General features: G+C 35.7%; 2 pseudogenes; one reads left to right on the forward strand and one right to left on the reverse strand.

Annotated features, from left to right (window-relative positions):
• Positions 1-6,894: 6,894 nt before the first annotated feature.
• Positions 6,895-44,112, forward strand: LOC123783058 (KRR1 small subunit processome component homolog pseudogene; annotated as a pseudogene).
• Positions 44,113-58,183: 14,071 nt separating this feature from the next.
• On the reverse strand, positions 58,184-58,787 carry LOC148110012 (TM2 domain-containing protein 1 pseudogene; annotated as a pseudogene).
• Positions 58,788-72,089: the final 13,302 nt, after the last annotated feature.

A 72,089-nucleotide genomic window follows, 5' to 3' on the forward strand; every position in this document is an offset into this window, starting at 1 on the left:
AGGGAATGAGTTAAAATGCTGGATAAAATGAGCTCAAACTTCTTGGTACATTGGTAAAAGCCTTAATAAAATTTAAAATCTGAGCCATTTGCATAGTTTAAAAAATAATTTCAGTTTTGTGATGATTTTACATATCTGGTTACTTTATGTGAATATAGAAATTGCAAAGCATTTCCTATAGTTTGCCCTTAATCCATATCCTGATACTCTATACAGATAGGCTTCAGTGATCTCATTTTATCATCCCTACCATATACCAGAGTTTTCCTTTTCCTGACACTGTACTCAAATGTGTGTTAGCATTTTTTAAAAAAGATTTTATTTATTTGTTTGTTTATTTGTTTGTTTAGGGAGTGGGGAGAGAGAGAGGAGCAGGAATGGGGAGGAGCAGTGGGAGAGGGACAAGCAGACCCCATGCTGAGGGCAGAGCCTGACCCTGAGATCATGACCTGAGCCGAAATCAAGAGTCGGAGGCTTAACCCTTGAGCCACCCAGGTGCACCAGTGTATTGGGATTGTAATGAATGCATGCCATCCCACATGTCACAAATAATAAAGTATTTTAAATTGTTTATTACTTTGGACAATAGCCAATTCATAATTATGGCCCATAAGATGAGAGTGTGTTAGACAAGTATTGCTAAATGAATTTGATGTCACAAATATAACAAATTGACAAATTTTAGAATTTGTGGTTTTTCTTCATTAGCTTGGTATCTGGGATATGAAGTCTCAGACACTGTGTTCACAAGAACTCTGACCCTAATCCTCAACAATACTTGCAGAGTCACCTTCAGTTTGGTTCAGATGTAACTTTTTAATATACGAACAAACAAGGAATTTAAAATGCAATGCATGTTGAAGTGAAACATTTAGAAGTTTTTACTTGAAACTACTTATTATTCTCTATAAAGTTGTTTTTTTTATTTATATCTCTGTACTTTTTGAAGTAGACAAGATTAATACATCCCAAGTGGATAAAACAAGTCCTAGAAACAAGGGGATTTTCCCGATGCTATCGACATGATGACAGTCATGATTCATGATTCAGAACTGGTATTTAATTTTTTAAATTTGTTATTGTTTGTATTATCTTTCTGGGATATTGGGCATACAGATTCCCATTCAGTTTTAGAGAGGAAACAACTGTAAGAACTGTCAGTGATCTTAGCTAGGAAAAGTGGCAAAGAAAACTAGAGTTGGGTGATTTATTTTAGACACAATTTCTTTTTTTAATCTTATTTTATTTAAATTTAATTAAGATATAGTGTATCATTAGTTTCAAAGGTAGAGTTCAGTGATTCCTCAGTTTTATATAACACCTAGTTATATAAAACACATGCCCTCCCCCCACCCTCCTTCCTTCCAGCAACCCTCAGTTTGTTTCCTGTAGTTAAGAGTCTCTTATGGTTTGTCTCCCTCTCTGATTTCACCTTATTTTGTTTTTCCCTCCCTTCCCCTATGATCCTTTGTTTGTTTCTTAAATTCCACATATGAGTAAAACCATATGATACTTGTCTTTCTCTGATTGACTTATTTTGTTTAGCGTCATACCTTCTAGTTCCATCCACGTGGTTGCAAATGGTGAGATTTCATCCTTTTTGATGGCTGAGTAGTATTCCATTTATATATACACCACATCTTTATCCACTCATCTGTTGATGGACATCTGGGCTCTTTTCATAGATTAGCTATTGTGGACGTTGCTGCTATAAACACTGGAGTGCAGGTGCCCCTTCAAATTACTATATTTATATCCTTTGGGTAAATACCTAGTACTGCAATTGCTAGGTCATAGGGTAGCTCTATTTTTAACTTCTTGAGGAACCTCCACACTGTTTTCCAAAGTGGCTGTACCAGCTTGCATTCCCACCAACAGTGTAAGAGGGGTCCCCTTTCTCCACATCCTTGCCAACATTTGTTGTTTCCTGACTTGTTAATTTTAGCTATTCTGACAGATGTGAGGTCATATCTCATTGTGGTTTTGATTTGTATTTTCCTGATGCCGAGAGATATGGAGCATTTTTTCATGTTAGACACAATTTCTTATAATTTGAAGATATCTTCTCACCTTGTTCCTATTTTTATTCTGTTAATAGTAAGAGTTCACTAGTCACTTTGAAGAATCAACTTAACATATGGCTAAGTTTTTATAACTGCAACAGTGAGAAATGTCAATTTCCCTAATTTTATGTCTGTGACATAGAAAGTGAGTATTACTATTTGAGGAGCATATAGTCTTTAAGAGAATTTTGAAGATATTTAACAGGGTGAGGACAATTATTCAGAGATAGAATATTAACCTTAAATTTTGCTGAATTAGAAGAAAAGTTCAGTAATTTCACACCTTAACATGGCTACTTTCAATGTTGTGTGTTTTCTCTGAAAGATTTTCCATACACAGGAGAGTATTCCCACATTGAACACACACACACACACACACACACACACACACACACAATTTTGTATACTGCGTTATCCTCTGTACTACTATTTCAAAGGGCATTTTCATGGTGCCACTTACTTTTCATTAATTATGATTTTACCAATATATAATATTTCACTTTGGGATAAAAAGTTTACTCAGTATTACTTTTTAAAAAGGTTTATTGAGGTTCCTGGTCTAACTCATTTTCCTGGTCCTCCCTGATATTCCAAAGGCTTCAGTGGTTTGGAACTCATCATATATGATTAAGGGCATGAGTTTATAATGATACATAAACTAGCTTTTGATCCTACTAGGGAACCAATTCACAACCTTACTTATTTTATATTTTCCAGCTTTACTGAGGTATAATTGGCAAATAAAATTTAAATGTATTTTAAATGTACAGTGTGATGATTTGATCTATATATACATTGTGAAATGATTACCACAGTATAATTAATTAATAAATATATCTATCACCTTAATAGTTACCCTTGTTTTGTGTGTGAGAGCACTTCAGCTCTCCTCTCAGCAAATGTCAAATATACAATAGTGTTATGAACGCTAGTCACCATGCTGTACATTAGATCCTCAGAAGTTATTAATCTCCAGTTCACTGTTTTAAAACTGGAAGATAATGATAAAGAACCAAACATTTAGTTTGCTTTATTTTTGTGACAACTATGCCTTAGTATAACCATATAACTGATAAGCGAAGTATCCCTCAATAAAGGTATTCCAGCTAATAAAGAAGATGCAGTAGAATTGTGATAGTACTACTATCCAGTCCTCATGACATAGAGGATCTTGGCAATGATATCAGTGGCAGTTAAACTTAGAAAAAGGCAGAACCAGAATTTATGTGCAGCCTCAGGGAAGCACACAGAATACCTATGAATTTTTCCTGTAAAAAGCTTGATCAATCCTTTGTATCTAACCATAAATGTATAGGAAATACAGTGTTAGAGAAGTCTTATAGGGGTCAATATTCTCTGAAATTCAGAGTAAGGAAAACTTAATAGGGCAAATTACCTGGTTCTTAAACAAAGAAATTACAAGGAAAAGTACAGGGAGAGAGCTATATAGATTAGAAGAAATATAACTATCAGTTGAAAGTTATGGCCTGTATTTGAATCCTGATAAGACAAACTGAAAAAAAAAAAAGGGACATTCAGAGAAATTTGAACATGAATTAGTATTTGACAAAGTTAAAGAATTACTAATTTTATTTTAGGTGTGATAATAATGTTGTGTTTATGATTAAATAGCATTATTTTCTTTAAGACACGTACTGATATCTATGAATGGAATTATATGAGTTGTATTTGTTTAACAATAATCCAGGGAGTGGCGAGAGTACTTTAGTTGGAGACATAATGAAACAATATTGGCTGTGAATTGTAATTGTTGAAACTACATGAAGCAACTTTTAATGATTTTTTGAAGCATTCCACAGTAAAAATTAAAAGTTTTTAATAATATTTTCAACTGTCGGGAGGATGAAATTATATAGAAACATGCATAAATACACTTTTAAGTATCAATGTATGCTTTTATTATTTAAGTACTGTATTCAAACAACATATATGTTGTTTTAGAGATTGCTTGAGAAAATAAGTTTAAATACTGCTAAATGACAATACTCATACCTTGAAAATATTGAAACTGCCAAATTTAGTATTGGGCATAATCTTGATGTGACCTGTAAAAGGGATGTGATTTGTCTGTTTCCTCTAGTGATTCAAATGGGCAATTTACTGAAAAACTTGAGATTTTGGTGTAGTCCAGACTTAAACCAAGTAGAAGTTTCAAAAGAGTAAACAATAAAAGGACAAATTATGAATTAGGAACAAACCTTATTATAGTTATATTTGCATGAAAGGGAACAGAGCTGATGCATTTCTTCTTGGAATAGTGAATTAATTTCAGCTGCTATTGAAAACCTTGAAGTTTTATTATTTGGATTTTGGAAACTTATGTAAGTAGATTCTGGTGAGCCTGATGACAACAGTTACCAAGTGGAAATCAGATGATTTATTTTGTAGTCCAGTCCCTGTTGTGCTCTAATTAAGTACCTTTTCCAGCCATTTCACTCTAGCAGGGCCACTTGATTTGGACTTAATATTTTTCATCATTATATTTTGTTCAAGCACCTCAAACAATGCCTGGAGTGGAGTATTTGTTCAGCTTATTTATTGAACATCTGATGAGTATTTTATCACTCCCTTAGGATTAACTTCTCTACTCTTTCTTGATGAGAAGTGATTGGATAAGTTCAGGTACTATTAGCTGATAGTTTCAAGTATCAAACTTTTTAGTGCAACTAATCTCATGAAAAAAATGAACCACTTATATTGAAATTGGGTAGTTGAGAGAAAATTTGGAGAGAGACTTTAGGTAATTTCCAGAAGTCCTTTAATAAGATTATATAGTTGACTGTCCAAGTAGCATTTTCAGTGTTAAGACCATCCTCTGGTAAATAATGGCCTTGGTTCCCTGGATTGCCAATAAAATGACAAAGAGGTAGAACTACTCTTGGTAAAGCGAATTCAATTGTATGCATATCAAATTAGATACATATTATCGTCACAAGACTTCTCTCTGCACTCCATAGAATGGATAAAGTTAGCTAGCTGACATAGTTTTTGTATATATTTTTCTCTCAGTGGGTTAAATAACTGTTCTCGTGGAAACAGCATACACTGTATTTATAGCGCAATCAGGTTATACATTACCTATGGCTTTTATTAAGCATTAAATGGAAAAGATATTCTTAGTTTGATTCACCAAAAAATTGCTTCAGAGACCTTAACCAAAGACACTCCATTTCTTTATTTTTATTCTTCTAGGCAATGAACTTGTGGGCAGCACAAAGTAAGATGAATGACAGAGCTGCAGAATATACCTGAGGTAAGAATTACATAATTGGAATTCACATGGATAACGTTTTTATGAACTGCCATTACCTCTCGCAATTGATACCCACCATTTCTGAAACGATCTTACAGTTTTACCAATACGTTGTGGTCAAATTCAGAGAAATGGTTGAGAGTTGAAAAGATATTACAAAAATGAGTCAGTCTTTCTTTGATTTGCAATTCTAATATATAAAGGCAATGATCCAAAAGATTTTCTCTCCCTGTATTTTCTACTACTTGGTAGAAAAATAAAGTTAGTTTCAATGGGATTGTTTTAATTAAACAATATTCTTTCAGGGCATGTGACTTATATCAAGGCTTAGAGTCTTGATATCAGATTCTGGATGTCACTTATTAAATACTGGGACTATGAACTGGTGGCACCTTCCTGAGCCACAGTTCCTGTAGGAGGGCACCTGAGCTTTGACCACCTGCTGCGTATGGCAGGATAGGAGGACTATGGGAGACACACCTGGGATGGGAGTCAAACTTCGCTGATTCAGTCCAAGCAAACTGCTGGATAAATCACAAGTCAAAGGTAGAGAGATGCTGAGGCACTGAAACTTCTCTGTCCACAGTTGGGATCTATATAATGTTGTCAAGCATCATTTTCCTCAATTTAGTAAATCTAGCCTAATTGCAAAAGTGAGCATTTTATCACTGCCTTTGGATTAACTTCTCTACTATGTTTCTTCATAGGAAGTTTATTTCTTATATTTCTGTGGGGTTTAGATGTTTACAAAATTCACTCTCATGGAACCCTTTGAGAAAAGCAGGGAAGTTATTAGTTTCACATTTTAGAGATGACGAGCTTGAAGCTCAGAGATGGCAAGTGGTTTGCTCAATAATCCACACTGAGTAACTGAGAGAGTCATGTCTTCTGACACTTTCAATTATTTACTCAAACATTCTTTCAATATACAAATATTTATGTAACACATTTCTGTGTTTCAGGCTGTAAATAACACATTATGTACATAAAAATGAACAAGGTGATGAATGTGGGCAGTAAATCTAATCAGATAAATAAATACATAATTATAATGTGTGATAAACATAATGAATGACAGAGTAACAAGTAAAGACCTTTCTAAATAACTGAATTTTTAGCAGAAATTAGAAATATGTGAAGAAGCCAGACAAGAGAGGTTGGGGTATGTATTGCAAACACACAGAACAGTGTCTGTGGAGGCTTCTTGCTTGATCTGTGAAGTAGCTCAAGCCTTAATTGGAATGGTGTGTGGGGGAGGGTGTGGGATGGGTCTGTGCCTCTGCTCCAGGTCATGCCTTCTCAAAACACCACTGTCTAGCAATGCTGTTAGTACAGCTTATCTGTGAATGTAAAATGGGATGGATGAGAAAGGGACAATGGGAAAGGGCTTCAGTTTGGTGCCCTTTCTGTTCATGTTTAGAGAACTGTAGTCATCAAAGATTGCCATTCCACTCTGCCATTCCTGTGCTTTGGCAACACTCACTCACTTGTATGAAGAGAAAGGGTCAATATCAGCAAACGTCTGTCTGTGCGGTGACTTATGTGATTGCTTGCGAAATGAACACTCAAGAAGCCCTCTCAAAAATGATAGCAAGGCGATACCCCTGGGAATTTGCCAAAGAGCTGCCGTTTCACATTGTTTTCCCAAGACCTATAGTTTGTCAGCAAGGAGACGTGTAAGAATTTCCTGATATCATGGAAAACATTTATAAATTTTGTAAATATCAATGTCTATTTGTGCCATTAACATTTAAGTCCAAGGGAAGATCAAGTATTTTTAGCAAAAATGGAAGAAATGGACACATTTAAACAATCTCAAAAAAAGTACCTCGGTTTCATGCTTTTTAAATACTCAAATAATGTCACAGAATTTCACATATTCTTATAATTTTAATAAAATTCATGTATAGGAAGGCAAAGTGAAATTTTTAATATCTTTACTGAGGTATTGTTTACATACTATAAAATTTACAATTCAGTCTTTTTTAAATTAAATTTATATAGTTATACATTCACCACCCCAACTCCATTTTAGAATATTTCCATCATCCTCCCGCAAAATTCTCTCGTGCCCATTTACAGTTAACCCCCACTTCCAACCTCAGCACTAGAGAGCCCCCAATCTTTCTGTCTTTATGCATTTACCTGGGAAGGAGAAGCTTTTGAAAATGATCCGTCTATCCTGTGCGTCATCTCCAGCTGGTTCAATGACACTTGGCAAGATTCTGAGTGCAAGAGCATTTTGGACCTTGACTTTCCATATCACTCAGTTATTAGGGTTTTTAAAATGTTTGTGGGTATGGCAAGCAAATAATGCCCCCTCCTCCAAAGATGTCCAAATTTTAATCTCCAGAACATGTAAATATGCTATATTCATGGCAAGGAGGAATGAGGTTGCAGATGGAGTTAAGGCTGTTAACCATTAGCTGACCTTGAGATCAGAGAATTATTCTCTTTGGATGGGTCCAAAGTAATCACAATTGTCCTTAAAAGTGAAAAAAGGAGCCAGTATAGTCAATGAAAATGTGATGTAACATAAAAAAGACTTAGCCACTGTTGCTGGCTTTGAAGATGGGATATAGGGGGCTAGAATCTGGGAAAATCAAAGAAATCTATTTCCTCTAGAACTTCCAGGAGGAACATACCCCTTGCTAACATCTTGATTTTTAACCAAACAAGACCCAATTCTGACTTCAGATCTTAAGAACTCTATGATAATAAATTTGTGTTACTTTTCAACCACAGAGTTTTTGGTAATTTGTTAGAGCAGGGCAGAGCTGTTAATTACATAATGTTAGCAGTTAGGACTCGTGCCTCTTTTTTCTCACGGTAGACTACGAGTTTTCAAACCTCCTGTCAAATCTGGTGACTAAAAGAGGGACCTGGCTAATTCTAGAGAAAAGGCTTGGCATCTTCTGTGAGTTTTTTGTTTTGTTTTTTAAAGATTTTATTTATCTATTTGACAGAGAGAGAGACAGCCAGCGAGAGAGGGAACACAAGCAGGGGGAGTGAGAGAGGAAGAAGCAGGCTCCTAGCGGAGCATGGAGCCCGATGTGGGGCTGGATCCCAGGACCCTGGGATCACGCCCTTAGCAGAAGGCAGACGCTTAACGACTGAGCCACCCAGGCGCCCCTTCTCTGAGTTCTTTTATGGGAAAATAGCAGAGTTATATATGGCAACAGGCAGTTGCTAATCACAAGAACCTGAAACTGGACTTACTCTCTCATCTGGAATTTTCTGGCTCTCTGTTGCCGCTCTTCCTCAATATATTTATCTTCCTCGTGTGACCAGCAAATATTTATTCATCTTCAAAGCTCAGGACTCCAGGAGACTTTCACATGAATGTTGTAAGAAGTTAGGAAACTGGGCTTTGGGCATTGTGCTGGAAAAGTCCCTCCCTGCCTCACCTGCTCTGTGCTCAGAAGCTGTACTTTATAGGCTGCAATTATAGATCCTTTCTACTCCTCTCTTGATGTGGGTTCAGGTGATGGCTGGCACTGTCAGGAGAACAGAGGCCTTTGTGGCTCTTCCATCTTTATATTTATTACCTTTATATAGCAGTGCAATGTCTGAACATCAGTAATTGTTCATGCTTAGTTGAACTGATTTATTTGGAATACAAATCAGAGCTCTTGGAGACAAAAGGAAAACAAGCATACAAATGCAAAATAATTTTTTCCGAAGTAATGGAAATATTTTAAGTTGCCATATATCATTCAAACATATTTTCACTGGAGATTCTGTCCAATTTTACATTTTAGTCCCATATGCTCCTGAAAAACTATCCATATTGTATCAAAACCATCCACTTTGTAAAAATGCTGCAGATAATTTGTTTCACATCTTAATCTGAGATTTTTTTAAAAAACCTCAAAATTATATATAGACACAACCCTTAAACCTTTTACTGGTTTCTTAAAAATTTAAAAAATATTGATGGCCTATATTATTTATGATTATTATAGAAATTATGGAATGAAAAATTATAGTCACATGATTAATAATCTTAATATGTAACATACTCTTTATGGATAATAACGTATATTATTTTGTTTTGTATGGGACAATATAATCTTTCCATCACCTATAGTAAATGTTTTCATATCCCATTGAAATCAATGACTCTGAACTTTTCAGTCGAAGTTATTTAGAAAACCCTGAATATTTGTGTGTGTGTGTAAATTATATATCTCTCATCCATAAAAAGCAACTGGTTCAGTGGGGGATAATCCTTGTAAACAGATGCAAGTTTTTGATCTGTTTTGTTGTTGAGGGCTTCAGTGACGTGTGTACGTAGGAAGTGATCAACACTCCACTACTTTAGAAGTATGGCAGGATCGGCAGGATTCTCCCCACTGTGTCCTGCCCTTCTCCCCTCTGCCCCTGTGTCCCTCCTTCCTTCCTCCCTTCCCCCTCATTCTTTCCATCTCTTCTTTCTTACCTAGCTCTTTTTCCTTCTTTTTTTTTTTTTTAAAGATTTTATTTATTTATTTATTCAACAGAGATAGAGACAGCCAGCGAGAGAGGGAACACAAGCAGGGGGAGTGGGAGAGGAAGAAGCAGGCTCCTAGTGGAGGAGCCTGATGTGGGGCTCGATCCCGTAACGCCGGGATCACGCCCTGAGCCGAAGGCAGATGCTTAACCGCTGTGCCACCCAGGCGCCCCTCTTTTTCCTTCTTGCATTACTTTCTCTTCATAGAACTATCTCATCTTAAAACTTTGATGTTACTGATGAACTTTTTTTTTTGGATACATCTTTTTGAAAATCATTAGAAAGTTTCAAATGCAAACTTATTCTTCATTTAGGGAATATTACTTTGATATTATAAGTTTTAAACTGTAATTTGCTTATTGTGAGGCTAGCAAACTGCTTTTCTTACTGAGAGTTTTAATCATTCACATATGTTTTATAGTTTAGAACAGCTAAACTTGGAAAATCTTTTTTTTTTTAAGATTTTATTTATTCATTTGACAGAGAGAGACAGCAGGAGAGGGAACACAAGCAAGGGGAGTGGAGAGGGAGAAGCAGGCTTCCCGCCGAGCAGGGAGCCTGATGCGGGGCTTGATTTCAGGACCCTGGGATTATGCCCTGAGCTGAAGGCAGACGCTTGACGGCTGAGCCACCCAGGCGCCCCTAAACTTAGAAATTCTTTGAACAATGTATGCTGTAGGTTGTTATACCAAGATTTTGCTTCTACTCTTAAAGATGAATGTACTTGACATATGCCAATTTTATTGAAAACTGGGGTTTCAGTACAGTTTGTATGTTGTGTATATGTATACCAGATATTTTAGTTGTAAAGAATGCATCATGAGGGCTACTTTGATCTAAGACACTTATGTATCATTTTGTAATCTTAGCTCTCTTAGCTGGGTATGAAGTTCTCTTCATAATTAGAACAAGTACTTACCACATGGTGAGTCTGGTAGTCATCACTCAGCAAATCCAGGACAGGAGAGATTTAAATTAGTTGCTTAATGAGTCACAGGGAATTATCCATCTGATTTTCTTATTTAGAATACATACTCTTCAGGTTTGTGGTCTCTATCTTTAGCCAGAAAGATTTTTTCTCTTTCCAATCCTCCAATGGAAAAAAAAAAGTAAAATATGACTGTTCATCCTGATTGTTTTATAAAGTTGCATTTAAAGTGTTATTTGTATATACTTAAATATTTTTGTTTAACAATATTGACACAAATTTTTCATAAAATGCAGTGATTTATAAATATGCAGTTTGATGAATTTTGATAAATATAAACATATTAAACCACCACCCAAATCAAGATATAGGACATTTTCATCATCTCAGAATATTCCCACATGGTCCCTTTTTGGTGAGCCCTCCACAGCCACTGCCCCAGGTGGCCACTGATCTGCTTTCCATTGTAGAGATTACCTCTGCCTACTCTAGAATTTCATATTAATGAAAATCAGTGTATACTTGTATATTCCTCATTCATGTTGTTGTATGTGTTAATATAAATTGTTCTTTTTAATTTATAAATACCATTCCATTGCATGACTACAGTTTCACCTTTGGATGAAAATTGGGGTTCCTTCCAACTTGAAACTATTATAAGTTAAAACTTCTGTAAACATTCTTGTAGAAATTCTTATGTGGGCACATATTTTTGTTTCTCTTATGTAAATGCATAAGAATAGAATGAATAGTTTATATAGTAAGAGTCAGTGTAACTTCATTTAAAAAAAAACAGGAATTATTTCCAAAGAAATTGTACCACTTCCAAAGCAGAGTTCTGGAAGCATCATATCACTGAAATGTGGTCTGTCTTTCTAATTCTTGCTATTCTAGTGGTTTATAGTGATCTCTCATGCTTTTAATTCACACTCTTAATGATTGATACTGTTGAGCTTATTTTCATATCCCAGGGATTCATTTGAATATCTCTTTTCTGAAGTACTTTTTCATATCTTGTATTAGCAATTATAAAATAAGTAAATTATTCATATTCATAATAATAAAGTAATTAATATTTCCCATTTCATCTTTTGGCAGTTTTTTTTCCAGAAACTTTGTCAATTTTATCTAAATTGTTTAATTTACTAGTATAAACATGTTCAGAATAATCTCTTTATCCCTTGAATGTTTTCAGGATATATGATTTCTTTCATTCTTGATATTATTTATATTTTTCTTTTTTATTTTTATGACTATTATTTCTAAGAGTTTATCAATTTTGCTAATATTTTTGCAGAATTAATGTTTATTTTTCTATGTTTGTGTTGTATTACCTTGATCTGTTCTCGTCATTATTTGCTTATTATCTGTTACTTATCTTGGTTTGATATGCTTTTTTTAAAAACTAGGTTAGATTTTAGATTATTATTGCCTTTTTTCTTTTTTGCTGTTATAAGCACTTAATGCAATCAGTTCCCCTCTATAGGCATCAGCTATATTCTGTACATTTTGATATATTGTGTTTTCACGATCTTTAATTTTCTTTTGCTTCAAAGTAGTTCCACATTTTTGCCTCTAACTTTCCTTTGACCTGTGGTATTTGGAAGTGCTGCTCAATTGCCAAATATCTGTTTGTTTTGGATATATTTTCATTTTGATTTGCAATTTACCCTAAGTGCTCAGAGATAAGATATATCTTAAAAATTAATTGAAATTTATTGAGACTTTGCTTATACTTTTTACAATGGATTATTTTGTGCATGGTTTACACTTGCAAAGACTGTGTGTATAGCAGTTGCTGGTATAGTGTTTATAAACACCCATGAGGTCAACTTGATTGAGAGAGTTATTAAAATATTTTCTGTTCTTACTTATTTTTGTTGTTTCATCAACTCCCAACAATGGATTTCTAAATTCTCCAACTATGATTGTAGATTTGTTTACTTCTTCCTTTAGTTTTATTAATTTTCACTGTTATTAGTCATGTACACATTCGGGACTGTTAGATCTTATTGATGATTTGCTGCTTGATTTCACTTTGAAATGACTCTTGTATGTCTTCTAATGTTCTTTTTCTTGGAACTTATTGATAGCAACATAGTTCAGTTTTCCTTCCATTAGTGTTTGAATGGAATGTCTTTTCTAAATCTTTTCCTTTCCATTCTTTATTTGGTATTCCATTGTGTTAGCTGTCTGTGTCTTTATATTCAAGTGTTTTTTTTCTCTAAAGAATATATTGACATAATTAGGTCTTGCTTTTTAAATCCAGTCTGTTAATATCTGCCTTTTATTTTGGAGTTTTTACTGCATAAAATATATTTATTGATATGCCTGCTATTCTTGCTATTTGTTTTCTTTTTGTCCCATTATACCATTTAATAATCTGTTCCATTTCTTCCACTACTGTTGTCATGCTTTTAACTTAAACTTATCTTATAGGCCTGAGAACACATTATTATAACTTTTGCTTTAAGCACATTATTATAACTTTTGCTTTAAACAATTGACTTTTTTTTACAGTGTTTAAGAACAGAAAGCAAAGCATTTATATTAATCCATAAATTTACCGTTTCATCATTCTTTCCTCTAGATACGAATTCCCACCCATTATTTCCCTTTTGCCTGTAGCTCTTCATTTAGTATTTATTACTGGTAGTATGATTATGCTAGAAAAAATTTTTTTTATCAACTTTAGTTTATCTTACTCAGGAGTTTCTGAAATCTCTGTTTAGATTTTCAAGCTTTCCCAGTTGTTTATTTGTGATTGATTTAATCACACTCTTGCATTACTCAGTTAAGAATTCTGACAAAAGATTTGAGAGGGATTTCTGTTCAAATATTGCAGCTTTCCCGCTATCGATCCCTATTTTGGGGATCCTATTTATTTTCCAGCTGTTCTGGTCACTCTGAATTCTGACCTCTAGCTTCTTAGATGAGTGAGACTGCTGCTGTCTGCAGATAAGTGTGTGTTCTTCAGAGCAGTTTCTTTCAACACTGGGGCCAGTGGACGAGGCTTGCACTCCAACTCTGGCACACATTGCTTAGTGGGGATATCTCAGGAAAGTCACTTAATACTTCTGAAACTTATTCACTCTTTTGTAAAACAAAGGATGAATTAATTTTAGGATTCGAGATTGTCAGATGTCTTTATTCTCTCTCTCTCACACACACACATACATTTTGTCTCAGAACAATAATTCAGAGTTCATAGCAGATGAATAGTGTAATGTATAGTTCACGACTTTACAGAACATTACTACTGGGAATAGATAGAATTAGCTGTACATGTAGGATTTATACTGTATTGACAGGATGTTAATCTTATGTAAACCACGCTGCCATTAACAAAATACGTTCATTGATGCTTCTTGCTTCTCCTCAGTTTTAAGGGCACTTCATGGGAGTAACAAATTACATTTTCCTATATATCCTATAATCTCCTACATAATCCCTAATTCCACCTGACTGCAATTGATACTTGTAAATATATTCTTTTAGCTCGGCTAAAAGTAAGTTGTTTTCATTAAAAAAACAAAACTCTGGGATGTCTGTCTCACAGCAGAAGTATGCTTATGGAAGTAAATGGCTGAGACACATTGCATGACAAGATCACTGAAGGAGAGGGGGTCAGAGGAGGAGACGTCAAGGTGTAGATGGATTGTCTTTCTGAAATTTAAGTTATCACAAATTATGACAGGATAAATTGGAAGAGAATGACAGTGAGCCAAGAGCTAAAATTTTCAAGGAATAAGGAGGAGTGACTTGGAGATCTTACATGACTGCCAAAGCAAGTGATGATGGGTGATTTAGTGTGAGGACACGGATTCCAAATCTGATTATGAAGGAGAAAGAAGAAATGTTCTAGAAGTAACTATAAAAAGAACTTTCAATCTGGCTACTTTAAACAATTATACACAGGAAGATCGTATTTAAAAAACATTCTTACTCCCTCCTTCAGAACTTTAAAATCTACAAAAATTTTTCTTTGAATGGCCCCTTTCCTAGCCCTTTGACCAAGGAAATGACATTAAAATATATTAAGAAACGACTGCTTGTTTTGGAATCCCCACGCATTATGAGCTTATGTGGACCTAATTTATAATGCTGTCATATAATTTATGTCATGGACTTCACTAATTTTGTTTGTTTTTTTCCAATTCGTAGTTCGCTCCAATTTTTGTCTTTGCTATTAATAAATTAAGGAATGCAAATTTCTTGTATATTTGGAATAATACAATGTGCCTGAATTCATTTTACATGAATTTCCAAATATTCCATTTTGCTTTTCAAAAACTATGAGTCATATATTTGACTAATATAGCCTTTTGGCTGTTTCACAATTAAGGATATGAATGGTTCAGGCAATAATGTTTAATATTTTTGCAAATTTTCTTCTGTTGCATGGTTTTATTAAGTATTTGATAAATTTCAGGACATGAAGAATAATTATAGTTAATACTGAGAATCTGCTTCATGACATGGACAATCCTTACTGCCATGTAGGTTAACAATATTTTGAGATAGGTTTTAATTTACATTTTTAAAGACTAAGTGTTACACTAAAAAATATGTCACAGGGGAGAGAGGGGAAGGGGCTTTTCGTTTGTAATGGTAATTACAGGCTAGATTTTCTTTAGACCCCCAAATAACTAACATCCCTTTATTTTGAATGTAGATGAAAAACTTCTTTAAAGATTTTTTTGAAAAACTATGCCAGGTTTACTGTATCATTAAAAAGTTCATATAATTAAAGAAACTGAAAATGCCCAGTATAGAGTAGCATGGATTCTGCATTCTTTCTAAGAAGTAAAAGTTAATCGAAGTACTATTATTTCTACTGATAATATTAAATTTTCATTGTCAACCTTTTAAATTCCTCTATGTTGTAATATAATAATTTCTGTTTATTTCTGCACTTTGCTTTTGGCTGTTTATTAAGCAAAAACATATGTTGTAGCTTAAGTTTGGTTCTCTTTCTCTTCTTTAAATATAAACAAAGATATTAGATATGAAATACTATTCTGGAAAATACCATAAATTCTAAACTTGACAGAACTGTAAATTATACAACTGTGAAGATCTGCCTTTTCTTTCCTTTATACTTCAACTGTCTATATCCACCAGATTTTGTTATATCATGTCCTACAGAAGCCACATGTAATTAAAGCTTTCAGTATAAGCCCACTCCCCCTTTGCCATTTTCAGAAATAAAGGAAACAAGGGTTATATGAGCTTTCTATTTGCTTTATTATACTACTCCAAAGACTAAATTTCCTTGGTCTAGTATTTACGACAAATGGTGAAAAGTTTGTTAATTGTCAAAACTAAATGACATCCTTAATTTTACCAATTGGAATGAGGGCTTATTTTCTATGAGCAAATATTCAATATGTATTATGTGACATGTATTATCCTTTCATTTAATCCTTATGACAATCTTGTGAGGTAGAATTCATTACCATTTTATTCTGTGAAGCTGTGACTTAGTGAATTTGAGAAACTTGTTCAAGTCACACAGCTAGGATATGAAGATGTTGATACTCAATCATGGATCTGTGTTTCCAAGGACTAAGTCCTAACCACTAACCATTTTTCCAAAGTATGATCGTCAGATGACTTTGATGCTTTATAAAAACAATCGAGCAGGGCAGTTTGGGCGGTGAACCAGAACCTGCATTTTCACAAAGCCATTCATGTGCCATCACTCTGGCATGCTTAATTTGAGAACCATTATAATAACCTTTATAAATGGTCTTGTTTGGCAGATTGTTGGGGGTTTTGGTTTCCACCTCTGATGGTCCACCTTCCTGTATAGTCTAGACCCAGTCTCTGGCAAGAGACATAACAAATGAAGACCTGGGTGCCTAAGGTGATTAGCACCAAGTCAGTACGTAGTCTACCTGATTTATCTCTTCTCCTGGAATTAAATGAACTTTTGTCCTATGTCCTTTAAAGCACAGGGAATCAGACTAGCTTCCTCTCCTTTTTTTGAGTTCAGTTCTGAGGATGCATAACCAGAACTCATCTACTTTCTCCAAACACTGGTGATTCTACTCTAAGTGAATCGTGACCTGTTTACGTCCAGATGTTTTCCTGCCAAATTCTGACCATCTTTGGGCTACAGCTACCATCTACTATGGGTCATAAAAGACTTTGTGTATTTATCACATTACTTTGCTGTACCGGTACTTCTTTCCATCAATTTCAGCTGAGTCTAAAGCATTTTACGTACTCCATTGTAGAAAGCTGGCTCGTTTCCTGGGCTAGTCCAGTGACCTGGATATGCCATGTCCTGAGATATGTCATGTACCCTTTAAAAACAAAATGTAGCAACTATCCTATAGGAATATACCGTACAACCCAATAATGATAGGAAGGGGATTTGGTAGATCCAAAAAAGTTAGGTCTAGGTCCAGCAAGTCGGAACAGTGTTTTAGTGACTAAAATAATTTTTTTCTGGACCCCAGACGAAGTGCCATATAACAGGATTTTTGCTTACTACGTTATTGTAGTTTTAAATAAAGATTATTTGATGTAAACATGACACATATGCATTCTTAAATACTATCTCAAATATTCAGAATCTCTTACAGCCTCTGTTTTGGAGATTTCATAATTGCACAATATATATTACAACATTTCTTTCCTAAGAACTTCATGAGACACCTGTTAAAAAAGAAATTAGGTAGGGAAAAAATGTTAATTCTCAGAACATAATTCAAGAGGAAAAAATGTCTTGAAAACTAAGCTACTGTAACCATGAGATGCTATGAGAAAATTTCTGCTTTACAAATTCTGAAATAAGCCTCTTTTTTTGCTATTTACTGATTGCTGTCTTTTAAACATGCAGAAATTCCATGGGTGTTAATTGATCACCATTTCCTTGGTGATCCTGTCCCCATCTGTCTTTATCATGCATTCTGTTCCCTTTCACATCCTTTTCCTATTATGTATGTCTCTTTTTTTGCTTCATTAACATCAACTCTCAGACCTTGTCAATAGAATGAATAAAACATACTAAAGAACCCCATAAGCCGGCTCAGAATTTTATTTCTGATGATCACTCAGGCTGAATTAATTAGCATGCCTTTTGTGAATAATTTATAAACCAAGAATGAATAGGGTCATTAATTGGGATGAGTTCCTATAGGTTTGTAAATCATTATTCATGACCGATAGTTGTATGAAGAAAGAGCTTTATACCTCAGTGGTGCATTATCACATAATTCTCCAACAGTGGTTGAGAGAGAGTAATTGCATGAATGACACCTGGCATAGCAGCCTATAATGATAAAACTTAGAACAATTGCATGGAAGAAGAAATGCATTTAATTATTGGAATGTTGCTGGTGAAGTTCATACTGTTCCTCTCCTTATTTAGGATGTATCAAAACACAGAGAAAGGTGGAGAAATCTTAAGGTTGTAGCCTTTTGACTAAGGAGTGACTGCGTCTTTCCTTTTTGTGTCTTCTCACACAGCCCCATATATGAAACTTTTTCTGGGAAAATGGGTAAGGTGAACAGAACAATGAATATGAGAAAACTGCCTGTCTAAATTATCATTCTTATATAGTTGTAATCTCTTTGATTAGAGTTTTGCTGCTTAGTACATTGGAATAGATTACCTTTGCTCTAGTAAATTACTTTAAAGTGGCTTATCAGGGCAGATGAAACTAAACCAATATAGAAATCAAATAATAATATTATAGACTGAATAAGGCCTCCTCCCCAGCAATGTCTGCACATACTCCCTGGAACCTGTGAATAGGTTACATTATATGCAAAAGGGGCTTTCTGGATGTAATTGAAGTTACTGGCTCTTAAATAGGACAGTTATTCTGCATTATCTGGGTGGACCCAATCAAATCAAATGAGTAGAGAATTTTCTCTGGCTGTAGTCAGAGAAGGAATGAGAAACTCCAAGCTTGAGAAAGATTTGAAGCATTTCTGATGGTTCTGAGCAATAAGGGCCCCGTGTGAGGACTAGAGAGAGGCCTCTAGAAGCTCATGGAAGGCATGGAAAGGAATGACAGCCTCTAGAAGCAAAGACAGACCTCTAGATGGTAGTTAATCAGGAATCAAGGACCTCAGTCCCATAAGTATAAGGAACTGAATAACTGGAATGGGTTTGGAGTTTGATCCTTTCCCAGAGCTTCCAGTAAGGATCACAGCCCTGATTTTAGCCCAGTGGGATCCATGTCAGACTTCTAACCTACGGAACTATGGGATAATAAGTAAGTGTTGTTTTAAGCTGTGGTAATTTGTTATGGCAACAGTAGAAAACTAAGCCAAATAGTGACTTGAGCAAGTTATATACTTTTTCTTTGCTCCTGTTTCCCAGTGTGTAAAATGGGCTTAATAAGGGTATCTAACTTACAGATTGTTGTGCTTGATGAACATTAGGTCCATAGGCACCTTTAACCCAGTTATTATAGGAAGAGACACAATGTCAAAGGGGTTGCCAGAATACAGTAAAATAAGTGAAGGAAGGAAAAATTCATGCTATGTATAATGATCATATTTTATTAAGTTAAACTTAGATAAAAGAGGAAGCATGCATTTACAGGTAGAAAGTGGTCACAGTTTGTGTGAGATAATATATTTCTGACAATCTCTTAATATTTGAAACTAAATAAAAAAATGGACAGTATTGTGTACCTACCTAGAGTTGTGCCACAAGCTTATGATTCAGTCATTCAGGATTCTTCCAAAGTATGCAATTATCCACTCTGAGAGGCATTTAAATTATATAAAAATCATGCATAAGGTAAATTATAATAATATTATTTCAGATTAATATTATTTGATTGGCATTGAATGCAGCCACATTGCTTAGATGGTTCTTTCCAAACAGGTTTGTACAGAGCCAGCAAACACATATACAGTATTTACCGAGTACAATTACTGTATGCTAAAGTAGTTTTGAGCCTTTGTGTCTGGGCATTAAATTCTAGTACGTAATGGGATTTTTTAAATACTTACTATAGTACTGGTTAATTAATGAGATATGTGAATTACTGCTTAGTTCTTTACCTCACATGAATTTGTTGTGTAGAGGGCTTGACTGACAGCCATACAAAGAAGATCTGAAGACGTTATCTCCAGGTGTATTGGCTTGGTCACTTTAAAAACCTTTAAATTTAAATGTTATTGTTTCATTTTCTACTTAAAACCGCTCATTGATAAGGACAAAAACCCAATCAGACTGTCATAAATGTATGTGTGTATATATGTTTGTGTGTGTGTGTGTGTGTGTGTGTGTGTGTGTGTGTGTGTGTATATATATATATATATATATATATATATATATATATATATATATATATATAATTACCAAAATATGACCTCAGGGAGGAGGAGAAGAGCTGTTCTCAGAAATTGATTCACAAATTCTTTAATGTAACAAAATCATGAGGAAAGAAAACACTTAACACAAAATTAGTAGTACTCTTTTATAGAGTATGTCTTTTACATAGACAAACATGTTTTAAAAAATCAAGGATATTGCCCTAAAGTCCAGGCATTTCTGAGCATAACTATCATAGGATTGAAATCTTTTTCCATGATCCTGATCAAAGAACAATATGCAGAGGTAGGCATTGCTTCTTTCCTGAGCTTTCTCAGGATGAGCCTTTTTTAGGGATTGAGTTGAATGGATACAGAAAAATAACAAACTTTGGTATATATAAGGGAGAAAATGTTACTAGGTCATAATAACACCCTAAGTTCTGTATATAATTTAAACTTAAATGTGGGTGGTTAATATACCAGGAATAGCTGAGCAATTTGAAGTTATCTTCCATCTGGGTGAGAGTAGGGCAAAGTCTCATTCTGCAGGAGCACCAGATAATGTGTCCACACTGTCCTATCTAACTCTCGGAAAAATGATGAGAATGTAAGGTATGCTGCTATAATTCAGGTCTGTTTGAGTTAAGAAAATATGTTGGTGAGGAGGAATTTGAAAGAAATTGGGATAACAGGTAGTTAGGCAGTACTAAACCATGGAATTGACCTTTGTGCTGAGAGCTAAGTCAGCTGAAGCCAAATGACTTAGGAGGTATAAGGAACATGGGCTTGGTTTAGCAAGACTGTCATATATTATAAGAATAATATGTTCTGATGTCTATAATGATGAAAATAGCAGCCCTCATTTATTGAGTGCTCAATATGTGCCAGGCATTATCTTTAATCTAGATCAATCCTTTGGAATAGCTGCTATTGTCTCCAATGACAGTTAAGAAAAATTACATTTCTATTGGTCAGGCAACATGCCTAAGGCCACATAACTAGAAAATTTCATTTTGATAATCAAAGCATGCAAAAGACCTAAAGATGTTATCTCTTGGCAAGTTGACTTGATATTGTCTGATAAATTATCAGACAGGAAAGATCACCGAAGTCTGCCGTAGTTCCTGATAAGACGTCCTGATATAGTGGGGAAATTATAAATAAGACATTCTTTATTATTTCTGCACTTGAGTTTGGAGGGTGGCCTTAGTGACTAGCTTGATCAGTACAATGACACAGAATTCTGTTTTATATACCTTCCAGCTTCCATCTGCCTCCTCGAAATGCTCACTCTCAGAGAAGGCAGCCTCCATATAAGAAATATGCCCTAAGATATCAGACTGTGAGGAACCCCGAGCTAGCTATGTGGAGAGGCAGTGGGAGAGCAGGATGCCTGGTCAGCCACAGCTGGTTCAACCATTCCAGGCCAGGCACCAGGCATGTGAGACAAGAAACAATCATGGGCATTCCAGAGTACAACAGACATGGCCAAAGATGTGGAGAAGAGTGGCAGAAACTAACCAACAGACAAAACTGTAGGTCTGAGACACAGGACAGCCATTTCTAGCCACTAGAGCCACCTAATTGAGGCCCCAAGTTTTATGGAACAGAGATGAGCTGTATTTGCTGTAATTTGCCTAAATTCGTGATTGATAAAATTGAGATCACAATGAAATGGATGTTATGTTATGCCACAAAAGTTCAGTGATGTTCATTTCACAGCTAGGCAACCAGAACAGAGTATATATAGAGAGATGATAGAGCGTATGAGGACCAGATTCCAGTTATACCACAATGATAGACTTGAAAGAAAAAAACAAACAAACAAACCATAACATTCATTGAATGGGTTGGAATCTCTGGCAGAAATCATATACCACTTGGGGAATCTGATTTCTAAATGCAGAAACCAAGGCATGTGTCCAGTTACTAATTAAATAACAGTAGCTATATTTTCTGTAACTATAAGGTATCCAGAATTATGCCAAAACTTCTTATATTCATAATCTCTGTTTTTCACACACTTATTATAGGTCATTAGGTAGTAACTATGTAGACCAGGATTCAAACCTGGTTCACCTGACTTCAAATACAGTTTAATTTCCATTTTGTTGTATGATGTCATTTGTAGCAACTGGCATCATACTAGAGGAAAAAATAAATTCTTGACCCTGTGAACATGATAGGATTCAGGTTTTCTTCAAGTACTTAATGCATGTCTGTGGCAGCACCATCACTTCTTGATAGGCTAACACTGTAAAAATAATTGAATATCTGTTCTAAATTAACTCAAAATATGGCTTAAGCGGGGCCTGTAAATGGAGAGCATCAGTGACACCAGCTGGGGAGAGCTATGGAGGGTAAATGGCTGTTACAAATTGTCCATTGCTTTGAGATGATTGGAGTCTTATTTTCCAATGCAAATAGTTAGACCCTGGGTTTATACATAAATCTAGAGATGCTTTAGTCTTATGTTCTTCACTTTAATTCTGTCACATACACACTGGAATTCTTCCTCAACCACATCTATGGGTAGTGAAATTTATCTTATGATTAAGATTAATAGACTTCAGTTAAAGAGTTGTTTCTGGTTTGGCCACTTGTAATATGCCTTTTTCAAGATACAAATTCTTTGAGCCTCTGTTTCCTTATCTGACAAAAGGATGAAAACATACCATATCACAAATTAATAGAGTTAATGCATGTAAAACAGATATCATCATAATTATTCTCTTTCTTCTTTCTGTTATGCTACTCACAGATTCATAATTTCTTCCAAAGTATAGAATTGTAGGTTGAATTTTATTGACTCCTGTAATTATCCCTTGAGTGATCAAGTCCTTATTAAAATGTATGTTTGTAGACCAGAGGGTCTCAATTTTGGTTGTAGTACTTTAGTGATCACATGGTTTTAATTTTTATTTTATTGATTTATTGAAAGAAAAAGTGTCAATAGCAACCACCTGTCAAATAAGCAAAAATTATTATTTTTAATAAATTTTAACAAGAATATCATATAAGTCATATAAGTAATAACATAAGCTTGGATAACCTCAAAAGAATATCTTAATTTTTCCTAAAATCCATAATGTTCTCTCCAGCATTGTCTAGTCATTGGTTGTCTGGTATGTATCCAAGAAAATAAACTGGTCCTCCAAAGATGAGGGTCATATAAATCTGCAGTGTTTGTGTAAGTTTTAGTGATTTCCCTACTCCTGGAAGGCTACTAATTCAAAAAGGCATGTAATTACTTATTTGCTGGTCATCGAAAACACGGGATACATCTATATCTGCATTTGCTGCCAAGTGAGGACAGATCTTAAAAGCTAATTCTTAGGGAGATATCAGACAGCAAGGAGTATTTGGTGTTAATGCCAATAGTATACTTCCTACTTTTTATTAGCAGGCATGATTTGTATTAAAAATTTGGATTAAATTATCTCCAGAACAGACAGGGTCTAGGAGAATTATGCTTCCCTGCTCTTGCTCAGTTTGAGCTTTTCCATAATGCTGCTTTGGTCTGAGAGCCAGGACTGTTTCCAGGTTACAAATATCAAGTAACTAAGTCAGTAGGCAAGGAGAATGTGTGGTCCTAAGCATTTGTAATGGCAGATGCCAAGTTCTCGTTTGTATATTCGTATGTGTGGAATAAGCCTTATATACAGACCTTTCAGACTGCAATAAAGGACTTTTGCTTTCCATTAACTCCAGGTAGCCTGACATATGATTGTGCCATAACATTTAGTACTTTGATTACACATTTTCCAACATTAAATTATGATACTGAAATGGTATAAGGTAGAACACATAGACCACTATGTTAACAAATGTCAGAATGTAGATTATGGGCCATACTCTGTTCTAATCACTTTACATGTGTTATCTCATTTATTTTTTATTCAGTCTTACTGTTTATTTGTAATTGTATCTCCATTTTAGATAAGGGAACTGAGATGTAGGGAGTTAGTAAACATATTCAAAATCATACAGCCAGTGAGTGGTGAAGCCAGTATTTCCACTCTTGTCTCTTTGGTCTCAGAACTCTTAATACTAACCACTGTGCTACCTGCTTTTAACCACTTGCTTAATAAAGCTTTGTCAATTATTTTGATGTATTACTGAGATCTTTATTCTCATCTCTTATGGAAGTTTGAAAACTGCATTTTTAGGTCATTTAACAATATTCATGCTCTCAGGTCACCTTGTTCTGATAATCTCTCAAGTGTGTTCCATGCTTAAGAGATTTATTTTGAGTTCTTGTGACTTCTTCCCCCCACAAAATGCTATTTTCTTTGAAATTTTCCTGTATGCTATGTGTTTTGGGGGTAAACACATTAAATTACAGGTTATCTTGCAATTTCAACTCTTGAGATCATGATTCTGAAAATAAGACATATTTGAAAGAGGTAATTGAACAAACCAAGATAACTCCTTTGTTTTTAACAGGTTTTTAACATATCTTACTTGAACATAAACCTAAGATCAACATCTTGTAATTATTTGCTGTTTACCTGCAGCACAAATTTTAATCGTACTGCAAGACCAATGTGTGAAGGAAAGTAGCAGAACCAAGAGACTATATCATGAATTAATAGACTACCTAACACTGCCCAATATCCATTGCTATTTTAAACATTGTGCACAAAATTCTGCTGCATAATATACCTTGTCACATTGATATAGTAATTATTCATTGAATGGCTGAAAGTATTATGGTTTGCAGAAGTATTAGGACACAGTGCCCAAGAATGTCAAGGGTCACTATGAGGTATTTTCATAAAAAATAGTTTAAAACTTTAATAATTGATATTTAAAGAAGTTAAATTTAGTTACCTGAAAAAATTGTATTATAGGACATCTTATCACCAAGAAAATGATTCTGGATAAATGGTCAGTACCTTTTGAAGTCTTCATATGTAGTACAATATAGGTAAAATCTCACAGTGTTTTTTCTTTATTGAAGTATTGTTAGACATACAATATTATATTAGTTTCAGGTGTACAAAATGCTCATCATGTTAAGTGTAGTTATCCTCTGTCAGCATACCAAGTTATTACGATATTATCGACTATATTTCCTATGCTGTACTTGACATCCTTATCACTTTATTTTTTAACTGGAAGTTTGTACCTCTCTTTTTTTTTTAATGATTTTTTATTATATTATGTTAGTCACCTTACAGTACATCACTGGTTTCCGATGTAAGGCTCGATGATTCATTAGTTGTGTATAACACCCAGTGCACCATGCAATACGTGCCCTCCTTACTACCCATCACCAGTCTATCCCATTCCCCCACCCCCCTCCCCTCTGAGGCCCTCAGTTTGTTTCTCATAGTCCATAGTCTCTCATGTTTCATTCCCCCTTCTGATTACCCCCCTTTCTTTATCCCTTTCTTCCCCTACTGATCATCTTAGTTCTTATGTTCCATAGATGAGAGAAATCATATGATAGTTATCTTTCTCTGCTTGAGTTATTTCACTTAGCATTATCTCCTCCAGTGCCGTCCATGTTGCAGCAAATGTTCAGAGTTCATTCTTTCTGATAGCTGAGTAATATTCCATTGTATATATGGACCACAACTTCTTAATCCAGTCATCTGTTGAAGGGCATCTTGGCTTCTTCCATGATTTAGCTATTGTGGACATTGCTGCTATGAACATTGGGGTGCATATGGCCCTTCTCTTCACTACGTCTGTATCTTTGTGGTAAATACCCAGTAGTGCAATGGCTGGATGATAGGGTAGCTCAATTTTCAACTTTTTAAGGGACCTCCACACTGTTTTCCAGAGTGGCTGTACCAACTTGCATTCCCACCAACAATGTAGGAGGGATCCCCTTTCTCCACATCATCTCCAGCAATTGTTGTCTCTTGCCTTGTCTATTTCTGCCATTCTAACTGGCGTAAGGTGCTATCTCAGTGTGGTTTTGATTTGAATTTCCTTGATGGCTAATGATTTTGAACATTTTTTCATGTGTCTGTTAGCCATTTGTATGTCTTCATTGGAAAAGTGTCTGTTCATATCTTCTGCCCATTTTTTGATTTGTTTATTTGTTTCTCGTGTATTGAGTTTGGGAAGTTCTTTGTAGATCTTGGATACCAGTCCTTTATCTGTAGGGTCATTTGCAAATATATTCTCCCATTCCGTGGGCTGCCTCTTAGTTTTTTTGACTGTCTCCTTGGCTGTGCAGAAGCTTTTTATCTTGATGAAGTCCCATAAGTTCATTTTCTTTTGTTTCTCTTGCCTTTGGGGATGTATCCTGAAAAAGGTTGCTTTGGCCGATGTCGTAGAGGTTGCTGCCTATGTCCTCCTCTAGAATTTTGATGGATTCCTGTCTCACATCGAGGTCTTTCATCCATTTGGAGTTTATTTTTGTGTATGGTGTGAGAGAGTGGTCAAGTTTCATTCTTTTACATGTAGCTGTCCAATTTTCCCAGCACCATTTATTGAAGAGACTGTCTTTTTCCCACCGGATGTTTTTTCCTGCTTTATCAAATATTAGTTGCCCAAAGAGCTGAGGGTCCATTTCTGGGCTCTCTGTTCTGTTCCATTGGTCTATGTGTCTGTTTTTGTGCCAGTACCATGCTGTCTTTGTGATCACAGCTTTGTAGTACAGCTTGAAATCCAGCATTGTGATGCCCCCAGCTTTGTTTTTCCTTTTCAACAGTTCCTTGGAGATTTGGGGCCTTTTCTGGTTCCATACAAATTTAAGGACTATTTGTTCCAGTTCTTTGAAATATGTCCTCGGTATTTTGATCGGGATAGCACTGAAAGTGTAGATTGCTCTGGGTAGCATGGACATTATAACTATGTTAATTCTTCCGATCCTTGAGCATGGAATATCTTTCCATCTTTTTATGTCTCCCTCAATGTCTTTCAAGTGTGATTTATAGTTTCTAGAATATAGGTCCTTTACGTCTCCGGTTAACTTAATTCCAAGGTAACGTATGGTTTTTGGTGCTATTATAAATGGGATGGATTCCCTAATTTCTCTTTCTTCAGTCTCGTTATTCGTGTATAGAAATGCAACTGATTTCTGAGCATTGATTTTGTATACCGCCACGTTACTGAATTGCTCTATAACTTCTAATAGTTTGGGAGTGGCTTCTTTTGGGTTTTCCATATACAGTATCATGTCATCTGCGAGGAGAGACATTTTGACTTCTTCTTTGCCGATTTGAATACCTTTGATCCCTTTTTGTCGTCTGATTGCTGTTGCAAGGACTTCTAGTACTATGTTGAATAATAGTGGCGAGAGTGGCCATCCTTGTCGAGTTACTGATCTTAAGGGAAAGGCTTCCAGCTTTTCCCCATTGAGAATAATATTTGCAGTAGGCTTTTCATAGATGGCTTTTATGAGATTGAGAAATGTACCTTCTATTCCTACACTCTGAAGGGTTTTAATCAGGAAAGGATGCTGTATTTTGTCAAATGCTTTTTCGGCATCGATTGAGAGGATCATATGGTTCCTGAGTCTTTTCTTGTTGATATGATGTATCACGCTGATTGATTTGCGAATATTGAACCACGGTTGCATCCCAGGTATGAATCCCACTTGATCGTGATGGATAATCCTTTTAATGTACTGTTGGATTCTATTAGCAAGTATCTTGTTGAGGATTTTGGCGTCCATATTCATTAGGGAAATCGGCCTGTAATTCTCCTTTTTGATGGGGTCTTTGCCTGGTTTGGGGATCAAGGTAATATTGGCCTCATAGAATGAGTTTGGTAGCTTTCCTTCTGTTTCCTTTTTTTGAAATAGCTTTAGGAGAATAGGTATTATTTCTTCTTTGAATGTTTGGTAGAATTCCCCAGGAAAACCATCCGGGCCTGGAGTTTTGTTATTTGGAAGGTTGTTTATCACTGACTCAATTTCTTCATAATTAATTGGCCTATTTAAGAAATCAATTTCTTCCTGTTTCAATCTTGGTAGTTTATAGGTTTCCAGGAAGGATTCCATCTCTTCCAGATTGCTTAGTTTATTGGCATATAGCTGTTGATAAAAATTTCTAATAATCCTTCCAATTTCAATGGTGTTCGTCGTGACCTCCCCTTTTTCATTCATAATTTTAATAATTTGGGTCCTTTCTCTTTTCTTTTGGTTAAGTGTTGCCAGTGGTCTGTCAATTATATTGATTCTCTCAAAGAACCAGCTTCTAGTCCTGTTGATCTGCTCTCCTGCAATTCTGGTTTCTGATTGATTGATTTCTGCTCTAATTTTGGTCAACTGCTTCCTCGTGAGTGGATTAGGCCTGTCCCTCTGTTGCTGTTCCAGCTTCTTGAGGTGAGAATATAAAAACTGCATTTTAGATTTTTCTATTCTTTTGAGTGAGGCTTGGATGGCTATGTATTTCCCCCTTAGGACTGCCTTTGCAGTATGCCATAGGTTTTGGACCGTTGTGTTTTCATTCTCGTTGGTGTCCATAAATTGTTTAACTTGATTTTTGATTTCCTGGTTTATCGAGTCATTCCTGAGCAGGATGGTTCCTAGTCTCCAAGTGTTTGAGTTTCTTACAAATTTTTCCTTGTGGTTGAGTTCCAATTTCAGAGCGTTGTGGTCTGAGAATATGCAGGGGATAATTTCAATCTTTTGGTATCAGCTGAGACCTGTTTTGTGTCCCAGAACATGGTCTATTCTTGAGAATGTTCCATGGGCATTAGAATAGAATGAGTATTCTTTGGTTCTGGGGTGTAGTGTTCTATATATATCTATGAGGTCCAACTCGTCGAGTATGGCATTCAAAGCCTTTGATTCTTTGCTTAGTTTTTGCCAGGGTGTTTTGTCTATTTCTGATAGTGTAGTGTTGAGGTCCCCTACTATTAATGTATTTTTATCTATATGTCTCTTTATTCTGGTTAAGAGTTGGCTTGTGTATCTTGCTGCTCCCCTGTTGGGGGCATATATATTTATAATTGTCATATCCACTTGTTGAATACTTCCTTTAAGAATAATATAGTGCCCTTCTGCGTCTCTAACTATAGTCTGTAGTTTAAAATCCAATTTATCTGATACGAGAATTGCTACCCCAGCTTTCTTTTGAGGTCCATTTGCGTGAAAGATGGTACTCCATCCCCTTACTCTCAGTCTGAATGCGTCTTTGGGTTCAAAATGAGTCTCTTGTAGACAGCAAATGGATGGGTCATTTCTTTTTATCCAATCTGCAACCCTGTCGCCCGGCATTTATGGGAGCGTTTAAACCATTTACATTGGCACTAAGAACTGAGAGATAGAATTTTAATGATGCCATGTTGCCAGTAAAGTCTTTGTTTGTATTGGTTGTGACTTTCTTTTGTGTATCACTCTTGGGGCCTTTTTACCTTTATAGAACCCCCCCTTAATATCTCCTGTAGGGCTGGTTTCGTGGTTTCAAAATTGGTTAATGACTGGCGATTCTGAAATGTCTTTATTTCTCCATCAATTCTGAATGACAGCCTTGCTGGATAAAGGATCCTTGGCTGCATGTTTTTCTCTGAAAGAGCTTTAAAAATGCCCCCCCAACCCTTTCTCTCATTCCAGGTCTGTGTAGACAGGTCTGACGTAATTCTGATGCCTTTGCCTTGGTACATGAGAAATTTCTTTGCCCTGGCCGCTTTCAATACTGTATCCTTGGATCTAATATTTGTGAAATGCACTATGACGTGACGTGGCATAGGTTTGTTGTGGTTGAGCTTGGGTGGGGTCCTCTCTGCCTTTTGGACATGAATGTTTGTTTCCCTCGCTAGATTAGGGAAGTTTTCAGCTACAATTTGTTCAAATATGTCTTCTAGACCTCTGTTTTTCTCCACCCCCTCGGGGATGCCGATGATTCTAACATTGGATCGTTTCATTGAGTCAGTAATCTCCAGTACCCTACATTCGTGGGCGTGGATTTTTTTAAGAGCAGCTTCTATTTTGTTTTTTTCCTCTATTAACGCATCCTCCAATTCACTAATCCGTTCCTCTGTTTCGGTGACCCTGGCCGTCAGAACCTCTAGTTTTGCCTGCATTTGGCTCATAGAATTTTTAATTTCTGTCAGATTCTCTCTCATTTCTGTCCTTAGGGATTCTATATTCTCAGTAACTTTTTCTTTAATACTTTTTTCAATTCTACTCATCATTTTGACCATCGTTACTCTGAATTCCATTTCTGATAATTTGGTTACATCGATATCCATTATTTCTGTGGCAGAGGCCGCAGACTCACTGTTTTCTTTGCTGGGCGGGGGGGGGGGGGGCTTCTACTTCTTGTCATTGTGATGAGGAGAGGTTGCGGGGTTGTCCAGAGCCCAAATTATTGACTGGGTCCCAGGCCGTGCCCCTTGTTTTATAGGGATCTTGGGGATGTGGGCTTCTTCTTTAAAGATTTTATTTATTTTTATGTGGCAGATAGCCAACCAGCGAAAGAGGGAACACAAGCAGGGGAGTGGGAGAGGAAGAAGCAGGCTCCCAGTGGAGGAGCCCGATGAGGGACTCCTTTCCAGAACCCCGGGATCACGCCCTAAGCTGAAGACAGGCGCTCAATGACTGCGCCACCCAGGCGCCCCGGGTTGTGGGCTTCTTGATTTTTCAGCCTGCCTTCTGTGTTCTGGGGGAGGGGCCTGCCGCGCTGATACTCAGGCAGCCATGTTTGGGTAGAGTCTCCGTGTCCCCTGCAAGGGGGGATGGGAATGGGCATGCTGTGAGCCGGTATTTCCAGGCTTTTGTTCTCTGGCGGCTTTCCCTGGCGGTCTGCTATGCCTCTTCTGAGAGAGCAGCAGAGGCCGAATTTCAGCCTCCGTCACAGAACAGAGGGATTGTGGCCCGTTCTCCACTGATATTCTGGCCACTTTAACTCCGTTACTGTTGGTGCTGTTCAACCCTGCAGCGTCCCCGGATGTGCGCCCCACACCCTGCGTCCCAACCCTCACTTCCAGGGCCGGCGCGTCTCTGTCCTTTGTGTTTCTTTTTTTTTTTTTAATGATTTTTTGTCCTTTGTGTTTCTAACGCCACCAGCCGCCCCCGCACGCTCCCGGGTCTCCGGGTCTCAGTCTATTTCCGTTGAGCACACCGTGATTCCAGAGTTCCGTGAGAAGCCTGGTGGCACGCACTCCCGGCTCAGCGTCCCAGTCTGCTGTTTCGCGCGCGCGTGCCGACCGAGAGTCCGCCCTCTCCCCCGTGCTGGTGGCCCGCCAGCCGCCCTGCGTGCTCCGGGAGTTCCGGTCTCAGTCTGGATCCAGTGAGCACACCGGGATTCCGGAGTTCCACGAGATGCCTGGTGGCGCGCGCTCCCGGCTCACCGGTCTCAGTGTGTTCTCTCGCGGGTGCCGTCCACGAGTCCGCCCATGCAGGTGGCTACTGCTTCCGGGCGCCCGAATGCGGCGGCTCCCTCCCCCTTCCGTTTATCTTCCGATATCTGTGAGCGGTTTCACGGCTCCCTGCTTCGTACCTCAATACTCAGCGCTGAAGATGTTCATTTATAGAGATCCAGATGTATCTTCCTGTGTCTCAGGCTGCTTCCGTGGTTGTTTAAGCTGGTCTGGTACCTATCCAGCTCGACTCAGGGGACCGGCTGATAAAGGCATCCCCTACTCCTCCGCCATCTTAACTCCTCCCAGAAGTTTGTACCTCTTAATCCCACCCCAACACCTCTCCCTCTGGCAACCACCAATTTGTACTCTGTATTTATGAGTGTTTCTTTTGATTTGTTTTTTAGATTCTACATATAGGTGAAATTATTTGGTATTTGCCTGTCTCTTATCATATACTGCTTTCATTTTGTTGTTTTTTATATCTCACCGTCTGTTCTAGTGCTGACAAAGGTTATGGGATATGAGATTTACCAAAAGGTGGAGGCAGGGAGATACCCTAAGAACTAAATATAAAATGTTGCCTTAAATTTCTAATAAAATTAAAACTAAACAAAATAATAAATGATATATAGCAATTTTACAGCAAAAGGAGAATGATTTTTTTCTCCTTTTTAGATGTATGTTGATGGATGTTTGTGAATTCTACATCTGGTATCTGGATACAGTATATCCTATGGTTAAATGTGAAACTTTCCTCGACGGGTGACTGACTCTAGGAAGCAGGTGATGGGAATGAATTAATTTAGAAAGCTGCTGTCACTGTTCATACCAGATGCTTATCACATCCCAAACATGGGAGGGACTCTTACTTTAAGAAGGTTCATTTTTACTAAGTTTAAACTGGAATTTCTCATTAGCATTATTCTGACAGTTGGATGATTTTTTTTTTTTTTTGAATTTCATTCGGAAAGGAATTGTGCCCCCTTCCCTGTGTCCCAATCCACCAAGTTCTCTTCCCCTCTGAATAACAGTATATAGCTGTCTCATATTAGGTATGCTTTGTGTATTTCTTCAACTATTTCCTTTGGGAAGATTTCAGTTCTAATTTGCTAAGTAAACTAAGGAATGGGCTGTGTATGTGTTTTGTTTTCTTTCTCAGTGGACTACATACTGGGACATCTGGAGCCTATGGGGCTTCCATCATTGATGATGCCTTCCTGTGACTTCAGGTCTTAGAGGCAGTGTGCTGTACAGACAGTTAGATGAGTCTGTAGTAAGGACTTAGGAGGCACAGATCCAGGCTTGAGGCTGATTGTCTAATACTCTGCTCCCAGACAATTAACTCTTCCGCCATTCTTCCCTACCCATCACTGCCACCAAGAGCTATATTTTCTCATCCATTCAATGGCAGTGTTTGACAAGATGCATTGAAGGACAAATCTTACTTTGAACAGGAGATAAATTACTCAAATAAAATTGTCCTTGCAAATTGAGGGTAAGGACAATGTTATATATTTAATTTATGTTTCCTTCTTCAGTGAATAACATGTTATTTTAGGTCCTATGGGGTGTCCAGTGCATTGAGAGCCTACTCTATACTTGCCAACGTATTAGTTATCACTCTCTCTTTCTTTCTTCCTCTCTTTCTTTTGATAAATGAATTATATCCCCTAAAACTTAAGTGAACTCTCAATTTTCCATGCTATAACCAAAAAGAGGAGTGAATAGATGACCAACAACCCGACACAAAGATACAAATTTACTTTGTTCTGATTTGGGGGAACTGTGGTTATTCACTGGAAAAGAATTATAAACTACTGCAATGCAGAGCTCTCTTTCTAACATCTCTACGAGTCTGCCCTACCTGCTTCCCTGGTATAGCTCTTTGCACATAAAAGCTACTCAGTGATTTATTGGCCTGATTTTGTGTTTGATTGGTTGATAATTGCAATTATGTCAATGAAGCAAAATGCTAACATAATGCTTAAGCCAAGAAGGGGAAGGGCAATATCTCCTAGCATAAAACTATTCTGAAATATTGGGAGATTTCATCTAGATGCATATGTTAACCAAATTTGATTTTTTCATTTGTTGACTCTGTTGGTTTTCCTTATGTATCATGCCATGTGCAATATAGCCAATCATGCAAGAGGTTTGAAAACACAGTACTCTGTGAATCATAAAACAGAACTACCGAATTTTCTTGTATAGCTTCAAAGCAACAACTTTTCATCTTTACAACCTACTAACAGCACCAACAATAATATTTAAGCAGAATTCAGTACAATGATTGCCTACAGGGATAACAGAATCTTAGGACATAGGAACTGCTTTTCAAACAAAATCTAAATTACTACTTTCAACAGAAAAATCATGGAATAGTTTTATAGCATATTTGCATACATCTTCTGTAATTGGTTGAATGTCATTTATCCAAAATATGAAACTGAAAGACATTTTAGAAAAGCAATATTTTTCTATATGCTAGCAGTATTATTCTTTTTAATTTTTTAAAATATTTATTTATTTATTTTAAATAATGGGAGAGAGAGAGTGCATGGGAATTGTGGGAGGGGCAGAGGGAGAGAGAGACAAATTCTCTGCTGAGCGTGGAGCCTGGACACAGGACTGGATCTCAGGACCCTGAGATCATGACCTGAGCCAAAATCAAGAGTCAGCTGCTTAACCGACTAAACCACCCAGACACCCCATGAGTATTATTCTTTATATGAATTGACCATAAATCTGAAAATTTTTGAAGTACTTTGAGAAACTTATAAAAAAGGGGAAAAGGGTATGAAATAGATGCAGCTTCATTTCTGAGTTGTGTATTTATTGAATGCCAACATTGTGATGAGTAGTGACTTCAAGATAGTGTTCAAGCGGGAAACATTTATCAGTTATCTTCTTTGCACAAGGTAAAGTGCTAGGGGTTTTGGCAATACCAAGTTAAGCCAGATAATCTCATCTTCCAAGTTGTCTATATTATATTAGAATAAATGAGTGTACAATTATTTCATTTGTTTTTGCTTTATTAATAATTTGAGATAGCCTTAACTATTTTAAAATAAAATTAGCAAGGTGAATATTGGCAAATTGTTTTTCTTATGATAAATAAGATCTTTAAATGATTTTCTTAAAACAAACTTTTTTTTTTTTTTTTTAGAGAGAGAGAGCGAGTGGTGGTGGGGGAGAGGGAGAGAGAGAACCTTAAGCAGGCTCTATGCCCAGTGTGAACCCCAACTTGGGGCTCAGTCTCACAACCCTGAGATCATGACTTGAGCCAAAATCAAGAGTTGGACACTTAACTGACTGAGTCACCCAGGCACCCCTCTTAAAAGAAACTTCCATCATGTCTCAAAATAATCAAAAATTTAAATGACTGTCTATTATTTTCAGAATTAAGTATAGACTTTTTGAAATGCATACTGAGGGCATTTTATACCATGATCACAAACTACTTATTTTCATCATTATCTCCTGAGACTTCACTAGGTATACTCCAAACATTAGAATTTTACTTTTCTAGTTGCTGAATTTTCTCTTGCTTGGTGCCTTTGCTCATTCTGTTATCCTGAGATGTCCCTACGTACCAATAAAAATCCAGTCAATTTCAAGAATGCATTCATGAGTTTTTTTCTGCTGTTACTATATTTCCTTTCTCAGAATCCTCATATTTTTCTTGAACTCTCTTCCAGGGTATTTATCTATAAAGTTAAAACACTTTGTACTCTGTTTAACTATAGTTATCCTGGTAAGTGTGAAGTGGTGTCTCACTGAGGTTTTGATTTGCATTTCCCTAATGACTACACATGTGAGTGAGTGTCCCCTCTTTCTGAGGAGTCCAGAACCTATGTGTGAATTTTTAGGCCTGACCAAGGCTTTGTTTGGCTGATCTTGTGGGACGGAATTGCCCATACTATAGCAGACGTAGTAGACAGTCACTGAGAGAGCTGCAGTTAGGAATTCAGACACCCCTAGGCAGCCATTCTTTTACACATATTTGCATTCCTAGCCTGGGCACTTCCATTTTGAGGTCTCTTTAATTGAGACTTTGACCAGATGTCTGCCTCGGGTGCCCCTGCCAAAACTTCATTATGGGGGCATGGGAGGAACCTTGAAGATGGTCTTCTCCCACTCAGTCTCAGTACTAAGACTTTCCACTAAGCCCTTCCACATCACCAGTCCCTGTCTCTCTGGTTCGTAAAACTGCAGGAAACTTTTTTCAGAGCTCTCTTGCAGTCCTTTACCAGCACAAAGCTCCTTGGGGTAAAATGAAACAGTAAGGAGAGTTAGCACTTTCTCTGGCTTAGCTTCTTGCTTATATTCTATTGCGATATATAATTAAACACTTGACTGTTTCTTTCATTTTGGCTTGTCATCTTAATAGGCTATTCCAGTATCTGACAACTCAATACTGCCCAGCTCAGGTGAGCTCTCAACACTTTTCACCTTTATTTTCTTGAATCTTCAAATATTTGTTAAGTGGCCATCGTGTGTCAAGCACTTTGTTTGGTTCTAAGTACCATCAAAGTACCAGAAACACTCAAATCAAGGTTTGCAGGTTGGAAGAAAAAGAGCTATGATTGACAGTGTAATAGGAATAAGAAGCAGAATCAAATGACTAAAACCACTGAACAAAGTCACCATCTTGGCTAATAAAGTTGGGATCTAAAGACTGAATAGAACTCAGGAGGGTGCTATGAAAATGAATGCCAGGCATGACAAACTATACAAGCAAAGGTATAGAGTCATGAAACAGCATCATGACTATCAAAAACATCCAACAATTAGTTGCGATACAGTTAAGGATGTATTTATTAGGACTGTTGGAAATGAAGCTGGAGAGAATAGTAGAGGAAGGTCAGCATTGTCCCTTTGCAATAAACAGCAATCTATGAATGTATTTTTATTTAAATATTTTTAATTTAAAAAAATTGAGATATAACTCACACACCAAAATTCACCATTTTAACCATTTTAAAAAGCATAATTCAGTGGTTTTTAGTGTATTACCAATGTTGTACAACCATAACGATATCTAATTTCATAATATATCCATACCCTAAAGAGAAACTTCACACCTCTCAATTGACCCCTCCTGCATTCCCTGGAAATCATTAATCTACTTTATGTCCGCATGGATTTGTCTGTTCTAGGCATTTAATGTAAATGGAATTACACAACATGAGATTTTCTGTGACTGGCTTCATTCACTTTGCATAATGTTTTCAAGCTTCAACCATATTGTGTATATATTTATATATTGTGTGTGTTTCTTTTTAAGAACTGAGTAATAGTCCATTGTATAGATAAAATGCATTTTGTTTATCCATTCATCAGTTGATGGGCATTTAAATTGTTTCCACTATTGGGCTATTATAAATCATGCTGCTATGAACATTTGTGTGTCAGATTTCTGTGTGAATATATGTTTTCAATTCTCTTGGGAAAGAAAAGTGCTGGGTTCTATGATAACTCTGTGTTTAATTTTTTGAGTTACTGCCAAAATGTTTGCCACAGCAGCTACACCATTTTACATTCCCACCAGCAATATGTGAATGTTTCAGTTTTTCCACATCTTCACTAACACTTATTATTTTTTTATTTTATGAATAACAATCATCATCACTTCGTATGGTTGTGAAGTGATAACTTATTGTGGGTTTAATTTGCATTCCTCTAATGAATAATGAGGTTGAACATTTTTTTTTCATGTATGCATTGACTTATTTTTCTTTGGAGAAATGTGTATTCCAACCCTTTGTCCTCTTTTTAACTGGGTTATTTGTCTTTTATTGTTAAGTTGTACAACAGATATGATGCTTTCAATGTAACCTTCACTATTTAACTGTAAATATTTAGGAATAAATGTAGTAAGGGAAATGTAACATTCCTACACTGGAAACTACCAAACTTTGTTAAAAAAATTAAAGATCTAAATAAGATCTGTGTTCACGGGTTGGAAGATTTAATATTAAGGTGGTAGTATCCCCAAATTGATTCATAGATTCGGTAAAATTCCTTATCAAAATTCCCATTGTTTACTTTTCAAAAATAGGAAAGCTGACCCTAATTTGTACATGGAAATGGAAGGGACCGTGAATAGCCAAAACGATCTTGAAAAATTAATCTATTTCTGCTGGTAATCTCTCCCTTATTGTTCCCAGTTATAAGTAACAACATAGCACATCAAAGTTAACTAACCCCCTAAAAAACACATAAATTCTCCCTCATATTATCATTTTTGTATTTTATATGGATCCATATTTATAAAATTGTCCTTTGTCTCTATTCTTCAAATGTTCCTTTTAAGGTATTTTATTAAAAGGCCCATTTTACCTCCTACCTGGGTTACAATTAAGAATTCCAAGAGATTAAAAAAAAAAGAATTCCAAGGGATTTGGCAAAAACAGTCCACATTCAATTTCATGTACTAGTCTATTCTCACTTCATTTTCTGGATTCACAAATGACGTTTCTTATCAATAATAGGCATTATATTCCAGAGGTCTAACTGGTAAACTAACATCATAAGTCTTTATTGCAACCCATGTTACTAACACATGTACACACACAAAATTTTAGAAATAACCCCAGACCCTATTATAAACCAAAAGCTATTACATTTGTCTTATCAATTAAGAACAAACAGAAGGGGCACTATCATAGAGATAATTATAAACTCAACAAGAACAGGGACTATGTCTCTATTCTTCACCAGTGGATTAAGAATAAGCATAATTTCATTAAATAGTTTGAATGGACCGATGGATGTTTGTAATAAAGCATTAAGATCAAGAAATCTCAAGAGTTAATTTCTGTGCAAATTTTTAAATATTGCTACCATCTTATTTCTTCATTTTCTGCCTTGGAATGTCCTGGCCATTAATTTCCTTTTTTGTATTTAGACAAGATCATTTTTTCATTCCATTTACCTCCTAGAGGTAAGGAGGTAAATTAATCAGCTAATTATGGATGTTACTGTTGATTTGTTCTTTTATTAGTTAGACTCTTCTAAAATTGCAATTATTGAGAGTCAAAAACATGAATTAGGTCTTTCAAAACATCATACTTATTTTGATTTAGATTAAAATATAAATTGAAATTTTAATAAAGTATTCTAGGGGATTTCAGGATGAATAGATATGCTCTTACTGTGGATATAATTTAAGTTCCTTTAATATTTCCTGTGTATTCAGGTTCAGATACAGTGTATACTGACCCTAAATAAAGACATTATAATAATTTTCATAGTTTTGGAAGAATATTTACCTACCAATAACCTAAGAGTCTTTATTCAAAACAGTTCTTATTTAAATTTCAGTTAGTTAACATACAGTGTAATATTAATTTCAGGTGTGCAATACAGTGATCAAACACTTCCATACATCACTTGGTGCTCATCACAGCAAGTGCAGTCGTTAATCCCCATCATTCATTCCACCTTTCCTTTCTGTTCCACCTTATCCTTTCTCTTACTGATATGACATATCTCATTGATAGATTTGGAATATTGAAGCACCCTTGGAACTTGAGAATATGTCCCACTTGATCATGGTGTATGATATTTTTAATGCATTGTTGGATTAGAATCACTATTATTTTGTTGAGGATTTTCGCATCTATGTTCATCAAGGATATTGGCCTGTAGTTCTCTTTTTTTGTGGTGTCTTTATTTGGTTTGGGTATCAGGGTAATGGTGACCTTGTAGAATGAATTTGGAAGTGTTCCTGTTTTCTATTTTTTGGAATAATTAACTCTTCCTTAAATGTTTGGCAGAATTTGCCTGTGAAGCCATCTGGTCCTTGACTTTTGTTTGTTGGGAGTTTTCTGATTACTGATTCAGTTTCTTTGCTGGTTATCAATCTGTTCAAATTTTCTATTTCTTCTTGTTTCAGTTCTGGTAGTTTATATCCTTCTAGGAATTTATCCATTTCTTCTTTTAGGTTGTCCAATTTGTTGGGTTATAGTTTTTCATAATATTATCTTATTATTGTTTCTTTTTCTGTGGTATTGGTTGTTATTTCTCCTCTCTCATTTGTGATTTTATTTATGTGAGTCCTTTTTTTCTTGATAAATCTGGCTAGAGATTTTTTGATTCTATAAATTTTTTTCAAAGAACCAGCTCCTGGTTTCTTTGATCTGTTCCATATGTTTTTTTTTTTTTACTTTCCATATCATTTATTTCTGCTGTAATATTTATTATTTCCTTCCTATTGCTGATATTAGTTTTTTTTTGTTGTTGTTCTTTTTCTAGCTCCTTTAGGTATAATGCTAGGTTGTTTATTTGAGGTTTTTCTGGTTTCTTGAGGTAGGCCTGTATTACTAATCATTTCCCTCTTAGAACTCCTTTTATTGTATCCCAATGGTTTTGGACCATTGTGTTTTCGTTTTCATTTTTTTCCGTGTGTGTGTGTGTGTGTGTGTGTGTGTGTGTGTGTGTGTGTTTTATTTCTTCTTTTATTTCCTGGTTGACTCGTAATTCTTTAGTTGCATGATATTTTACCTCTATGTATTTGTGGTCTTTCTGCACATTTTCTTGTGGTTGACTTCTACTTTCATTGTGTTGTGTTCAGAAAAGGTGTGCGGTATGACTTCAATCTTCTTGTATTTGTTTAGGCTTGTTTTGTAGCCTTCTATGTGATCTGTTCTGAAGAATGTCATATGTGCACTTGAAAAGATTGTGTATTCTGCTATTTTAGAAGGGAATGTTCTGAGTATATTTATTAAGTCCATCTGGTCCAGTGTGTCATTCAAAGCCATTATTTCCTTATTAATTTTCTGTTTGGATGATCTGCCCATTCATTTTAGTGGGATGTAGAAGTCCCCTACTCTTATCATGTGTTACTATCAATTATTGTTATTGTTTTATATATTTGGGTGCTCCCATGTTGAGTGCATAAATATTTACAATTGTTACTTCTTCTTGTTTGATTGTTTTCTTTATTCTGATATAGTGCCCTTCTTTGTCTCTTGCTACAGTCTTTGTTTTAAAGTCTAGGTTGTTTGATATATGTATTGCTACCCTTGCTTTCTTTAACACCAGTTTGCATGATATTTCTACATCCCCTCACTTTCAATCTGCAGGTACCTTTAGGTCTAAAATGAGTTTCTTGCAGGCAGCATATAGATAGGTATTGTCTTTTATCCATTCTGACACCCAATGTCTTTTGATGGGAATGTTTAGTCCATTTACATTCAAAGCAAGTATTGATAGATATGTACTTATTGTCATGTTATTTCTTCTTTTGTGGTTGCTTCCAAAGATTTTCTCTGATCTTTCTCTCTTTTATGTATTGCTGATTTTTTTAAAAAGATTTTATCATTTATTTGAGAAAGAGAGAGAGAGAGAGAGGGAACACAAGTGGTAGAAAGGGGTAGAGGGAGAGGGAGAAGCAGACTCCCTGCTGAGCAGGGAGCTCAATCCCAGACCCCCGAGATCATTACCTGAGCCGAAGGCAGACGCTTAACCGACTGACGCTGCCCCCCCCCCCCGCCCCGGGCATCCCTGTTGCTGATTTTTTTTTAGTGATATATTTGGATTTCTTTCTCTTCATTCTTTGCATGTTTACTGCTCATTTTTGATTTGTGGTTACCATTAGGTATATGTAACCTCTTTTGCAAATAGCAGTCAATATTAAGCTGATGGTCCTTTACATTAGAACCCATTCTCTTCTCCTCTTCTCCCCATGTTTAGGCATATGTTATTATATTTTATATCCTTTTCTTTTTGAGCTCCTTGACTGATTGTTTACAGAAATGTTCATGTTTACTGCTTTTGTGTTTCCTGCATTTATACTGGCCCTTTTAGTCTTTTTTTCCATTCAAAGTGTCCCCTTTAATATCACTTGCAGGGCTGGTTTAGTGGTCATGAACTCCTTTAGTTTTTGTCTGTCTGTGAAATTCTTTATTTCTCCTTCTATTCTGAATGTTAGCCTTCCTGTATATTTTATTCTTTGCTGCAGATTTTTCCCATTCTGCAGTTTGAATATATCTTGCCACTCCCTTCTGACTTGCCAAGTTTCTGTTGAGAAAACTCCAACTAGGCGTATGAGTTTTCCCTTGTAGTTACTGACTTCTTTTGCCTCGCTGCTTTAAAATTTTTTTTTCTTTATTACTATATTTTGCAAATTTAATTACAATATGTCTTGGTTTGGGCCTGCTTTTGTTGATTTTGATGGGAGTTCTCTATGCCTCCTGGATCTGGAGATCTGTTTCCTTCCCTAGATTAAGGAATTTTTTAGCTATTATTCCTTTATTTCTTTCTCTTCTTCTTCTGGAACTCCAATAATATGAATGTTGTTATGTTTGATGGAGTCACAGAGTTACCTAAGTCTGTTCTTGTTTTGTATAATTCTTCTTTCTCTCTCTAGTTAAGTTTCTTTGCTTTCCATCACTTTGTCTTCTAGGTCATTAATCCGTTTTCCTGCTTCTTCCTGCCTGTTGTTCGTTGCATCAAGCATGTTTCTAATCTTGTTTATTCACTCTTCATATCTGATTGATTCTTTTTTACCTCTTTTATCTCTGTGGTAAAGGTATCCCTGATGTTTTACATTCTTTTCTCAAGCTCAGTTAGTATCCTTGTGACTGTTGCTTTAAATTGTCCCTTAGGCATGTTGCTCAAATCTGTTTTGCTTAAATCTGTTTTTGCTTAAATCTGTGGCCTTATCTTTCATTTGGGATGAATTTCTCCATCTTGGCATTTTGTGTATGTCTCTACCTTCTTTTGTGTGCTAGAAATACCAGTTGTGTCTCCTGTTCTTGAAGGTAATGGCCTTATGAAGAAGAGTTCATGTAGTACCTAGGGCCTGGTTTTTCAGGGAGTGTCTCCAATGTGTGCTGCATGTGTTCTGCTGTTGTGTTTTGGCTTCTCTGTCCTTAAGGCCCATTGTGTATAGAGGCTCTCCTTGCCTGCTGTGGATACTGTTTGGTCCCTGGCCTCAATGTGGCGAGTTTTAATTAAGTGTACTCTGGACTGCTTGTGAAATGAAACTTATCTCCATGTCCACTGGAATGGAGCACTTCCAAAACTCTTTGGTCGGGAGACATTGTACGGGCTGGGGTTTGTGGTGGTCTTTTGGGGGAAGGGACCTGTTACACTGTGAGTGAAGTAAGCGTGACTGAGAAGGGAAGACCCACTGAAGTGTGGGGGTGGGGCTTGATGTAAGCAAGTTAGGCACCCAGTGTCCATCTGCACTGCTTCCTGCAGGTGGCTAGGTGTTTATGCTGAGGGGTGGAGAAGGGAACTGACACCAGCCAGCTCCTTTGTTCCTTGAGAGGTGACTCTGTGAACTCTGCCTCTCAGCGACACACTCTGAGTAGAGCAAATAATCTCCCCACTGTATGCCTCAGTCACTCTTCAGATTGCTCTTTCCATGCTGTCTGCCCCCAGGGTTGTTTGCCTACTTTCTTACCAAAAGCAGCGCAGTGCCCTCTGGACTGTATCCCATACATCCTGGCTGCCTTTAAAACTCCAGGCTATAAGCCCCTTTCATTTCAAGAACTCACAAACTTCACCCCCTCTTGTTTCCCAAGCCAGTGGCTATGGGGAAATGTTCTCCTGTGTGTTCTCCTGTGTGCTCCTCTCTCTCTCTCACCTTCTTAGCGACCACAGCTCCCTTCCCACCACAGTGGCTGTAATCCATTTCTTTCCCAAAGTGTGTCTCTGCACTTTTTACCTTCTTCAATGTGGCCCCTTCTCTCCCTTTAGTTGCGGAGTTTGTTCTGTCAGTCCTCAGGTTAATTCCTGGGGTATTTAGCATGATTTGCTAGTTATCTAGTTGTATTCATGGAATGAGGTGAGCCTAAGATCCTTCTACTCTGCCACCATCTTCCTGTTACTACCTGTACCCGACAAAGATTTTTTTTTTAAATCCTTTGAGACTTCATTGAACTGCTACAGAAAGACTTTTGATCCATATATCATCATTAGGGCCAGAGACCTAATAAAACTTTTAACAATGAGTGTTTCATTTGAGCAGGCAGTACAAATTCTTCAAGATGATGTTGCTTGTGAAATCATTAAAATAGGTTCGTTCATAAGAAATAAAATTTGTAAAAAGAAGACAATGTTACTACCTATAATGACTCATTGGTCCCAAAGGATCTACATTGAAGGCTTTGGAACTTTTAACAAACTGTTATGTTATGGTTCAGGGAAAAATAGTTTCAGTCATTGGACCTTTTAGTGGCTTAAAAGAGGTTCAAAAAGTAGTCTGAGATACTATGAAGAATATTTGTCCAATTTATAACATTAAAACCTTAATGATTAAATGAGAGTGGGCAAAAGATTCTGAATTAAGATCACAAAGTTGGGAAATATTTTTGCCATAGTTCAAGCACAAGAATGTGAATAAACGCAAGGAACCAAAGAAAAAAACTGTCAAGAAAGAGTACACACCATTCCCACTATCACAGTCAGAAAGATTGGTAAAGAATTAGCTAGTGGTGAAAATTTTCTGAAGGCAAGTCAAAAGAAGTGACAGAAAATGGAAGCTATAAAGGCTAAACAAGAGGAAGCTCTCGGGTAAGAGACAACAGGAAAGAAACAAAGCTTTTATTCCACCTAAAGAAAAGCCAGTTGTGAAACCAGAGGAAGCTTCTACTGAAAATAAAATTGATGTGGCTGCCATCAAGGAAAAGGTTAAGAAAGTAAAGAATAAGAAACTGGGAGCTCCTTCAGCGAAGAAGTTAGACTTAAAATGGAAGCAGATGAAAAAAAGAAGAGAAGAAAAAGAAGTAACATTAAAAAAAAAAAAAAGGAAACCAAAAAACAAACAAAAACCCCTGGATGAGAACTCACTAAGCCATATCCTTTTGTAAAGGATTTTGAGATACTAGGGCATTAGTAGCCTATGTGTGAGAGGGAATACTCTGAACACATTTTTCTGAGTTTGTGTCATTCTTCAAAACAGTGTTTATATAAACAGCTATTCTTTATAAATATAAATTATTGTATTCTCTGTGTGTTTTTTGAAAAACTTTATGCTAGAAAGCAGTATATATGTCTTTGTATATATTGCATCTAATCTGTTTTGGCATGTTTTGCCTGAGCATGACATTAGATGTAATTTTTAGATTGTTTATATAAAGATTTTTGAAATGTGGCTATTGTAATTATCCATCAAATCCAGTGTTTGATGCCACTGGTTAGTCTTTAAATATAATCATGTCCTACCACTTGGTTTTGAGAAAAAAATATGCAAATTTTGCAGTGCTCAAGAAAAAAAAAGAATAATTATAATTCCTAAATATTTAGTCTGATATTCTTTTTAATGTCTATACAAATTTATAAGTTTATATAAATATTAAGATTATCAAAAATATTAAATGCAAAATTATCTTATTTTGACAGTTAATTCATGGAAAAATCACAGCACTGTGGAAAAACAGTTGCTTAAATATGGAGTTTCTGTGGTTTGTTTTACCTTGAACAAATGTTGCTGTGAACTTTTTGAATGCCACTGAAGGGCCATTAGAGCAGTTCCTAGGATTAGGTTGCCGCATCTTGAATTGGACTGAGCAAAGAAATGGACTCCAGCTATTGTAACCTAAAAACTGTGAAAACAAAAAGGATATTTTGGTGAGAAGGAATGTCTTAGAAGCTAAACGCAGTTCATCATGTTCAGCTAATGGGACTGGATAATTCTTGTGATTGAAGCTTTTTGTAAAATTATTGTGTAATGTTTAAGTGGAAGAGGTATACTATCTACCATGGAAGCAAAAAGTGGTTTCAGATAGTCTCTTAATTCATCTCTAACAAGGGACATAATCCCTATATATAATGGAAAAAAATTTGTAGAAGATCTTTCTTCTTTCCAAATCCTAATAAACATTATTATCAAAATATATATCATTTGGAGTCTATTAAAACAACAGTTATTTGGAGAAGGGGTTCTTTTATCTATTGAATCAATACAAAGGACTTCAATTATTTCCGTAGACTTGAGAGAAACAACAGCATCAGCTGATTGGTATTTCACAGAATGGAATGCAGTCCAGAGGGAAGTCCCTGGGTGCAGTGGAATAAATGGTAGACTCTGGTATCAGATAGTCATATTTGTGTTCCAGCCTCAACACTTACTTATTATATCATCTTGGGCATGTAAACTACATGTTTGAGGTACAACATTTTTATTTAGCAGAGAAATGTAATAATCTGTACATCATGAAGTGATTGGAACGTTAAATGATGGAACATGGGTAATGCACCCAGCAAAGTGCGTAAAGAGAATGCAAGAATCAGGGTTCCTTCTTACTTGGAGTCATAATACTTCCTTCTAACTTCATCTTGTTAGTCTATTTCTGTGCCCCGAAGCACCCAGCAGTGCTTGAGTGTTTGAAGACATCCTTGATTCCCAAACCCACCTTCAGGTCTTCTTTTTCCCCAGTTAAGATTTTCAAAAGGAGGATGAAAGCAATGTTGGCTGTACGGCATTTCTTGGAAAAGGAAAGAGACCCTTGGGAAGTGAAACTTGTTGCAATGAAAACAAAACAAAACAACAAGAACTGGGTGTCTAGGAACTCAGTGGTGGTCTCTTGGTTGCTGGTGATATCATAAGGAAGACTGGTATTTGGATGGAATAAACTAGGTTGTACTTAATGTGATACCAGTTGCATGAGAAACTTCACAACTTCATGTTTTCTCCAATGCCTGCTTTTTAGACTTTCATAAAATCTCTGAAGTCTTTCATTCTGTTGAAATAATTTCCCTCTTTTTGATGCTATATGAGTCAATAGCTCATACGTCTTTTTCCTTTCTTACTTTGGTACTATCTGTAATAAATGAGACTTCTCTTTTTCTTAGATTTAAAAGAGGGGAAAGAAAAAAAATCTTATTTGGCTGACAGACGGATCAGTTTAACATGGTAGTTGTCTGTGGGATTCAGTGGATGAGTAAAGGGCAATTGTATGGTCTTGTTTATGAGCATGCCCAATTATTCTGTACCTAACCCAGAGGTGCTGGAAAAAAGGAAAAAAGATAGGACTTGGGCAATTTATGGCAACTGGGTTCTTTTCCCAACAAGATGAGTTTTTGGAAAGAATTTTATATTCTCTATAGTTATCTTTTTGAACATCCTGAAGTTGTAGGCATTCATATTAGAAAACAAACTGGATTTCTTTGCTTTGAATGGCTTCTCAAAAAGTTATAATGTAAAACTGATGTTGAATGTCTAATGTAGGTCATCCTTTCCTATACATGGGAACAAGTCAGACAATGCTACTTCTTTGTGAAGTTAATAAGTGTCAGGACAGTAAAAATATAACAATAAAAAATCCCAAGGAAGAGTGCTACATTCAAATAAATTTGGATACACTTAAATGGAAAGGGAAGGAGTTGAAAAATCAGTATTCTGAAAAATATTATAGATTAATGTGTATTATAAATCTTTCTCAGGGGATTATATATAGCATATTCCCTAATTTTTAGGTAAGATACTTTTATTTTACTTCTGGGAGAAACATCTGTCCATATACTATCATGGGATTATATTTGAGCTCTTCTATATGGGGAAGTGACATGGTGAAATGAAGGATCATAAACTTGAACATTAGAAAAGAATGAGCCGGGATCTTACCTCTACCTCTTACAAGCAATGTTGTAGAGGCAGATTTTGTATTTGTAAAGATTATTTGAGTAAGGTATATAAACCTTGTAATATACAGTGCACACAGCAAATGGTAGCAATTTTTATTAAATAAAAGAATGTATTCCAAGAAAGATGCAAATATTTAGATACATGTTTTGAGATAATACATAAAAAATTTTCACAAGGAATAAATACTAAACTATTCACAGGAAAAATTTTAATAGATTTATTTATAAATGCCATCTCTCATTTGGATAAAAATTTAGTGATTGGAAACTTGAGATAAATAACATTATTGCTGCAACATAAAGATCATTCTATCCAGAAAACCTTCTGAAACAATATAGATATTTTTAGTTCATTGAAGTACAGATATCCTAACACAAATATGTTCCATGAGCAAGAACCCAATAGTTTAAAAGTCTGAATTCAAATCAAGTTAATTTGATAACACATTTATGAAGTGTGTATTTGTGTAAAACTTTTTTTGTTAAAACTATTCATTCTCTTCCCAATAATGATGATTACTATTTTTAGAATTCTCAATGAGGAACAGAGTTCTAAATTTCACAGGTGCTTGAATTTCATGTCCTATATTTTCCAGTCAGTGGCAAATGCTTTCCCAGGGTTACTAACTCTAATCATTGCTGCAATACTTACCTAAGTAATTTTACCGGAGGAATAGAAATCTAAACTGAAATGTAAGATCTTAATTGTTAAATCAAGCTTACCATCAGACTGTTTTGGCATTTGTTAGAAAGCTGTTTTCTACCTCTCTTAAGGCTCATCGATATTCCAAGTGTTTCCTTTAGCTGCTAGAAGTGGCAGAATCTTCTTCCTAGAAGAAGAGAATGGAGAGGACAGACGTCCAGTGGAATCTTATTTTTCTACAGCCACTCTGGAAAACAGTGTGGAGGTCCCTTAAAAAGTTAAAAATTGAGCTACCCTATGATCCAGCCATTGCACTACTGGGTATTTACCCCAAAGATACAGACGTAGTGAAGAGAAGGGCCATATGCACCCCAATGTTCATAGCAGCATTGTCCACAATAGCTAAATCGTGGAAGAAGCCCAGATGCCCTTCAACAGATGACTGGATTAAGAAGTTGTGGTCCATATATACAATGGAATATTACTCAGCTATCAAAAAGAATGATTTCTCAACATTTGCTGCAACATGGACGGCACTGGAGGAGATAATGCTAAGTGAAATAAGTCAAGCAGAGAAAGACAACTATCATATGATTTCTCTCATCTATGGAACATAAGAACTAGGAAGATCGGTAGGAGAAGAAAGGGATAAAGAAAGGGGGGTAATCAGAAGGGGGAATGAAGCATGAGAGACTATGGACTCTGAGAAAAAAACTGAGGGCTTCAGAGGGGAGGGGGTGGGGGAATGGGATAGGCTGGTGATGGGTAGTAAGGAGGGCACGTATTGCATGGTGCACTGGGTGTTATACGCAACTAATGAATCATCGAACTTTACATCAGAAACCAGGGATGTACTGTATGGCGACTAACATAATATAATAAAGAAATATTATTAAAAAAATAAAAGAAATTTGCATTTTGTATTTTTAATGGAATCAGGAATTTGAATCATCTAGCTGGTAATTTAGATAAGTAAAAAGTCTTTTCATAAAGAAAAAAAATAAGTTCATTACTCTTTTGGTTTGATGTTGTATGTTAATGAAATTGTATTATCATTCCAAACTGTAGAATTTATTTCTCTAGTTAATGCAACAGTGAAATTACTCAGTTGGAACAAAATTTAAAATGATTTATTATTATTTGGTTTTGATAATTAAAACAATAGTTCTAGGGAAATAATAGGTTATAGTTTTCCTGCCCTTTTACTTTCAATTCCTTGGTCTCTACACACATGAATTATGGGTTTTTTTTATGAGGCAGCATGTGCTTTTTAAAAAGATCTAATCTGACCATCTATGACTTCTATATGGAGCGTTAACCTACTTACATTTAATGTGTTATTAATATGGTTGGTTTAAATCCATCATCATCTTGCTATTATTTGTTATATATCTCATCTGTACTTTTTTCTCTTTCTCCCCTTTTTCTGCCTTCTTTATGGATCAATAGATTATTTATTGACTTAGCTTTCAATTATAGGTCAATTTTTCCTATTTCTTTTTGTGATTGTGAATTCTGTTATGTTGGGTGTTGGATTTATTTGCATTCTCATATACATTCTTTATCCTCTGGGACCTAGTTAAATTAGTTGGAAATAATTTGAATCTTTGGGTCTTGCTTTTAAGATTTGTTATGCTTGACAAGAACAGTGCTCAATCTTAGTCTAATTTTCTTCCATTACTGAGGCAAGATTCTTCTGTGTATTCTGTGTAATGCACTATGAATTACAAGTTTTTCCAGTGTGCCTGAAGAGAACAGGCCCTATTCACAGCCAAGAGGAAATGTCAGGCACTGTTACCAGTAATTGTTTTTGGTGAACTTTTCTCCAGTATTAGGTAGGTTTCTCATGTGCATGTAGTAATCAGTACTTGGATTAATACTCAGAGGAGACTCTGCAGATCTGGAGTTCTCTGTCTCTGCTGCTCTATTGTCTCTGACACTGTGCTAAAAACTCTGGCTGCACTGGTATCCCCAGTCTCCTCATAGTCAGGGAGTATGCCAAACTCCACTTGGCTTCCACCTCTTTGGACTATGCCCTGGAAAAGTATATTTGGCTGAGGCAGTCCTAGGTATTTGCTGGTTTGTTTCCTTAGGGATCACTGTCCCTCATTGTCTGATGTCTAGAACCTTGCAAATAACAGTTTCATATGTTTTGTTCATTTTTTAAATTTAGTTCTTTCGGAAGAATCTGAATTTGTTATTCTATCTTGGCTGGAAGTGGAATTTATTCCTGTTATTTTTAAAGATTAATAAACTGTGATTTAAGAAATTAACATTCACAAATCAATCTGATTATATTAGAATCATGAGTGAGATTACAAGAAAAAAATTTCCAATTTGTAACAACTAAAGTCACAATAAGACTGATGATATCAAACTAGTTTAAAATTGTGTTACTGACCTTGGTTCTGGTGCACTTTAGCCGTTTATTACATATTGATCCTCCGTTGAAATGAAATGAAGAGTTCAGCTTTCCACTGATCCATGGAGATAATGACTATGCACTTCAAGTCAAAAATAATCTTAGTATTAATATAGCTTTTGATGTACTAGTCAGTTAATTTCACATCACATTTTTACTTTGGGAAGGATGAGGATTAAGTATTTTATCAAGAAGAAGCATACTCTGATAATACATCCCACAGTTTAGCTACTTGGGAGAGCTATGATAAGGGCATCATCTGTAATTTTCAGGTTGGCCTTAGATTTGGTTAGAGCAAGCACACTTGGTTACAGCAGAAACAATAGGACAAACTCCAGTGCTATGGTTAAGAAGAGTGTGGAGACAGAGAGGCAAAGGCAGTAGAGGTCCCAGGAACACAGGGAACAGCAGTATATGAGATGACTGCAAAGAGAAGACATATCCAAGATAATCCATGATACAGGCACGATGGGAAGAGTCACCTCTGGTCACACATGGACTGAGCAAGTGATGTCATGACAGTAAGTGTAAGTGGCAAGAGCCTGATGACAGAGCCTAGCTTCCTTCAAACAGGAACCCACCTCAGCTTCCCTTCTTGAGCAAGTCTGACTGTCTCTTTCCTTTTGAAAATATCTCCCGTGAGGGTAGGGTCCTTATCGTATTGTTCAAAGTTACATTGCAAGCTTTTAGCATAGTGCTACAGAACAAGCACTTGTGGTTTTATTGAACGAATATTTGATTAAGTTGGATGAATGAGAAAGGCAGTAGAAATACAATGTGAGAATTAGAATATCTCAAACCTCAAAAATTAGTTCTAAACCCCAAGAATAAGAATGGAGTTGAGAAGTCATTTTGAGTCAATGATTTTCATTTTACAGGTATACAAACAGAATATTAGGACAATTCAGATTCTACTTTTACCTTGTCTGTATTCTTGAGAGTTTTGTATTTTTGTGTGTGTGATATGTAGTAGATGTTTTGAGAGACTAATGTCTCCAGTTTTAAAAGAATGACCTACTTCAGTTATAGTTAATTAGTTTGCCATTTAATTCCCATATGAAAAATTGATTTTTTTACTCACAAATACTACAGATTATCACTAAAACAATTCCATCATAATCACATTTAAGTTTGTGTAGTTGTAATTGCTAGTGTAATTATAGTTATTTTGGTTTTTATCATTTAATTAGATCATAAAGTTTAATTCTTCAAAATATAAAAAAGACCACATTTTTAAAAGTTATAACTATTTTTAAACTTATTTTACTTAAGTAGAAATTACCCAATTGTAACTAAAATCATTCATTTGTATGTAAAATCTGGTTTTCCAGCAAGTCAGTGATGTCATTCAACAAACTGACAAATACTTGTCTTTGCCTCGTATGCTAATGCATGTATGAAAACTATTTCCCTATATAGTGTTAAATACTCTACACCAGAGGTCAGCAAATTTCAACCTATAAGACAAATGTTTTTCTAAATAAACTTTTTGGGGGCCTTCTGTTTTTTTTTAAGTAAAAACATTTTGAGACAAAGCCTTGCCCATTCATTTACCTATTGTCTATAGCTGCTTTCAAGTTTCAACAGCAGAGCTGAGTAGTTGTGGTAGAAACTATGACCAGCAAAGCCTTAAACACTGATTATTTAGCATTTTACAGAATAAATGTTTGCCGATCCCTGCTTAAAACAATGGGAAAATAGGAAAAATATGACTTCTCCTTGCAAAGATTACCTTGATAAAATAAAAGAGTAATGCTTTTCAAATCAATTCTGGTTTTAGAGATTAAAAGTTTTTAACATTACTTTCCTGGGAAGTCCGTGCATCTTTGTACCATGCTTAGAACTGAATTTCTGAACTAGCAGTATACCATTTACCAGTATTTCAGGAAGACTCAGCAGTTACGGCAAATTAAGATGGCCGCAAATTCTCTGATACCCCTTCCTTTGAGAGAGATCTCTCTCCCCTTCCCTTTCATGTAGGAAGGATTTGTGATCAATTTCACAAATAAATTACAGAAGAAGTGACTCTGGCAGTTTCTGGACTTAGGCCTTAAGAGATGGCAGCTTTTCCTTCTAGTCTTGGAGTTTTTACTTTTGAGGCCCTCAACTATGATATAAAAATGACTACCCTAACACTGTCCTTCTGGGAGAAACTTGTGCCACCTGGAAAGGCCCTGGAGGATGAGATCCCCTGCCCCTGTCTTCCCACCTGCTGCAACAAGGATCAGAAAACCACCCAGTCAAGCCCTTCCCAAATTCCTAACATAACAAATTTTGAACAAATTAAAATAGTTGTTTTAAGGCATGAAATGTTAGGGGTAGTTTGTTATGTGGCAACATTTAACAGGATCAGATTTCATTTATAATCTGATTTTTATTGCTGTAAATGAAGCCTGGAGACACAAAATTCCTGAAGGAAAGGAGCAAATAGTCAGTAGCAGATCATGCTTCCCACTTCCACAACTTTCACCACAGTCTCTGCACCTTAAAGAATGGGAGCTTGTCTTGCTGGCTCAGGTATCTGCATGTGCAGATTGCCAACAGATGTTTGCCAGTTAGATGGACAGATTACACTTCTCTTCTGAATATGCAGTCAGATGATCCTATCAAATCTACTTCCTTGGCAAGCATATTGCTTTGTTAAATGCAAGAAAAGGTTAAAGCTTTTGTGTCTTACACTGTTAGCAGACCAGAGTTCATTTCTCATTCGTGGTATGTGTCCAGGAGAATCAAGAGAACCCATACATGGTCACTGGCAGACCAACAGTGCACTAATTCATATTCCCCTCTGTAAGTTATAATATCATGCCTACTTCTTGAAGGACTGTCAGGAAATTTTCTGTTAATATAGTGGTCTAAATTCCAATCAAACCTCTTTCTAATATCTCAGATTTTAAAAAAGAATGCCATTTAAAAGTCCTCATCTGTTTCATTCTTAGTACTTAACTAAATGGTAACCAATAAAGAGAATGCCCATTTATAGCTAAAGAAATGTCCTAGATCCCTCCTTTAAAGGTCCTTTATGCAAATACAGTCATACTTGGAGTTATTGGGGTTTAGACCCTCAACATACAAATGTGGAGGGAGAGACAATTCAGCCCACAACAATAAGTGTACATACTTACTCATTTTGTAACACTCCATAGTGCTTGTAATACCTTAGAACGCAAAGTAGATTTTACTTCTTCACACTGGTAAGTTTCAGTTAGCTTTAGGATCTTTGTGTCAATTTGGTATAAAATTTGTCTCCTGCCTTACTCCCGGGTCACTTCTCACAAGGCCACATTCGTACTGCCTTTAGGAACACGCTCCTTTTTCTCACATGAGTGGCAATCTGGAAAGTCAGATATTTAAGTCTCCTAAAAAAGGAAATTAAGTGTAAGTAGTATCTTGATGTGTGGTTTCAAAAATTTTCTCTGAAAATTTTTCATTTGCATTTGTCTTGTAAGTGTCATAGTACTTGTCTAGGAATAGGAACATCTAGGCTTAGATAAAAGTCAGTTATTTAGTTTAATAACTACCAAGACTTTTCGCACTGTTCCAAGTATATTAACTTGCTAGCTAAAGGACATATAACAACACAAGTGCAGGTAGGCATTTTCAATATAGGCTTACTCAGTTCCTCTGCTTATATTTTGGTATATGCTTTGGTTTTAATTCCTCAGAATCTAAAGGAATTATTTGCATTTAGTTTTGAGGTAACTTGAAAAATTGCTAATTGACTTCCTCAGCTTAGTATGTAAATATCAGAATTGATATAGTGAAAAATTATTTAACAGGGATTATGTAAGTATATCAAGTGCCAGAAATGACACCTGATATTTATAATACAATAAAATTGTATTGGAGTATATTTTAAAACATTGTAGCATATAGTATATGAAGTATGAAAAAGGAACCTAGTGTGAAACCTCATTCTGGAAATATATGTATTGGACATATTAATGAAAGATAAGAATAGTCATTTACATTCATTTTTGAAGATTGAAGAGATAAGAATTTTTATTTTAATTAATACATACAGAAAATATGTAATAATTTAGATATTTAAAATTCCTTTGCAATATAGCTTTTTTCTCAGTTATAAATCAGGTACAATAATTACAAAATCAGGTGAAGTCACCTACAATCAGTGGCCAAAACCAAATACATATCATGAAGATTCTAAACTGGACACTTTTTTATGTTTTTTATGCACATTATATATGCTGACTTTCACAATTTTTATCAAGAAGCCAAATGTAAGATACATATACGTATATAGGTATATATATACACATCACATACATATCATAGCTAAGAATAGTGTTGCTGGATACCATGCTATGTGGTTGATTACACAATGACTGAATGTGGAAAATTCTACTTTCATCTCCTGGCACTTTGAGGAGGAGGGGAAGTAAAGGGTGGGGAAATAAACTTAAGCAATGTGACATTAAATTATATCCCAAAGTCATTCCGATATGCCACTTTTGAAAGAATTTTTTTTTTTTTCTATCGTGGCTGGCCATTTGGGAAGTAAGAAATGATGATACATACTACATCTACCCAGTAATGTAAGCAAAATTCTAAAAATAAAAATTCTGATAAGCAAATGGTTATTATGAGGTATAAATAAGAAGAGAAAATAGCACAAAATGTCAATTGGATTTTGAGGTTTGTATAAAAGCCATCAAGCAGTGGGTGTCCAATGCTTTCTTGACATTTGTGCTTATGTTAATTGCAAGATAAATAAAATGTGAGCATTTTGAATACAGAAAGGAAAATGCTGTTAACCTTCTGTAGACTGAACTTTATAAAGCTGTTCTAATGTGTAAATATTGCTGAAATTAAAGGACAGAGTATATATCTTTTTTTAAGAGACAATGATTCCAGTCTGACCCAAATTCATTTTATGTCTTGGGAAAGAGTTTACAGTGCTTATATGGACATATTAGCCCAATGATAAAGAACCATGGGTGGGTGCACAGTGGCACTTCCCAAAAGAAATAAGAGGCTATTGTACAAAAAAAGTAAAAGAATCTTGGGGTGCCTGGGTGGGTCAGTCGGTTTAGTATCTGACTCCTTATTTGGGCTCAGATCATGATATAGGGTCATGAGATTGAGTCCTGCATCTAGCCCCATGCTCAGCCTCAGCGTGGAGTCTGCTTGAGATTCCCTCTCCTTCTTCCCCTCTCCCAACTCGTGCTTGCTCTGCCTCTCTCAAATAATAATTTAAAAAGAATAAAAGAATTTAATGTGGTTCTGTTTTTCTAAAGTGAGCCATCCAAGGACTCTCTTTATGAATAATATTAAATGTTCAATCTGTATCATTTTATAATGCAACAAACCAACCATCTTCTTAAAATATATAGCTTTTACTTTCCTGCTTCTATCATTATCTTTTTAAAAAGTGCATTTGTCATTATAGACAAGGACCAAAAAAAAGAATTCTGTACAAAAAATACATACATTTAGGATAGGGATATAAAGAATCAAACAAAAGGCCAAAACACAAATCAAAATACTGAAGAAAAGCTACATAGATTGGCCTAAGCAACTGAAAGAAGTTGGAGGGGAATGTTTTAAGATGGTGGGAAGATTATCTACAGGGGAAGTTCAGGGGAAGATATTTATATTAGTGCCTACCTCATTCAAACTAAGTAATTAAAGATAGGGAACCTCTGTGTGACACATGATTATCAGTCCTTAGCAATAAATATGCCTTTTTAATTTTATTTTAAGATTTTTTATTATTCACTTGAGAGAGAGAGAGATTGAGAACATGAGCAGGGGCAAGGGCCAGAGAGAAGGAGAAATAGACTCCCACCGAGCAGGGAGCCACGCAGGGCCCAATCCCAGGACCCTGGCATCATGACCTGAGCCAAAGGCAGAATTTTAACCACCTGAGCCCCCCAGGTACACCTAGTGGTTGCAGTAGAAGTTCATATGTCATATGCTGAGAAATATATTATCTTTTTTAAATAAATCCAAAGTCTTGGTGAAGCTGCTGCCTCTAATAAGTTTAATAAAAAACATATTTAATGGGGCACCTGGGTGGCTCAGTTGTTAAGCATCTGCCTTCGGCTCAGGGTGTGATCCCGGAGTCCGAGGAGCCTGCTTCTTCCTCTCCCACTCCCCCTGCCTGTGTTCTCTCTCTCGCTGGCTGTCTCTCTCTGTCAAAGAAATAAATAAAATCTTAAAAAAATAATAAAAAAATATAAAACATATTTAAGGTATAAAGGTGGAAAATTCTTTCGTGCTAAAGTGACATGAACTCCATATGGCTCTGTATTTCCTTTACCTTCTGACCAGAATGTCTGTATCATACTGAAAATAATACTGTTCCCTAGAGTCCTAGTTCACATACTACCCCTTCAGATAATATTTCCAGTATCCTTAGGGAAGGATAATTTGTCTTCTCTGTTTCTGTGTGTTACATTATATTACCCCCTAATAATCTTCCCATGGCATTAAAAGTACGTACATTGTCTTTTCTCTTTTATTAGATGGCATGTTACATGAAGGAAGATTTTATTCATTTTGCACTTTAGTTTTTATGTCCCACATACAATGAAAGCTCAAAGAACACAGAGGAAATAATGGATGTAGTTCCTGGCCTGATGATTTGGAGTTTGAGATATATTACCATTTACTTATTCTTCCGCCACTGCTCTGCCGTTCTGGATTTCATAATTGACGTAAGGCATAAAAAATGCTTAATGCAGTGCCTGGCACATAGTAAACACTTTTTAAATAATCACACTCCTATTATTAAGTCTGCCCATTTAAGTAATTCTTCTCTCCACTTCTTCAAACACCCAGATCTTCCTACTCTGATACTGAAACCTGAGCCTCCGCTCTACAGATAGCCTTCTCATCTCAAAGCCTGGATAGATCACATTAGCATTTGTAAGTAAAAGTTATACTTTTGGGATGAGGTCAATACCAAGTTATCATACTCTTAATCACTGGAAGACTTTCCTCCCTCCCTCCTCCAAAATATATCTCCTGACTTGCCATTTACTTACAGTGTAAATAAGTATAATAAGAGAGAAACATGGAATTTTCTATAATAAATATAAGGTATGCTAAAAGAATATAAAATGAAGACAAATTAATTCTGCCTGGACCACAAAGGAAGGCACTACAGAGTTAGATTTTTGCCAAGTCTTGAAAGATGAATAGACAAGTGAATAAAGAATGAATAAGCCAAAAAAGCGGAGGCAAAAAATTTCATGGATTATATAGAAAACCATGATTGAGTCTGAATGACCAAATCATGGGGTTGGTGGAGAGCAGGATGTGAGGGATATGAAACCTCCAAAGTTGAAAGGAGCCATATTGCAAGAGTATTAAATGTTATGTGAAGGAGTGATCTATTGTTGACAAAGCCTACGTGAAGAGATTTGTATTTTATAGCAGTAACTAAAGGGAGAAAATTGATGTCCAGGGGAAGAGAATTGGTGCAAATCTGTTGTAGTAGTGCATTAATGATGATGAGGGCAAGTAACCATGGGTATGGAACAGGATAGATAGATTTGAGCACCATATTATGGTGGATTGCAAAAGTTAGAGGAAGTGCAGTCCGCAATAAATACCCTCAGGTTCAGTAAATCACAAAACTCACTGAGGCTGTTATACTCCGAGGGTATGGTTATTACAGGATATGGATTAAAGCCAGCCCCAAGGAAAGAAACTCAAAATGCAGAGAAACATGGAGTTTCCAGGTGTCCTCTACCCGTGGAGTCATGGAAAACTCAGTGTTGATACCCAAATATCAATAGGATGTGATTTTAATAGTGAAAGGATAACCAAATATTTTGAGGGCTCCAAAAGGATTTTCAGTTCCTAGCTTCCATGAAACTAGACAGTTACCTCCTTCCCCTTCTTTTTCCTCCTCCTTCTCTTTTTCTTCTTCTCCTTTTCCTCCTCTACTTCCTCCTCGTCCTCCTCCTTCTTCCTCTTCCTGTCCTCTTCTTTCTCTTCTTCTCCTCCTTCTCTTTATTGCTCTTCCTCTTCCTCCTCTTCTTCTTTTTTCAACAAGACATACTTTTATTTTTCAGAAGTGAAAATGACAAGTGGCAACTTACCTTTGGAAAGGACATTAAAGAATATCAGGGTAATAAGCTAGCTATCTCATAGAGATAGTAGCCTAAGAAAGAGTGTTATCATACAGCTTTCAAAAAAATTCTATCAAATAAATCTCAGAATAATATGCTTTTAACTAAAACAGCAAAACAAAACCACCACCACCAACAAAAAATTATATAGATCCATTAAATGGTATGTGAAGAAGTAAAATGGAAAACTTGGAAATCCACATACTGAGAGTGCTCTTTTAAAATCAAGGAAGCCCAAATCCTACATTGAAATAGGAATGGAAATCAGTTAGGCTTCTAAAACTCTACAGTGTAAAACTTTAACAAATGTAAGGCAGGGTATCCAAGGTAAGATCAGTCTGCCCCCAGCCATCCAAGGGAAAGAGCCAGTGCAACTGCCGCTTGATACAAATAGCCATTTGCATTTCAGCAAGACCTGGGCTTAAGAAAACCAACTCCATTTCCAGTAAAATGTGTTTCGTTGCCACCAAAAGCCTTACAAATTATGTTGGGTGTTGAAAAACAAGGAACAAGAGCTGTGTATCTTGTACAGTTAACTGGTTCTTGTGTAGTGTCATTTCTTTTTGAATCTTTACAATTATACTCCCCGCTTTAAGGTTCTCACACTTGAGCATCTCCTTTCCATCATGATAGTGGTGGCAGCAGCTCCCCACGGTCCTGTGGTCACTGATGAACCATACGACACCCAGGAGCTGGGCAGCCATAGCCTCCAGAGCAGATGGCCACCCTTACGGGGACTGGCCCCTAGTTACCTTCTTAAAAATTTGAAGACAAATGGAAGAACAACCTAAGAGATTGTTAGGGTAGAGATAACAAGCTGGTTTTAAAAATTAATGAAGTCCAAAATTTACAACATGAAGTTTGTGATTCTTATTGGACAAACTGAAAATATGAATGGCAAAATAGGAAAATGAGACCTACAGCAGAGATAGATGGATAGAAAGAGAACAAGAGAAAGGATAGTTGAACATAGTTGCCACTATACAATAGAAACTGTCTTATCTATTTTATGACTGACACACATTAGTATTATTCAGAGCAATAATATTGTTAATGATAATAAGAGTACAGTCTTCTAATTCATCTAGATCTAATGGCAAATAGCACAAACTTACTCCTCCATGTTACCTATGTAAACCAGCAGTATCATTCTATAATCATGAGGAAATCTATCATCTATATTCTTTAATAATCTAAGAGATATTTAAACAAATATACATTATCACCAGTTTTTAAATTTGAGCCCAGTTATCTTAAAGGAATCATACTTAGCAAGTTTAATTCTTACTTTTTAAGGTGAAGTGACAGCATTTGGATACATACTTGGAAAAAGAGATATAGCAATACCAAGTATGTTAGCTAAAGCCTGGATAAATTAATAGGTAGGTAGGTCTTGCTTTGTATAGTTAAGGAAGAAAGAAAACCAACCATGTTTTTTGAACTTTATTACAAGATACATAATTAATCAAGTACTATTTATTAATGTGCTTCAAGGCATTAAAAGCTTACTCTGGGGAATATGAAAGTATGAGCCATCAAACTTACTTTTAATGATTTTGAATTATGAGTACCATGTCTTATTAATAAACACAGTGAACAAGAAAAAAATTAAAGATTGTTTATAAATAAATTACATGATTTGTGACCAGCTGAGATGCGAGCAATATCTATTACAATCCATTGGGACTTCATTCCCTTTTCTCCCTAACAATATGGGACAATTGCCCCCACCCTTCTCTCACTGAAGTTGCCCTTGTCCCCCCTAATTAAAGCTGAATGCTTTTCCCTATCAAAACAAATGTCTCCTGTTGTTCTTCACTCCCTGTTAACCAGATCAGTCTAATAACTTGGTAGCATTATAAACCTCAGTATTTATTTTTTATTAATCTCTGTTAAGTAAAATATTTTACTTATTGCACTGATCTTATGCTTTTAATAAACTTTATTAAGACATGATTTTCCTAACTGTATAGTTCAGTTGGTCTCCGCAAATGTATTCTTCTAATGTCCTCCACAGTCAAAATACAGAATATGTCCATTACTTTAAAAAGTTTTCTCCTGTCCCTTTGAGGTCAATCTCTGCTCCCAGATCCAGGCAACTATTGAATTACTTTCTCTCATTGTAGTTACATTTTTTGATTTCTAGAATTTCAAATAAATGAAATACGAGAAATATTCTCATTCTTAGTCTCTCTTACTTTTTAATGGTATTGAATGTATCAATAGTTCATTCTTTTTATTGCTGAATGATATTCCACTATATAGATATTGCAAATTATGTAGTCTTTTAAATTTTAGTGCTCTTTTTAAGTAGCCTCCGTGCCCAACGTGGGGCTCGAACTCACAACCCTGAGATCAAGAGTCACATGCTCTACTGACTGAGCCAGCCAGTTGCCCCTTAAATATTAGTACTTTTATAGTGATATCGCATCAAGATTTTAATATACATTTCCCTGGCTAATACGATATTAAAGATTTTTTTCATATGATTAGAGAACATTTGAATATCTTCTTTCCTTTTTTTTAAGATTTATTTATTTATTTTAGAGAGAGACAGAGAGAGCAAGAGCACAAGTGGGAAGGGAAGAGGCAGAGGGAGAGAGAATCGCAAGCAGACTCCTCTTCTTCCTCCTCCTCCTCCACTGAGTGTGCATGGAGCCGAGGCAGGGCTCGATCTCACAACCGTGAGATCACAGCCTGACCCGAAACCAAAAGTCAGATGCTTAACTGCCTGTACCATCCAGGTGCCCCTCTAATATCGTCTTTCATAAAATATTTTCTAAACCTTTTGCCCTTTTACAAAAAGTGGCTGTTTGCCTTTATTATTGAGGCATAATTATTCTTTATATAATCTATCTAGATGCGTGTCTTCTGGCAGGTATAAATCTTGCAACTATTTTCTCCCAGTCTATACCATGCCTTTCATTTTCTCGATTGTGTTCTTCAGAGACCTGAAGATTTTTTAATTTTGAAGAAGCCCAATCTATAATTTTTATTCCTATGGTCCTAAGAAATCTTTGCCTACTCTGAGGGCATTAGGATTTTCTTCTTGAATTTCATAATTTCAGCTTTTATGTTTATGATCCATGTTGAATCTTTTTTAAATATATCATGTGAGATAAAAGCATATTTGAAATTTGGGTATGTGCTAGATATTTTATACTAGGAAATTATTGTTAATTTCCTTGGAAAAAATAATAGACTGAGATTATGTAGGAGAATGTTCTGATTTTTATATATGAAAGCTGAATTAGTTTGGAGTAAATATTACTATTTTCTGCAAATTATTCTGTTCACTCAGAAAAAGAAAAACAAAGAGTAAAACCCTGTATGTCTAGCTACCTAGATAGATAAATAAAGCAAATATTATTGAATCTAGGTAGGTACATTTATGTGCACAATACATGTTCAGATTTTTCTGCTTGAAAATTACCAAAATTAAAAATTAAAGAAATAAAAATAATGTTACAAAAGATTATATTCTGCCTTACTAGGATATACAAAATAGCATATTTCATGTAGGCTTAAGGATAATAATATTTAATATTAATAATAATAATTCTTTCAAAGGTCAAGAATTGGAGGAGCAGTGTGGGCAAGCAATTTAAGTAATTCTATTAGTTAACATATCTGAAGTCCAAGGTTCAGAGGTTTCTGTTCAGGAAACTCACCTTTGAAGAAGTAACATTGAATTTCTGTGACCCTCAGAATAAGATGTGAATATATTATCTAAAGTCTACTACTGAATCAAGATACTTTTCTAATTTGGGTTTATTAGGACTATTACAATAAATAATTTCTTTTTTTTATATTATGTATTCACACATATATAGTATTTCATTTGCCATTATTTCCTATTTTTACTGACTCTGCAGTACATTTGACCACCAAGCTTTGCTTCCCCAAAACTGTAGCTATGGACTTTCTTTACACATTGGGAAAGAAATGTCTGTTAGTTTGCTACATACACTATGAAGTGTGAATGGTTTATATAGCTTTACTTTTTGCTCAAATCCTTGAGCACAGATCTTACTGGGATGCCTGCTGAGATCCCTGTCAAAATTTCACATCGTTTATTAATTTTTGATGCCTTCTGTAAGTCTTGCAATTTTGTATTTCTGAGAGATTGGATAATTTCAGAAACTTGCCCTGCTTTTTGTAAATGAATGAGCAGAGTTGTAATTATTATAACCCTTTATCCTTAGAAGAAAAAAATTCTCTGTGTGATATAAATAGAAAAACGTCATGTGTGTATCAGTGTGTGTGTGTTTAATTCCTTTTAGAAATTGGAAATAATTTTTTAGAATGCTTCTCTCCTCTCTCATTTAACTTAGGAAAAAAAAGTTGAAGTTCTTTTAGCACTGCTATTGATGTTTGTTTGATGAAATAGGAAGTCCTATACTTTTTAAAAACAAACGAGGCATTACTTATCCAGATTAAAGCAAACGAAGAAACATACACTTTGATATAATGTTACCACTTCAAAAATATAACCTAAGTTTTAAAAAGTGATTAAATTCTTTGTCAAACATGTACTAATTGCAGTATGGCAGACACTTGGGAAATATAGTAAAATTTTAACAATAGAAGATTATTACAAAAGACTGTTTATAGCCATTAAATTTTAATATTTTTTGCAACTAGCACGAGGTTTTCAGAACTATTTTATAGACCTATGAAGATAATGTTTAATATAAAAAATAGGGCGAAAAAATGTATATTCAATACGATTCCATCTTTTCCTCATACACATGAGCACAGAAATATCTGAAACTATATTAATTTAAATAACCATTATCTTGTAATAGAAGGATTATGAATAGTATAAATTTTCCACTTTATTTTTCTATAATTTTAAGCTATTTCAAAGATTTTGTAATGAGAAAATATACTTTTTACATATTTTTTTAGCAGGATTCATGTAGACTTACTGTCCACAGGTCCAACTAACCAGCTGCCTATTTTTGTAAATAAAGTTTTATTGGAACACAGCCACACTTACTATGTTAAAAATTGTCTATAACATCTTTCATACTACAAGGGCAGAGTTGAATAATTGCAACATCAAGAACTTATGGCCAGCCGGCACAGCCCAAAGTAAATACAAAATAATTATTTGTGTACCTTTACAGAAAAAGCTTTCAGTTTCATTAAGTTCATTAAGTTTCAAGTCAATCAAGATTTCTCAAAGTTTTACACACCACAAAGTGGATATAAAAACATTTATTATATAAATGACTTCATTTATCAGACAAATTTATTAAAATTCTATTTACCACTAAAATTATGACTTTAATTACTATTTTAAAGTAGAAATTCACATTACTTGGAATGAAAACATATACAGGGGACTCCTTTAAACAAAATTAAAGCTTCAAATGCAAAAGCAAACTGTTTAAAAGTTTTCATTATCTTCACACTGTATCTCTTTAAAGAGATGACAGAGAACAGCCATAACAAATATTCTATCTTGAAAATGGCTAATACTTCAATTACGACCACTGTTTAAAGAACAAAGCTCGGCGAATATAAAAATAAACTAAAGATATAAAATATATATAAAATGAAATATTTTTTATTTTATAAAAAATTAAATATAAAATAAAGAATATAATAAAAAATAAAATAAAAGATAAAAATAAAATATAGAACATAAAAAGTATAATAAAGAACAAAATAAAAATAAAATAAAGGACATAGCTCAGGGCAGAGAACTTAGTGGCCTCTCTTTCCTTTTTACTATTATTCTGTCTCACTTTGAGTTCCGAGGTAATAGGAGAGATAGTAACTTCTCAACTATGTAAACCACAGGGTTCTTTGTGATTCACCATTCAGTTGTGCTCTTAAAAATTAAGGGGATGAAATCAATATATGTGCCAATGTGCAAAGGCCTAAAATCAGAGTTCTCAATTGAAAGTTCAAGATTCAATAAATGCTTCAGAAATTCCTTTCAATAAAGTGTTGCCTAGACATTACTATTGATTTTCTAAGAGCGCTTTAGGAATCCTGATGGTTTGGAATATAATTCTCCAATTTTCCTAAATTCATGCTAGATTTCTTTTCCTCTTCTTCCCACTATAATTCTAGTTTATTGACTTCCTATTTTATTCCTTCTCCCTCCTTAAGGAGGACTCAGCCCTCTTTGACAGAATGAAGGATCTGAAAGAACACTCTAATGAACAGGCTGCATGCTTGCTGCAGTCCCCAGATAATTCACATAGGTTACCAGGAGAGTAATTTCTGTTTTCTCAGGTCAGGTTTCTTTTCTTGTAACAGTGTTGACAGGCAAAATGGAGCCACAAGAATACATAAAACAGCTTGGCTATTTGAAAGAAATAATACATTTGTATTGCACCCAAGAAGTTCTCATCATGTTCAGAGACTCAGTGTGATTTATTTTGCTAACTACTGGGTCTTTGCTTTGTGATCCCATCCTTGGTCCACCTCACAAATCCCCCTCAAACTCCTGTCCAGATCTTCAAGCAGAGTGGAGCTAGCTAGATCACAAGATGATGAGCTGCTAATAACTCTTTTCTAAATGGACCTATTATTTATCTCATTATAATATCATTAGTATGTGAGAGTGGCCCTATTATCTGAACATCCAGTGCTTATGCAGTTTAATTTTTGTCTAGAACAGTTTTTAACTTAGTTGGGCTCCTACTGTGACCTTAGTCCATCTCATGGTTATGACCAGAAACATATAAATGTAATGTGTTTCTTATAATCTTGATTTGGAAGGTCAACCATGTAAATTTTTCCTCTTTATCTTACTGATCAGGTCAACTTAGCATAAAACTGAAAACATTTTCAGACACTCATATAACATGATTTACCGAGTTTAGAAGGCTTTTTATAGATATAAAATTGTAATGTATATAACTATATATGTACTTTAGGGGAGAAAAATTAATTTTTCCTCTGCCCTTCTGAGTTCTTGGCTGAGACCTCTCATGTAATGAAAGACAGATTAACAAAAGAAAAACAAACTGAAGTTTATTAACATGTATACTTCATGTATACATAGGAGATACCCAGGAAAGATAAGTAACCTGAAGAGGTGAATTTAGAATTCAGGGTTAAATACCATCTTAACAGGGGAAGGGGAGGGGGGAATGTAGGCCTCTTAGGGGAGATTAAGTGGTTTTTAGGAAAGATGAGTGAGTTCTTGGAAAAATAGATGGGAGGGGCACCTGGGTGGCTCAGTGGGCTGAGCATCCAACTCTTGCTTTCGGCTCAGGTCACCATCTCAGGGTCATGATCTCAGGGTCGTGAGATCAGGGCCTGGTGTTAGGCTCCACGCTGGGTGTGGAGCCTGCTTGGGATTCTCTTTCTCTCCCTCTCCCTCTGCTCCTCCCCCTTCTCAGAAAGAAAGAAAAGAAAGAAAGAAAGAAAGAAAGAAAGAAAGAAAGAAAGAAAGAAAGAAAGAAAGAAAGACAGGGAGGGAGGGAGGGAGAGAGAGAAAAAAAAGAAAAGAAGAGAAAAAAGAAAAAGAGGGAAAGAAGGAAATAAGGAAGTTGGGACGTCTGGTGGTTTGTGACACTGTCTGGTGTCTGGGTGTGATGTCTTCTTCAGGTGTCCTCTCTGGTGATGAAAATCAGTCCTCAGTCCTCCCTGGTGATAAAACTTCCAGGGAGGGGATCTATGACAATTAAGTTCGTTTTGAAGGATCTGTCTGTAGATGGGTGAGGAAGTTCAGAGAGAGTGTTGTTTCTCAAGTGCCTATAGCTCAAAATGATCAATAAGACAAACAGGCATGTTTTGAGTGGTATATTCTGTTGTCCTTCAGCATATATATACATTTAACAACATCATATTAGTATTTCATTTTGAATCATTAAGTTCTCTCATTCATATTTATCAGTTCCTATCAAACCAACTTAGATAAAATTAAAATGTACTTTTGTCTTTTGTGATAATTTTTTTTGCTGTATTTAGTCCATGATCATCTTCCTTCTCCATATTTCTGTATCAAACTCTAAAAGTACCTTCTTCCTGCCCTCAGATTACCCATTAAAATGTACTATAATATTTTCTTTTCTTTGCAGCAGGACTTCCTAATCTGAATCAACATTTGTTCTTTCTCCCTCATCACAATATGTGTGTGCAGTATTGTATGCTGTATAACTTGGTTCACTCTTTTCTATTATAATTATTATTACAATTATTATTATAATCAATTAAGGCTAAGGTGTGTTTTGGAAATACAATTAAATGCAAAATTTCCTGTCAAACCAGAAAATCTCTTCACAAAGGTGTAAGAGAAAGAAAACAGTTATGTTATTGAATAAAAATTAAACCAGAATGTGATGCATATAAGATAGCTCATCCTTTTATTATAGGTAAGTAGGTAACACCCCGTGGCATACATGTTCTTAAGATAAACAATGACTAATCTGCAAGTAAGAAAGAGGACTAGACAACATTTATCCTGCAGAGTTCATCCTAAAAGCATCTAGCATTTGGGGTGACCATCTGTGCTAGTTAAATGGCTTTATCCAAAGGAAAAATAAACTTCTCAGGTCTTCATGACGGGGAGTAGTTTTGGAGCAAGGCACTGTAAGAGCTAAGTGCCTATAACTGGGAGATAGGAGCATCATCTTTCTTGATTACATTTCAGAGAGATAGTTCCCAGGTCCTTGAGAAAGAGGCTTATTTAGCTTTTAAAAGATTCATATACATTTCAAAGAGACAGAAAAAGAATTACAATTGTAATGCTAAACCTGAAGCAAATGCTCTTAGAAAAAGGGGATACAGGGAATTTCTTTCCTTAGTTTCAACAAGGAGAGGTTTTTGGTTTTTTTTTTTTTTTTTTAATTTGTGTTTACCTATACAAGTGATAATGACTAATAATAATAAATATATAAGCTAATCCCTTTAGAATGTCTAGTTTCCGATTTGGGACAAGTGTAGATAGATACTTTTAAAATAAAGAACTGATACTGAATGTTAAAAATTGAAATTGTGATCTTTCAACAACATGGTAGCCTGGAAATGAGTATAAGCAAGATTTCTACTCCTAACTAGAAATGTTAAGTAAAATTCAACAAATTTCCTTTTCAAACACACCTACATTAAAACAAAATAGTACTTGTGCATGTGTCCACACACACATCCTTAAATGATGGTAGAAATGCATTGAGAATTTAAATTCAAAGTAATTAGATTAAATTCTGATGTTATGGTAGCCCAGGGGGCTTTATATGAAATTTGGAGTTTTTGAAATACACCAAAAGAAAGAAGATGTATATGGCCTTAGGGACATACCAGGCAGTAATCTAGAACTGAGACCCCAGCATGAAGTCCATATGCTGAAAATAATCCCCCAAAACACACACACGCGCGCGCGCGCACACACACACACACACACACACACACACTCCATGAGTAGGCCATAGGGAAATTTGGCACAAGTGCCCCCAAAATATTCTACTATGAGGGAAAAAGTGTATTTGTATTAAAGAACCAATTATAATAAATATAAATGAAAAAAATATTTAATTTCCGTAAAAAGATATAAATATGTAAATTAGGTTAAGGGATGTAGAAAATATTGTGAGGTTGCTCAACATATAACTAATAGTTTAATTTAGTAACAATTAAGTAAAGAGATAGCTTAAGGAAAAAACTCAAGAGGAGACAATTTTCTTTGATGAATACAGGAACAATGTTAAAATAAATTGTGCCCTTCTCTTGAACAGCACCAACAAAACTCTCATGGAGGTGGCAGAAAGCATTTAATGTTCAGGGTTCTGTAGTGTAAAACATATAGAAAGATTTTTTGTAAGATACAAAGTATAGCTCAATGCTGGGTAAAGAGTTTCAGGAAGAATTTTCTTTCCTATAGTGAGTGTGCTATCTAACGTCTTCCACAAAGAACATATTCTAGAGAACATAATTTCCCACTCGATTATATTAAAATAGAAGAAAGGGCAAACAGGGAATTGAATGCATGCACTTTAGAAAAGAAACATAAAGAAGAACAAATTTTAACTTTATAGAGCAATTCTCATCTGTGGCATAATGTTTATTCAGTCATTTCCATTTTTACCACCTGCAAGACTGAGGTCACTTTATTTTAAAAGATTAGGAAATAAAGGATAATACAATATCAGGAGACCAAGTATATCTATTGAAACCAGAAAGGGAAGCACAGAGAAGTGTAAAAAGGAACCTTTAAAAGTCATTTTCTTTCTATGCCTTTTTTTTACCCCCTAATGGGATTCATCCTTTACAAAGATACTTTGGTTTGGCCTACATATCTGAATGGTATATAAAGTACTCCTAAATTCTAGGAACTGCCACAATTGCTGACTTGGTTTCTTAATTTTTCTGCTGTTCTGGAGTTATCCTAATGCTCTAGACCAACTGTTTTTCTTGCCTATATAATAGTGCTATAGTCTGTAATGGGTCTAGACCAACTTAAGTGACTGTGCAGACAAGGAAAAAGATTCCTTCTGACTATGAGGAATAGTCATAGAGGATGAGAAGTCCAGGATTTTGCAGTCTGTGATGAATAAAAAGGTCAGGAGGATTATAATATTATTTTGTTTCACTCTAAATGTGAAATGAAGAAAACCCATTTTCATGGGTATATACTCTTGTGCTGTCCAGCCCTGGAGTCTTAACTTACACAAAGAAAATCACTTTGAATATTCACCAGACCCATCCCCATTTCACCCACCTTTCAGCAAAACCCATAACCATCAGAAGACACAAAGGAGAACATTACAGACATGCACTTAGTTCTCTTTGGTCTAAAGGGGCATCTGTGAGGATGTTTGAGAACAAGTACAATAGACATATAGGATTCCTAGGGGTAGATGGGGTAAATTCTGCAATTTTATGTCACTCTGCCATGTTTGTTCTTTTTATTCCCCTCCGCTTGTCTGTGAAAATAGTAGTTGCTATAAAATAAATGTTAGAAAATAAAAGTTTCTGAAACTATGCAATAAACTAGAAAGTAAGATTCTGTAAAGGAAAGTATAGTGGCTTTCAAGTTGGCCAGATTTGAATCTCAGACTTTTCCAGGTAATGACTGTGTGACTTTCGCAAGTTAACTTCTCTGAACACTAACTTTATCACTATATATGTCATGTAGCACAGTGATTGACAGTGTTTCAAGAAATTGTCACTATATAAATACACTGCATTTAGCTTTGTCATTCTATCATTTGTTTTACCATATGAATAACAAGATGGGATATTCAGTTTACTTTAATGGTTTTAAAAGAATTTCAAACTAACACCAAACTAGAAATTGACATCTATTTTAATAACAATCCGCTTTCTATTCTGTATGAGATACTCTAGTGCACTGTCTCATGTCAACCTAACCTCATCTTTAATTACAGCTGTAGCTGCAGAGGACAACTCTCTCTGGGCCTTGACTAACAGTAACTACAGCACTTGATATATGGTTTCCAATCAGTAGAATGTTTTCTCTTCAATCCCACTTATGAAGGAAAATTAGTCCAATTCCCTTTTACATGAGAAGGAAAACAGTACATGTTTAGTGTCTTGTCCCAGGATGTGCTAACTGTCATGATTTCAGTCACAGTGTGGTCTAGAAGATCTTTATTTTCTTAATTTCTGAAGAATCTCATGCTAGTTCACTATATAATAACATGAAGTTGATTGGTTCTAGTGATCAAGCAATCCCATGTAAGATAGATACACGGCAGAATGTGGGAGAAAATTACTACAGAGATTAAAGTCCTGACTCATCAAAAAAGTGTTTAGGGGTTCAGTGGTTTGAAAGGTTATCAGGGCATTCCCTTAAAGGTAAAGAGCAAGTTGTAGCCCCCGTGCCTTTGCGGAAGAAGCTTAACAGCGGGTTTCTTTGGGTTTGGGAGATTGTATGTACTGTATTTGGATATACTGCTGAAAACTATTAGAGGGTGGAGGAAGATATTAGTTTTGAGTGGTACCTCACGACAGTGAGCTCTGCATTAGGTCCAGAATACAGTATAAGTGTTCTGGACTTAAACTTTTCTAAATGAGCTCAGTATCTTCCTCCAGGTATCCATGGTGGGTACAAGAGATTTGTGGAGTCTTCATCATGTCATTTGCAGCAGAAAATTACTTACTTTGTAGTAATTACTTACAAGATAGTTCTCTTGGTGAGCTATTGGTCCCTAATAGCATTCTGAAGTTATGATCATGTGACATTCGACTGTCGCTGCCTTTTAAAATGTTAGGAAACATCAGATATGCTAAGACTTAAGGGCACCAGATAGTTACAATAACAGTCTTTTGTATGGCAGAAATTGTCTGTTTTTTATTAGTCTGAACAGGTAACATGTTTACAAAGACATTCCATGAATAGGTAGTCCAGACTCTCATACCACCTGCCTCTTTTGCACTGATTGTTCACCCTTACCCACATCTGCGTCCTCAGAGGGAATCGTCTATGACTACATAACAGGAGTGGAAAATATCTTGGATCATGGATTTGTCTGGTATGTTGATGTGAGCTGTACACTGCATATCCTCTCAGAAGACACCCGAGAAGATAGAATGAATCTTTCCAATGAGCATTTCTGTGAGCAGTTTACTTGGTCTTTTCCATTGTCTAAGGTAAAGATACACATGGAATCAAGCAGAATCAAGCAGTGGTAAATGAATGTCAATCACGAGTGGCAGTGGGCAAGATAGAAAAATCAATAACAAGGATGTCAAGAAGTGGAATACACATAGACCTATGAGAGGGGGCTCAGAGCATGTAGATCTTGTGTTGCCTGCACATGCACACCACAGAGCATCTGCTGTCTGGCATTCCCTTGACAAATAGGTGGGCATAATGACAGCCAGCCTGCCTGTCCTTTTGATTACTCCTGGTGCAAAAATCCTGTGAATGCTGGGGTGGGGGGGGAGGGCATGGTGGCAGGCAGGGTTATGTAATCCCTGCCCAAACAGCATAAGCACCTTCTCATTAAGAATGATGTAGGTAATGCCATGACTGATTGTCTGCCAAGAGCAACTACCGTTGATGAGCCTTCAATATGGTACCATAACTCGAGAAGACCAGCCAGCCATATATTGAGAAGTTAGTTACATCAGACCCATTTCATCCTGGAGGCTACAGGCATTCATTATTTTGGGATTTCCTTAATTTCTGTACCTCAGCTTGTACTACTTTCTAAGGGCTCACATATCTTCTTATGTATGTATCACATAACATCCTGCAGATCAAGGGGCTCATTTTATGATAAGGTATGACAGTGGGTGAGTTCATTGACTACCTATTATTCCATGTACTGTTTCATCAGAGAAAAGAAACAAAAACAGAAACAGGCCTAACAGAACAACGTAATGACCTATTAAGGGCTTTGTTAAACTACCATCTTGGAAATCACACCCAACTATATGCACTTTACATATACGAAGGCAATAGCCAACATATGGGTCTGTTTCCTCAATATCTAGAAGAAGAGATAAAAAGTTTGGTCCTTCTTAGCATTACCTCCAGAAACCTACTTGAAAATTTGTGCTTTCTACCTTGCAAACTTATGCTGTGCTGCATTTGAGGCTCTGTTTCTTAGCAAATGAGATATTCTTCCAACAGAAGATACAGTGAGATTTTTACTAAACCTGGAGTTATGACTACTACCTCGTTATTATGGACTCCCCATGCCAATGGGCCTCTGCCTTGGTGGGATAATCCAAGCTAAGGAATACTTTGTACTTAGTACAATGCAAAATATATCCTCCTCTTACAAATATTCATGTTTCAAGAACGCTTACAGATGCCAAATCTCATTAGAATCTGATGCAATTTCCACAATCAGACTTTAATAGCCATGTAATAAAGTAATTCTTTTGAAGTTAAAATACACTAATAAAACAGTAACAAATTCTAACTGACCAGATTACACTACAGATCTTACATGATTTTATCACTTATAAAGATAACATTAGATATAAGTGGAAGATTTAGTTAACCTAATACTAGTCAAGACAATTTTTTATTTTATCAGGTTGGTGTTAGGCTATTGTCATTCACA

This window comes from Ursus americanus, chromosome 6, assembly GCF_024610735.1.
Source record: "Ursus americanus isolate L20-20 chromosome 6, mUrsAme1.1.p, whole genome shotgun sequence".
Taxonomy (NCBI): domain Eukaryota; kingdom Metazoa; phylum Chordata; class Mammalia; order Carnivora; family Ursidae; genus Ursus; species Ursus americanus.